This window comes from Physeter macrocephalus, chromosome 14 (genome assembly GCF_002837175.3).
Source record: "Physeter macrocephalus isolate SW-GA chromosome 14, ASM283717v5, whole genome shotgun sequence".
Taxonomy (NCBI): Eukaryota; Metazoa; Chordata; class Mammalia; order Artiodactyla; family Physeteridae; genus Physeter; species Physeter macrocephalus.
The window spans coordinates 77,041,042-77,110,054 of NC_041227.1; the positions used below are offsets into that span (position 1 = coordinate 77,041,042).

Consider the following 69,013-nt stretch of genomic DNA (forward strand, 5'->3'; position numbering starts at 1 on the left):
GGCAATGACTTTAAAAATTATTTACAAATGAGTATAACCTTTCCTTTGGGATTCTACACCTATGATTTTTTGCTACAGATTCAATCAATGAGCGTTCACGGAGCCCCTAAGCCAGGCGTTGTTCTAGGCACTGGTATCAGGACAGTGCACCAAGCAGACAAAAAGGGCTCTGTCTTCTCGAAACTTGCTTTCTAGTGAATGTACATACAAGGACAAGAATGTCATACACACGAGGTTTCTCCCGGCAGTGCTGTTCAGAGAACGGTCAGTTTGGATCAACATCATACACCATATACCAGGATAAACTCCAACACACTGCATTTAAAAGTAAAACATGATACAATAGTACCAGAATAAATAACAGGTGAATTCCTTATATCTTTAGCATTTGGAAGGCCTTTCTAACTATGACAAAACCCAAAAGTCAGAAAAGATTGTTAAATTTGACTACATAAACTTCAGTATGGCAAAAACACACTATAGGCAAAGTCAAAAATATACTAACTGGAAAAAAATTTCAACTCTTATCACAGACAACTGATAAGGTGTCTGATAAGTTGGTGGGTTTCTTGGTCGCTCCAAGAAACCCACCAACAACCCACCAGAAAAATGGGTACAGAACATGTATAGTTGACACACAAAGAGATGCTAATGAGCTTTTCTCTCACACCACCTCTTCCCTTAAGGCAGGCAGGCAAGCCTGTTGGCTCAAACACCAAGATACACCCACAGTGCAACCTCCTCCCGTCACCTCCCCTGCTGCATCCTGAGAAACCACCAGCATCCTCTCCTGTTAATCTAAGGGTTTCCCTGCTTCCACCCTCCACTCTTACCGTGAAGTAAGAGTGATCTCTTTGAAATGGCTGAATGCAGAGTTACTATATGACCCAGCAATTCCATGCCTAGGTACATAACCAAGAGAAATGAAAACACATGCCCACACAACACCTATACAAGCACACCTCGCTTTATTACGTTTCGCAGTGTTTTTTACAAACTGAAGGTTTATGGCAACCCTGCATTGAGCAAGACTATTGGCGCCATTTTCCCAACAGCATTTGCTCACTTCGTATCTGCACATTTTAGTAATTCCTGCAATACTTCAAACTTTTTCATTACTATTATATTTGTAATGGTTGTCTGTGATCAGTGACCTTTGATGTTACTACGGCAAAAATGATGACGACTCAATGGAGGCTCAGATGATGGTCAGCATTTTTTGGCAATTGAGTGATTTTAATTGAGGTGTGTCCATTTTTTAGACGTAACGCTACTGCACATTTAATAGACTACCGTATAGTGTAAACATAACTTGCATATGCACTGGGAAACCAAAAAGTTCACGTGACTCGCTTTAGCACGATAACCGCTTTATTGCAATGGTCTGGAACCGAACCCACAATACCTAAGGTGTGCCTGTAGAATGTGCACGGCATTACTCATAACAGCCAAAAAGTGAAAAACATCCAAAAGTTGAAAAAACAACTGACGGACATAAAAGCCAAGACTAAGGAAATTACAGATTGGATGAGACTAAGGCATGGCAACTAAATGCACTGTGGGGTCCAGGGACAGAAAAAAATTCACTGGTGGAAAAAACGGGTGAAAACCAAATAGTATTGCACCAACGTTAACTTCTTAGTTCTGATGCCTGTACTCTGGCCAGGTAAGATGTCAACATTCGAGGAAGCTGGGGGAAGGGTCTATGGGAACTCTCTGCACTGATTTGCAACCTCTGTAAGTCAAATTACTTCAAAGTAAAAACTAAGCAACAAACCAAAAAAGTGATCTGTTCTGTCTGGGATTTATTTAAAATACTCCGGTGTGGGGTGATTAGATGGACACAGTGCAGGACTGGGGAGAAGAGATAAAAGAGGATTAGCAAAGAGTTGATCCTTACTGAAAAGAAGTGATGGATACATGGGGTTCATTATACTACAGGTGGCCCTCCATATCTGCAAGTTCCGCATCTGAGGATTCAACCAAGAGGAAATAGAAAAAAACAGAATTTTTTTGTGGTGGGGGGGGGAATTTCCAGAAAGTTCCAAAAAGCAAAACTTGAATGTGCTGTGTGCTAGCAACTATTTACATAGCACTTACGTTGTGTTTACAACTATTTACATAGCATTTACATTGTATTCGGTAAGGGAGGATGTACACAGGTTACATGCAAATACTACACGGTTTTATACAAGGGACTTGAGCATCTGTGGATTTTGGTATTCCCCTGGGGTCCTGAAACCAACCCCTTGCAGGTACCAAGGGACATCTGTACTCCACTTTTGTGTATATTTGAATAGTCCCACAATAAAGGTTTTGAAAAAATATGATCTTTAGAGAATTCCCTGGAGGTCCAGTGGTTACGACTCGGTGCTTTCACTGCTGGGGCTTGGGTTTAATCCCTGGTTGGCAAACTAAGTTTCTGCAATCCATGCTGCGCAGGGGAAAAAAAAAAAAAAAAAAAAGATCCTTAAAAGAAAAAATAAACCTTTTTTTTTAAAAAGAAGAAAAAAATGATCCTTTATAAAAGCAAATCAGATTAGGTCACATCTCAGTGAAATGTTTCCCATTTCACTCAGAGTAAGCCAAAATCCTTAAAAATGTACAAGCCACTGGACCCTGGCCACACCCCCAAGTTTGTTACTGTGATCATACAAGAACAAAATTAAGAATAGGCTCTTAGAAACTTCTATGGCAACTTAACACTGCCACAACAACCAACAGCATAATCACTTTTCTAGTACTTTTTAAAAAACTGCTGTAAAATATACATAAAATCTACCATCCATCACCACCACACATCTCCAGAACTTTTTCATCATTCCAAACTAGAACTGTTCCATTAAACAATTCCCATTCCTCCTCCTCCAGCCCCTGACAACCACCTTCTACATTCTGTCTCTATGAATAGTGTCCCTAAGGTTCATCAAGCTGTAGCAGGTATCAGAACTTTATTTCTGGGACTTCCCTGGCGGTCCAGTGGTTAAGACGCCTCGCTTCCACTGCAGGGGGCACAGGTTCCACCACTGGTCAGGGAACTAAGATCCTGCAAGCCGCACGGCACAGCCAAAAAAGAACTTTATTCCTTTTCAGAGATGTATGATTTTGCATTGAAAGTATAAAACATTCTGTTTATCCACTCATCTGCTGATGGACACTTGGACTGTATCTACTTTTTGGCTGTTGTCCATAGTGCTGCTATGAACATTGGAGCACAAGTGCCTGAGCCCCTGTTTTCAAATCTTTGGGGTATTACACCTACCAGTGAACTTGCTGAATCATACAGTGATTCTATGTTTAACTTTCTGAGGACTTGCCAAACTGTTTTCCATAGCAACTGCACCATTTTACATTCCCACCAACAGTGCACAAGGGTTTTAATCTCTCCACATCCTCGCCATTCTTTCCCTCCCCCTCACCCCATAACAGCCAACCTAACGGGTGTGAAGTAGCATCACATCTCGTTGTGGCTTTGATTTGCAGTTCCCGAATTCTTCTCTCCCAGCACTGGATTTTATTGCCGCCCTAGCAGAGGAGAGGCATCCTAGGGGCAGTGCCAGGCCAGGCGAGGGCTGCACAGGGCGAGTGTTTCTCAGCCTGTGTGGCTGGGCTCAGATTTGGAACTGGAGCAGTTAGGGAGGGCTCCTGGAGACTAAGCCTGGTGTGGGGGTCCCCGGGTCTGGGTGGGTAGATTCCGTCAGTGAGAAACGAGTGGTCACTCACCCTTCAGGTCCATGAGTGTCCCTGGAGCGGGATGGGGAGAGATGGGAGGAGCCGAGTCTCAGGGAAAGAAGTTGACCCGGTGGGTCTGTGAGAGCCCAGAGGCAGGGGGACACTGCGTCCACATCCTGCAGGGCTGGTATGGGGAGAGGAGCCTGGCCACCAGGGCCCCTCCTCTGGGCATCCCATGGGGCCACAAGGCTGAAGTGGGCAAGCTGGGGCTCAGAGGTCATCATAATGATGTGTCAGGGCCTCACCATAGTTGGTGGACTGGCTGCCCACAAACATGTTCCAATTGCCCATCTTTTCCTGGGTTTACTTGCCATTGATATATCTTCTTTGGAGAAATGTCTATTCAAGTCCTTTGCCAATTTTTGGATTGGGTTTTTTGTTGTTGTTGAGTTGTAAGAGTTCTTTACATATTTTGGACATTAATCCTTAACAGATATATGGTTTGCAAATACAGGTGACCCTTGAACAACTTGGGGGCTAGGGACATTGACCCTCCGCACAGTCGAAAATCTGAGTACAACTTTAAAGCAACCCTTCCTATACGTGGTTCCTCCGCCTTTGCAGTTCCACATCTGAAGATTCAACCAACCTGAGATCACGTAGTGTTAGTATATACTACTGAAAAAGTTCTGCGTATTAGTGGACCTGCACGGTTCAAACCTGTGTTCTTCAAGGGTCAACTATACTTTCTCCCATTCTGTAAGTTGCCGCTTTCACTCTCGATAGTATCCTTTGATGAACCGATGTCTAATATTCACAAAGTCCAATTTATCTTTTTCTTTTGTTGCCTGTGCTTTTGGCAAGAAATCGTTGCCAAATTCAGTATCATGAAGATTTTCCCCTACGTTCTAAGAGTTTTACAGTTTTAGTTCTTATGTTTAAAAGCAATTCATTTCTATTGGGTCTTACAAACCTATCAGGAGGTGCTACGGTCTGAATGCTTGTAACCCCCCAAAATTCATATGCTGAACCCCTAACCTCCAAAGATGATGGTATTAGGAGGTGAGTGAGATTAATTTTTTTTTAATTTATTTTTGGCTGCATTGGGTCTTTGTCACTGCACGCGAGCTTTCTCTAGTTGCGGCGAGCGGGGGCTACTCTTCGTTGCAGTGTGCGGGCTTCTCATTGCGGTGGCTTCTCTTGTTGCAGAGCACGGGCTATAGGCACACAGGCTTCAGTACTTGTGGCACGCGGGTTTAGTTGCTCCACGGCCATGTGGGATCTTCCCAGACCAGGGCTCAAACCCGTGTCCCCTGCACTGGCAGGCGGATTCTTAACCACTGTGCCACCAGGGAAGCCCCAATTAATGTTCTTATAAAAAGATGCCACAGAGATCCCTAGCCCCTTCTACCATGTGAGGACACAGCAAGAAGGCACTGGCCACAAACCAGGAGGGCCCTCAAGAGAGCTTGACCATACTGGTGCCTTGATCTTGGACATCTCGGCCTCCAGAACTGCGAGAAATTAATGTTTGTTGTTTACAAGCCATCCAGTCTGTGGAGGTGAAGAAACACTGGCCCTTCTGCACAGATCATGTGAGGAGGAATGCCCAGGCTCTCTCCTGAGTTAGGGCTGCCTCCTGGTCCTGGAATGCTTCTTCCTGCTCTAGGTATTGACATGTGTATTTATGAAAATTTTTTAAAATGTGGTACTACTTAGATGGTTTTTAAACTTGCTTTTCTTCACTGTATATTTGGTGGATACCTTATAACATTAGGACATATAGATCTAATTCATATACTTTAACATCTGCTTGAACCATTATGTGAGAATTTATTTCTAAGACTTTTTAAAAACTTGAGTCAGGGATACAGGTGTTCACCGTACTATTAGGCGGATTCTTAACCACTGTGCCACCAGGGAAGCCCCAATTAATGTTCTTATAAAAAGATGCCACAGAGATCCCTAGCCCCTTCTACCATGTGAGGACACAGCAAGAAGGCACTGGCCACAAACCAGGAGGGCCCTCAAGAGAGCTTGACCATACTGGTGCCTTGATCTTGGACATCTCGGCCTCCAGAACTGCGAGAAATTAATGTTTGTTGTTTACAAGCCATCCAGTCTGTGGAGGTGAAGAAACACTGGCCCTTCTGCACAGATCATGTGAGGAGGAATGCCCAGGCTCTCTCCTGAGTTAGGGCTGCCTCCTGGTCCTGGAATGCTTCTTCCTGCTCTAGGTATTGACATGTGTATTTATGAAAATTTTTTAAAATGTGGTACTACTTAGATGGTTTTTAAACTTGCTTTTCTTCACTGTATATTTGGTGGATACCTTATAACATTAGGACATATAGATCTAATTCATATACTTTAACATCTGCTTGAACCATTATGTGAGAATTTATTTCTAAGACTTTTTAAAAACTTGAGTCAGGGATACAGGTGTTCACCGTACTATTCTTTCAAATTTTATGCAGGTTAAAAATTTTTCAAAATCTACTTCAACCTATCTTTATAGGTGGAACTTTTCTCAAAAGTTTATGAAAAACCATGATTATGAACTCCCTTGAAAGATAGGAAAGATTCCATGGTATTTTTACATGTCCTACATGTTTGGAATTTTCCATCTCAAAGTATATAGCCGTTCAATATCCCAGAAGCCAGAACAAACCCCTACGTTTAACTGAGCTCATGCTTTTGACTTTGCCTCTTAAGCTTTTATGATGTTCCTTAATAGTCTATAATTTCCTCCAATTTTCTTCCAGGAGCTTGATGTAGATCAAGCAACAAAATAAAAACTCATTTCAAGCGGCAGTCGACCCTTGGAACAGGGCCTTGGAATCTTTACTACTTTTTTTTTTTTTTTTTTTGCGGTACGCGGGCCTCTCACCACTGTGGCCCCTCCCGTTGCGGAGCACAGGCTCCGGACGCGCAGGCTCGGCGGCCATGGCTCACGGGCCCAGCCGCTCCGCGGCACATGGGATCCTCCCGGACCGGGGCACGAACCCGTGTCCCCTGCATCGGCAGGAGGACTCTCAACCGCTGCGCCACCAGGGAAGCCCTTTACTACTTTTTGAAATTGTCTGGCCATAAGATGATTTCAATCAGTCAAGGCCAACGTCCTGGCAGTCCAAGGCACATAAGCCTCGCAGTCCCAGACTCCGGCCACCTCCCACTGCCCTGGGACACGCAGAGCTCTCGCACGGGCTGCAAGGCTTCTCTGCATGAAACCAAACACTCTGCTCAGCCAGGCATCTCCGTGGCTAAAGCCCTCATCCCCTTCAAGTTTTGCTCATCGCTGAGCCCCACTCTGAACGCTCTATTTAGAACAGGACCCAGCTTCCCCAGCCCTGCGCGCATTCCTCAACTCTTTTTACCTGGTTGGAAGGAATGAATATAGATTTTCAAGTGATAGGTGAACACTGAAACCTATGGAGCTATGGCTCTAGAAAGACCTTCGGAGAGAGGACACTGAAGAAGAGCAGTTAGAAACAAAACAGGGAGACAGGCCGCAGAGGACGGGCCAAGAGAGGTTCTCGGCCTGGCCGGCTCAGCACAGGGCCGTGCGGCTGACTGCTCAGAAAGCCGAGGCCACAGCTTGGTCTGACAACTATCACTCACCTTCATGATGCCATCTTCTCCAGCTGTTCTCCTTCAGGCCTCCTCTTTTAATGGTTACGCGAATCTAGGTGACCTGACGTAACTGAAACGTTGTAGGCATAACTTGTTCAATTATAGCAGGTTTTCAGTGCACTTTTTTTCATCTTCCTTTTACTACATTTAGTATTTGGTATGGATTCCCATTTTTTTCCACTGCCTTGTATTTCAGATTACATATAAATAAGTAGGATGCTAATGACTCTAGGAGATTAAGCTTTGCTTGCAAACAGTATTTTTAAATCACAGCCCTTCTCAGTTTACAACGCCCCTTTGCATCTATTTTCTCATTTAATCACTCTCAAATTGAAGATGAGGTATCAATCTCCTTAAAATGCCTGGCTACCCTAGTGACAGATGGTTTGGGGGTCCTTAGTAAACATGTGGGACACAGAGTCCTTTATTCCTTATTACTCACAAAACAGCCTCCAGTGCCCCTGCAAGGAAGAGGATGGACAGAGCGTCCTGAGTAAGCATGTGGTGGTGAGTTGGCCTGTCCCCTTACTCCTGTCCCCTATTTCCTGTTGCACTTCCCTTTACCAGAGGCCAGAATCATTAAACCCTCAAGTCAGGTAAGTTAATGATCTTCCACCGATGAACAGAAACTCTAAATCTGCAGGGGAGTTTAAAGCAGCAAATGGAAAGATTACAGTAAAGAGACACCCCGACTCCCACCCTGCCCCCCTCAGCATTCGACAGGCTGCTGCTGCACTTGATCCAAGCCCAAGATCACACCTAAAATCCTCACGTAGTTCTCAGACAGCCCTCGCCCAAGGTACCCGGCGACCACCTTGTCTGGGCCTCCCCACCTCCCACTCACCCCTGAACTGACCAACAAAGCCCACACTCTACAGCCAGAGCGTCCAAATTCCCCAGTACTCTAAAGCTGTGCTGTACCTGGACGATGACTTGACATCCAGTCCACCAAGCCATCCATCAGCCTGGTGTACCCAGCTCTCCCTACTGCCCACACCACTCCTCAGAGCCAACTTCCCGCCTCCAAAATGCATTTACCCTCAATCATGACAGTGCAAACTCCTTGTTCTGAAATCTGTATTTGAACAACCTTTCCAGAGATTATCCTACTGCCTTACAAGCAAGTGAGAGATTTGGAAATCCTCATCATCAGAATAGGAACGGACTCCTCTGCTCCTTATTGATATGAAACAAACAAGCCTTCAGCACTCTAAAAGACCCTCCCTGGTGACCCCAAAAGACCCTCCCTGGTGACTCCAAAAGACCCTCCTTGGTGACCCCAAAAGACCCATCTGAAAGGAGAACCCGGGTGTGAGAATGTATCAGCGCTCAAAGAGCCAGGGAAGAGCACTCGAGGTGGAAAGAACAGCAAGTGCAAGTGCCCAAGGGCCGGAAGGGGCTTGGTGCATGCAAAGAGTAGATAGGAAAATAAGGGAAACAATAGCAAGCAAGGAACAGGCCAGGGGAGAGGTTAGAAAGGTGGACAGAAATCAGATCTGCAGGATAGAAACATGTGAACTGCATGCCACATGCAATGGGAAGCAGTTTTTGTTTTCTGGTTTTTTGTGAGGAATGACACGATCTGATTTATATTTTTAAAAGACTTTTCTAAGGGCCCTGTGGAGAATAGATGGAGGCACCTGCAATAGTCTGGGTGAGTGATTATAGTAGCTTGGACTAGGGGAGTGGTCATAAATAGCTAAGTGAGCATATGAGAAAAATGATTTTTTTTTTTATGGTACAAAACTGGGTATTTTCAACATTACGTAGGTTTTTCTCTTACAGTCATTCTTGTGATTTTTACAGACGACTGCAAATTATAAATGTAACACTAGAACAAGAGTTTCCAAAGTGGAGCTTGGGGTCAAATATTTTGTTTTGCCCACCGTTTATTTTTTGTTAAGTTGATATTTAAAAATCAGGATTTCCAATTTCTCTTGTAAATTGCTATATCTGACAAACAACAGTTGGCTAGTGACAAGTGGGTAGAGCACAGGCTTTCTGATTTATCCCAGTCCCCACTCCCAGCACCCTTCTTTACACATTGATACCACATGCTGGAAAGGTATCCGAGGTATCAGGCACCACTTAAGGATGCCACAAGTCCCTGCCGCTCCGCGGCATGTGGGATCTTCCTGGACCGGGGCACGAACCCGTGTCCCCTGCATCGGCAGGCGGACTCTCAACCACTGCGCCACCGGGGAAGCCCGGGTTTTAAGTTTTATGTGGCCTGCCAGCACCAGTGAGAGGCACCCAAAACTTGACAGTTCAAGCTTAGAGACAATTATATTCTGATACAACTGAACCAAAGGGAAAAAGGAAGACACCTGCCCCGCCCATGTCAAAACCGCGTAGCGCTACCGCTCAGGCTTCCTCATTTTGCACACCAGGAAGCACCACAAGTACTGCCGGACTGTAAGCTCTCGATGGACAGGGACCCATCCCTCCATCACAGAGCCCGGGCCTGGCACACAGCAGACACTCCACCACGTGAAAACGAAATCCAAGACACGCTCAGCACTTGGCCATCTATGACACACTCGGAAAGGAATCATTCTCAATTTGATGACTTTCCATTCCACTAGAAAAAGGCATCTGGAATTTGAGGGATGTAGAAGTGTCAATCATTTATAGCAAAGATGATCTCCAAGGTGCTGGGTGTGTGTGTGGTGTGTACTATTTCACACCTGAACTGTTTCGAGCCTCCGAACCTTTGCCTCTCTACCTCCTTCCACCTCGTTTTCTCTCATCACCCCCACTCCTTTCACCACCACCCACCCCCGCCAGGATAAATGAGATACCTCCAGCAGAACACTGGTTAACATTAATTAATCTCTCTTAAGTTTTAATTCTTTTCAAAGCTTCGTAAAGTTTGGAAACTAGAAAAGTCAACCATAAACGCACCCCCTACCCCCGCGCCCCAGATTTTGTAATTTTCTGGGCAAAATTTCCTCTTCAGGGCCAGGGCCTTTGGCGCCCGTGGCAGCATCCACCTGACTGGCCGCGGACCCCACGCCCCAGCCGCAGGCCCTTACCCGAGGCAGGCCGCTCCACGTCCCCACCCCGCCTCGTTTGCGGAACAGGGATAACAATAACCTCAGCGGGTTTTTCCCCCGTGGGGTTGCGGGAGAAACGCACGGCGTTTGGCATACATTCAGCATCCAGCTTGGCAGCTCCCGGCGGCATCTTCATCGTCCTGGGAGAGGTGGGCCGGGCCGCGCTGGGCGAACCGGCGCTCGGGGGAGGGTCGGGGGACAGGGGCCGCGCGGGCGCGGCTCACCCACCTGCAGGCGGACGTTGAGCATCATGGAAGCCACGATGTAGAGGTAGGGGAAGTTGATGCGCAACCGCCAGGCCAGGTCGAAAAAGATGAGCAGCGTGCGGGTCAGCCCTTTGCAGAAGACCCCATAGGAGCGGGCGGCGGCCGAGCGCGACAGCCGGACAGCCAGGCCCGACAGAGCCGCCGCCATATAGACCGGCGCCCGCCGCCCGCCCGCCGCGCGCCGACCGGCCGCGGACCCGGCCCTCTCGGCGCTCCGAAGCCCGCCCGCCCGCCCTCTCGGCGCCGAGACGCCTCCGGGCCTCCGCCCCGGCCGCTGGCCCGCTCTGAGGGAGCGAAGGAGGCGGCGGTAAGGCGGGCGGGCGGGCCGCGGGGAAGGGAGTCCGCGGGGAGGGGAGTTAGCGCGTCACGCTCTGAGAAGCGCCTCAACGAGCCGGGACCAGGTTCCAGCCCGGCCACGCAACCTGACGTCACAATGCCCGCGCCGCGCCTGCGTGCCCCGCCCCCGCCCTGAGGCTCCGCCCAGGCCCCGCCCCCGCTTACCTTCACCAGGTGAGAAGCGCATGCGTGGACTAGGTGGTGCGAAGAGGCTGGCTGATGCGCTGTGTTCGTCCGCCCCCTAGTGGAGGAGCTGAGGAGCTGAACAGTGGGTTTAGAGTGGCACAACCACGTGAATGTACTTGGTGCTCCTGAACTTTAAAATTATTAGAATAGTAAATTTTGTGTTATGTGTCTTACCACAATTAAAAAAAGAAAAAAAGGAAAGCTTGGGGCCAACAGGCAGAACTTACTCCTCGTGTAGATTACAGTGTCAACCTACATATAGTTTAATCTTTTAATAATTATGATATTAATTATAAAGCCTCTGATGTAAAAAGTAAAAATATTGAAACTTTCAAAACTTCTAGTGCTCTGTGGTTTTAAGGGGATTTTTTTACAGTGAGTTTTTACATTCCTACTTAAGCATATAGGTTTCTATTGAAGATTTGTGGGCCGTGTTTGTGTTTCTCGTTTCAGGCACAGTATTTCATGTCATTACTTAAGCCCACCCAAGAGAAAGTCTGGGAATTTAGTTCAGGTGGGAAAAAAGTTTCATTGGTTAAATGAAGAACAAGTCTATTGTCTCTTTAAGAAAGAGACAATAGAAAGCAACAGTGTAAGATGGATTTAAATATATTTAAATTTAAAAATCCTTTGCCCCCAAATGGCTTTGTGATAATAATTGTTTTAAAAAATCATTTAAGGGACTTCCCTGGTGGCGCAGTGGTTAAGAATCCGCCTGCCAGTGCAGGGGACACGGGTTCGAGCCCTGGTCCGGGAAGATCCCACGTGCTGCAGAGTAATTAAGCCAGTGCGCCACAACTACTGAGCCTGCGCTCTAGAGCCCACGAGCCACAACTACTGAGCCCACATGCCGCAACTACTGAAGCCCGCGCGCCTAGAGCCAGTGCTCCGCAACAAGAGAAGCCACCACAATAAGTAGCCCACGAACCGCAACGAAGAGTAGCCCCCGCTCGCTGCAACTAGAGGAAAGCCTGTGCGCAGCAACAAAGACCCAAGGCAGCCAAAAATAAATAAATAAAAAGTAAAATAAAAAATTTAAAAATAATTTAAGAGAATTCCCTTGCGGTCCAGTGGTTAGGACTCCACGCTTCCACTGCAAGGGGAGCGGGTTCAATCCCTGGGGAACTAAGATCCCGCAAGCCTCCCGGTGCTGCCAAAAAAAAAAAATCATTTATAATTTCTCTACCACAAAATTAATTCATATTCAGAATCTTTTTTCTTTTTTTTTTCAGAATCTTTTTTAAACATGCTTTTTTTTCCCTCTGTAATGCAAAGGGGAAGATTATAAACTACATAGGGCATTTCTAGTATTGTCATTATAACTATTATTTAGATTATCATTTTTCTTTATATGTCTACTGTTTAAAAAGAATTGTACTTTTTTAAAAAATATAAATTTATTTATTTTGGCTGCGTTGGGTCTCTGTTGCTGTGTGCGGGCTTTCTCCGGTTGTGGCGAGTGGGGGCCACTTCGCTGCAGTGTGCGGGCCCCTCGTTGCGGTGGCCTCTCTTGTTGCGGAGCATGGGCTCCAGGCGCACGGGCTTCAGTAGTTGCAGCACGTGGGCTCAGTAGTTGTGGCTTGCAGGCTTTAGAGCACAGGCTCAGTAGTTGTGGTGCATGGGCTCATTTGCTCCGCGGCATGTGGGATCCTCCCGGACCAGGGCTCGAACCGTGTCCCCTGCATTGGCAGGCAGGCTCTCAACCACTGCGCCACCAGGGAAGCCCAAGAATTATGCTTTTTGATGTTCAGTGTTTGGGGCCAAGAAATAGATATTTGAGGGGTTTTAGCTTTTGGCTAGTTTTTTTGTTTTGTTTTGTTTTGTTTTTTGTGGTATGCAGGCCTCTCACTGTTGTGGCCTCTCCCGTTGCGGAGCACAGGCTCCGGACGCGCAGGCCCAGCAGCCATGGCTCACGGGCCCAGCCGCTCCGCGGCACGTGGGATCTTCCCAGACCGGGGCACGAACCCGTGTCCCCTGCATCGCCAGGCAGATTCTCAACCATTGCGCCACCAGGGAAGCCCTGGCTAGTTTTTTAAAATATATAAATTTATTTATTTTATTTATTTATTTTTGGCTGCGTTGGGTCTTCGTTACTGTGTGTGGGCTTTCTCTAGTTGTGGCGAGCGGGAGCTACTCTTCATTGCAGCGTGCGTGCTTCTCACTGAGGTGGCTTTTCTTGTTGTGGAACACAGGCTCTGGGTGCACGGGCTTCAGTAGTTTGGCACGTGGGCTCAGTAGTTGTGGCTCACGGGCTTCAGTAGTTGTGGTGCACAGGCTCAGTAGTGTGGCTCACGGGCTCTAGAGCGCAGTCTCAGTAGTCACAGGCTTAGTTGCTCTGCAGCATGTGGGATCTTTCCGGACCAGGACTTGAACCTGTGTCCCCTGCATTGGCAGGCGAATTCTTAACCACTGCGCCACCAGGGAAGCCCGCTTTTGGCTAGTTTTGTTATTATGAAAATAATATTTTTTCAAAGGATTTGCACAAACTTTTAATTTCCCTTATTTTTGCAGCATTGCATTTTGCCACATTTATCGCTGATGTTAAAAAGCTCACTTCGCTTTTCCTGTGAGCCATGTTTTCCTTTCGGTGCATAGTGGATGCTCTCTTTGAGGACGACAGAACACATGCTGCTGAATTATCATTGTTTTTCAAACCATCCCCTCCCAAAAGCAAAATGAACTATTCTTTATACAGTTTTTAGGAGACTAAACGTTAAAGGCTAGGGTCTTCCGTGGAAAATCTGCCAAAAGACACAAAACCAGTCTGACAATGTGCAAACAGGTTTGGAGATAGCTAAATTTATTCTGGGGCCTATAAAGATTTTCATGGGTGGAGAGTTGGCAGTCCTGTTTATTAGAACTATATTGAAGAACCAGATGGGCTTCGGAGATGTGAGAGAGATATATATATCTCCTCCCTTGGTTACTCATTCTTTGTCTCCAAATGCCATTGAGGCAACAAGGCATTTTTAACAAGCTCTTCAGTTGCCATAAACAATGGCAAACAAAATTACCATAAAGCTTAACTGAGCAAGGTAAGAAGCCTGTTGTAATTAGATGTAATGAGAGGTCAAAGAGAAGACATGGGAACACTAACAAGGTTTGACGTTTACTATATATCAAGGTTAACTAGTTCCTTGCTACACAGCAGGTGGGTAAATCAGTTTAGCCTCATGACTTAACATTTAACTGAGCCCCAATCTTCTGACATCTCTGGGAAAGACAGTCTGCTAATTATAATTTGAGAAACAAACAGAACTAATTATGTCAGTGTGAAAAGTATTTTCACAGACGTACAATGGATTATGAGAGAAAAGAGGCCGAGGCCAAGAGGAAAATAATTTTATTAACAGCACTGATTGTTGACCAACGAGATCCAGGTGACTTGCCTGTAATCTCTCCTGCCATCAGAGCAGCATCTCAGGTGAGGAAAATAGTAAAGCCTTTTCTTCTTTTCAGCATGACCCGGTGAGAAAAGCGCAGAGAAGCCGGGTTCCAGGTTCAGCAACTGCTCGATGCCCTGCGAGCTGGTTCTGTAAGATGAGGATAAGGACAGCCATCCTACAGCTTATTTGTGAGAAATCAGTGAGATCAGGGATGCACAGCACCTGGCACATCCTAGGCAGATAGAGGGCACCCAAAAAGTAGTAGCTATTTTCATACTCAGAGCCCTTGAGTCCTTAGAAAGCAAGTTCAGTGGATGATAATCATTATAATGAATAATGTTTAACTATGGAGCACAAGCACCCCGAAGAGAAGATGGACACAAACGATCCAAAATGTGGGTCAGAAGTAACTAAAATTATTGTGCTCGGGCTTCCCTGGTGGCGCCGTGGTTGAGAGTCCGCCTGCCGATGCAGGGGACGCGGGTTCGCGCCCCGGGCCGGGAGGATCCCACGTGCCGCGGAGCGGCTGGGCCCGTGAGCCGTGGCCGCCGGGCCTGCGCGTCCGGAGCCTGTGCTCCGCAACGGGAGAGGCCACAGTAGTGAGAGGCCCGCGTACAGCACAAAAAAAAAAATTTGTGCTCATTCCCATGGAGACTTGGAAAGGTGGCGTAGATTTCAACACACTACCTTAACTGTCATTTTGAGGAAATGCAAGTTTCCAGTCTCCTGCTAAGGGGTTCTTTTCAGGCACCTGACTTATTACTTCAACAGATCAAAGTGAACACGAGTTACTGAGTCAGTACTAGTATGGAGCATTCTTAAGTGAAAAAGTATTCATAGAATGACACCGTTTCGCTAAGACAAGGAGAGGAATGCATACACATATACAGACGTGTATATATATATACATCTCAATACACACATATTTTAAAATACATATTTATAGGGTTTGAGAGGGGTCTTTGTTTATTCTTGAAGTAAAACGATAAACCGTAAGTTCCTTTTCAAGTGGTTAAGCATCAGAAATAGTCTCACAGACACAGAAAAAAAACTTATGGTTACCAAAGGGGAAAGGGGCAGAAGAGCGATAGATTAATAACTTGGGTTTAACAGGTACACACTGCTATATATAAAATAGATAAACAACAAGGACCTACTGTATAGCACAGGGAACTATATTCAATATCTAGTATATAACTGAAAAGAATATATATATATATATATATATCTGAATCACTTTGCTGTATACCTGAAACATTGTAAATCAACCAGACTTCAATTTTTACTCAATTTTTTTTTTTTTTTTTTGTGGTACGCGGGCCTCTCACTGTTGTGGCCTCTCCCGTTGCGGAGCACAGGCTCCGGACGTGCAGGCTCAGCGGCCGTGGCTCATGGGCCTAGCCGCTCCGCGGCATGTGGGATCTTCCCGGACCGGGGCACGAACCCGTGTCCCCTGCATCGGCAGGTGGACTCTCAACCCCTGCGCCACCAGGGAAGACCCAGACTTCAATTTTAAAAAGTAATTTTAAATAAATAAATAAAATGTTTACCTATAGTGAGAGAGAGGGAATAGAGTCAAGGCTACAGAGATAAAGCTATTCTTCTCTGCATATACCTTCTTTTCTAGAATTTGAGTTTGGAACCATGTAAATATTTTACACAATTATAAAAAATTTTTTTTTTAATTTAAAACCCTTAAAACAGAAAGCAAAATGAAACAAATGAACCTGTGTATCCAATTGGTGGCATAATACAGAGCGAGCAGCTGTTCCCAGAAACATCACAACTGTAATTTCACTGTATAAAAAAAATAAAAAACCAAGATAAACTCCTAAACTGTTTTCACTAACTGTATGGTGGGTAGAGGCTTTGGTATTGTTGCTCTGAAACTCATATGTATGTATTGTAATGAGTAATTATGTTGGTGTTTCTGAGAACAAGGAATTTTGGCGTGGGAGAAAGGAGTTGCCCATATAAACTTGATGAGTTTAAATAAAATACTGTAATTCTGAATTTGAATTGGAAGTATGCTGTGAATTCGTATGTATTTATCTTAAAAAGATGAGTGTGTGTTTATCTGAGTAGGACCCTGTGGGGCCTTCCCAGGACAGACCTCCAACCATGTCCTCTGCCTGCCTCTTGTTTGTAGAAAAACTTCAGCCTCCTAGGCTTTCCCTGAGTTCCAAAGAGCAAATTTAATCCGAGAAGTAAGAAAATGCAGAAGCGAAGGAAAACAGTCAAGCAAGACAAAATAATAGTTTAGCCATAGAACAAAGTCAAGGACCTTTGGTACCTCTTCAAGGGCTGTAGATAATATCTTGAGCCTTATCTTTGAGCTGTTTTGCAGAGACTGAAACCCACCTGACGATGACAATGCCTGATTACTTCACCACCAACCAATCAGAAAAATGTCCACGAGCTGATCACATACCCCTTTACCCTCTCCCTTGCCCTGTCTCTAAAAACCCTTCCCTGAAATCCACTGGGGAGTTCAGGTCTTTTGAGCATTAGCTGCCTGTATCCTGGCTTGGCCTTGCAATACATGCTGCACTTTCCTTCACCACAGCCTCGTGTCAGGAGATTGGGTTTACCACGCAAGGGCAAACTGACCCAAGTTTGGTTCAGTAATGGACGTATGTTTCCTAGCTCTATTCGCCGAAAAAGCCTAGGAGTAGTGACCAGTCTAGTAGCAAAGAGCACCCCTAGTGCCCAGGTTAGAGTCTCTAAATACTACTTCCTACTCAAAGGCAGATACCTGGTCTGGGGCAGACAATGTACAAGATGAGCCTAGAACTTCCTGTCACACCAGACAGCAGGGAAGTTCTCATAGATGCTAGGGTTGTGTCAAAAAGACGCCGGAGCCAACTTAAAGAGGATCTCACTGGCCAAAATGGGACAGTTTGAGCACCAATAAGGATAATAACTGATGATGAAATGAAACACACCAAGTATGGGCAAATCCCTGAGTTCATTATGGTATTTGTACAAGTCTCCTAAGGCTGCTGTAATACGTTAACAAGCCAGCTTAAAACAACAGAAGTTTATTCTCAGTTCTGGAGGCTGTGAGTCTAAAATCAAGGTGTTGTCAGAGCCACATTCCCTCGAAGGCTCTGGGGAAGAATCATTCCTTGCCTTTTGCAGCTTCTAGAAGTTGTCAGGAATCCTTGTCTCCCTTGGTTTGTAGCTATGTCACTCCAATCTCTGCCTCTGTCTTCACACGGCCAACTTCCCTGTGTGTGTCTCTCCTCTTCTTAGAAGGACACCCACCAGTCATTGGATTTAGGGCCCTCCCTACTCCAGTAAGACCTCATCATAACTATGTCTACAAAGACCCCATTTCCAAACAAGGTCACATTCATAGGTTCTGGGTGGATATGAAGTTTGGGGGGACATTACTTAACCCAATACAGTACTCAATAACAAAACAGCCTCTCTGGTCACCTTAGGAATATGCTTGGAGACAAACTTATTTTTATAAACTAGTAAGTAAAGGGAAGAAATGAAGCATACTTTACCTGTATATACTGTACTTCAGGATAAGCAAGTAGTTGATAAGGTCACTTTCTATATATGGGTCCAGCTAATAAGTAAAACAGGAATGCTAGAATTAGAACATCACCATTTTGCAGAATTGAATGAATGAATGAATCTAAGCAGTGATCGCTGATGACTGCTAACATCAAAAAAGGAAAAACTGGGAATTCCCTGGCGGTCCAGTGGTTAGGACTCTATGCTTCCACTGCAGGGTGAACGCGTTCGATCCCTAGTCGGGGAACTAAGATCCTGCGTGCCGCTCGGTGCAGCCAAAAAGCAAAAACAAAAAAAAAAAACACACAAAAAACACAAAAAGGTAAAACTACATATGACTCCTGATGAAACATAATTGGGAAAATATGTGACCCTAAATCTAGATCTAGATCTAATTACCAGAGGAACATTAAATATCTACGATGATGTGGTCAGCAAAATCAAGACTGTGACATTTTTTAAAAGATACTTTAAAAAGGAAAGAGAAAGAGTGGTGGGGAGGTGAGAGATTAAAAGTTGCTTGTGGGGCTTCCCTGGTGGTGTGGTGGTTGAGAGTCCGCCTGCCGATGCAGGGGACATGGGTTCGTGCCCCGGTCCGGGAAGATCCCACATGCCGCGGAGCGGCTGGGCCCGTGAGCCGTGGCCACTGAGCCTCTTGTGAAATTTAGCTACCAAATCTGATGTATGGACTTTATTTCAAAAAAAGTCAACTGTAAGAAAGGGAGGGGGCAATAGGGAAAATTTGATGATCTTAGGAATTATTATTATTTTTAAGGAGTTTATCCTTTAGAAATACCTGTTGAAATATTTACAGATGTAATGTATGTTACAAGGAATTTGCTTCCAAATAATGAGTGTGGAGGAGAGTAGATAGAGATGACCCAAAAAGACCCACAAATTGATAACTCTTAAATCGGGTGATACGGGGACTTCCCTTGCGGTCCAGTGGTTGAGACTTCACCTTCCAAGGCAGGGGGTGTGGATTCGATCCCTAGTCAGGGAGCTAGGATTCCACATGCCTCTTGGCCAAAAAACCAAGGCATAAAGCAGAAGCAATATTGTAACAAATTCAGTAAAAGACTTAAAAAAAAATCGGGTGATGCATATAGATGGAGATTCCCTCTACTATTCTGCTGCTTTTGCATACATTTGAAATTTTCCATAATTTAAAAAAAGGTTTAAAAAAGTTATTTTTGAGGTAGAGAAATTTGGCTATGAATTAGGTATAATATTTCTGATATTAAAGAACTATTGTGTTAGGTGTGCTAAGGTAATTATAGCTATTTTATTGAGTTTTTATCTTAGAGATTCATACTGAAGTAATTATGAACAAAATTGTATGATGAAGGGAGTTTGCTTTAAAGTACTCCGGTGTTGACAGTGGGAAGAGAGATGAAACAGGACTGGCCTTATATTGATAATGATTGAAGTTGGGTAATAGGTACCTAAGAGTTTGTTAGACTCTTCTATTTTTCTGTATATTTGAAAATATCTTTAGTTAAGAGTTGAAATAAAAATAAAACCCACGGACTTCCCTGGTGGTCCAGTGGTTAAGACGCTGCGCTTCCAATGCAGGGGACGCGGGTTCAAAACTAAGATCCCACATGCCGCGTGGAGTGGCCAAAAAATAAAATAAAATAAAACCCAAAGACAATAAATAAAATGTTTCTGTTAAGCCACAAAGTATCAAAAGTTTTTCTTAGCTGTAAGTTGTTTTTTGTTGTTACCAATATCAATTAACAATAATGTTCATGATGTAGCAGATGGAAAACAGATATTTTTTGACTGAATAATCACTCCAAGAAGGTGTCAGAATTAAATGCATGACATTCCGAAAGTCAGGGTCATCTAGGTAAACTCAGATTATTCTCTGTGACGTTAACTGTCATGAAATAAATTGCAAAATCCAATTATCCGGGACTTCCCTGGTGGCTCGGTGGTTAAGAATCCGCCTGCCAACGCAGGGGACACGGGTTCGAGCCCTGGTCCGGGAAGATCCCACATGCCGCGGAGCAGCTAAGCCCGTGCGCCACAGCTCCTGAGCCTGCGCTCTGGAGCCCGTGTGCCACAACTACGGAGCCTGCGTGCCTAAGACCCCGTGCTCCACAGCAAGAGAGGCCACTGCAATGAGGAACCTGCGCAACGAGAAGCGTCCCCCGCTTGCCGAGGCTGGAGAGAGCTCGCGCGCAGCAACAAAGACCCGATGCAGACAAAAATAAATAAATTTATTTTTTTTAAAAATCCAATTATCCATGAGTAATCCATGAAATGCTTAAAAGTGTTATACAGCTTGACAAAAAGCTAACAGTAATGCAAATTATAGATGAATTTTAGGAATTGATATGGTGATCCTCTATTGTCTCATTTCAAAAAAATTTTTTGACCAAAATAAGTGTCCCTGTGACGCCTTTTTAAAAATTTTGTTTTATTGAAGTATAGTTGATTTACAATGTTGGGTTAATTTCTGCTGCACAGCAAAGTGAGTCAGCTATACATATGTATACATTCTTTTTCAAATTCTTTTCCATTTTGGTTTATCACAGGATATTGAATATAGTTCCCTGTGCTCTACAGTAGGATCTTGTTTTTTACCCATTCTATGTATAATAGTTTGCACCTGTGATGCCTTTTTTTGGGGCGGGGGCTGCATTGGGTCTTCGTTGCTGCACGCAGGCTTTCTTCTCTAGTTGCGGCGAGCGGGGGCTACGCTTCGTTGCGGTGTGTGGGCTTCTCGTTGCGGTGGCTTCTCTTGTTGCGGGGCACGGGGTCTAGGCGCCCCAGCTTCAGTAGCTGTGGTGCACGGGCTCAGTAGTTGTGGCTAGAGGGCTCTAGAGCGCAGGCTCAGTAGTTGTGGCGCACGGGCTTAGTTGCTCCGGGCTTGTGGGATCTTCCCAGCCCAGGTCTCGAACCCGTGTCCCCTGCATTGGCAGGAAGATTCTTAACCACTGCGCCACCAGGGAAGCCCCTGTGATGCTTTTTTTAAGGAGTGCTGCTTGAAGACCAAAAAGAAGAAAAAAGAAAGGAGACACTGAATAGCCTGTTGGTGTTTGTCTCTGCTTGATAATTCAGTACTCTCCCACTCTAGTATTGTGAGTGTGTACTCCTGGGGCGTCCCCAGCTCCACAGGATGACGTCGAAGTGGTCACAGTCATTTTACAAAACCCTGCTTGCTGTTTATTGTTCTTTTAAGCCTTTAAGTTTGGGAGTCGTTAATTACCCAGCAATAGATGACTGATACATCAAGGGTAAAGGTTTTAAAAGATGCCAGAATCCCTACATGGGCTGGACCACCAAGGGCTTAGACCTCTTAGGAATGAAGTTCTGAGCAAATTAACTAACTAACTAACTTTGATTCTGGCCAAAGGCAAGGGGATCTCAGAAAGGGTAATGAAAAGGGAAGTGATAAATGTCAGCTACAGGATTATGACTGTAGAATGGGGACTGTGGACAGTGCCTATCCGCATTTCCTTGCATTCTGTGTCTTTATTACTGTTATTTTTTAAAGTTTACATCTCTCTCCTCGTCCTTTTCCTCATTATTATATATAAGGTGAGTTGGCACCAGCTAAACTTCTGTTTGGTCCACAAGTTTCAAAACACTGAGAAGGGATGGAAGAAAGAGGACACTCCCCAGAGGTGCTGGACTTGGCACTCTTGCAGCACCTGGACCTGAGGACGGGGAGTGTGTTCTTGGTTGAGTGTGAGATGTTGGTGGTTCCATTGTGATAGGTGGGAACATTTAAAAATATTAAATGTGGGGAACGATGTATGCGTGTGAGTACTGGGCAGCCAGATGGTGGCTACGGTAGGACCTGGTCACAGTCCTGCATCCAGGCTTTTCTTCCTTAGCGGCAAAAGAATTTTTAGCAGGGATGATATTTCCCAGCCTGCACTGCAGCTTAGTGTGGTCATGTGACAAAATTCTGGCCAGTGGGATGCAAGGAGAACCGTGATGTTTTCCCAGGATCGTGTGGACACACACTCTGCTCCCTTTCTGCTCTGTTTCTCCATCCTGTGCTCGGAACTTAGGCATGCTGGCTAGAGCTCCGTCTTGGTACGTGAGGAAGGAGCTGGGCCCTGAGGCTTCACAGATAAGAGGGATATACCAGCCTGAACTACTTACCTCTGGGTTTTGACACACACAGGAGGAGTCAACATTGATCTTGTTTAAACCGTTGTCACTGTAGGTCTCTGTCACTGGCACGGAACCTACTCCTACAAATGTTTTTTGGCTTTGCCTGCATAGCCACAACTGCCCATTGTTTTGGTGGGGGAGGCTTCCTCTACCTCATTCCTTGTGGTTCTGGTGGGCTGTGAGTCACTGGGTCCCTCCCTTTTCCCCAATAGGCAGGCAGGTAACCAGACCAGCCACCAGAATCCCCCCTTCCCTTCACCAGGAAGGGCAACCTGGGTGGAGTAGCACAGGGTCCTCAGGCAGGTGGGTCTAAGTTATTGTGATGTCTGCCCCCAAAAGAAGATCCTTGAGGGCCCCAGAGTGGTCCTGAATCATGTCCTTTCTGAGTCCTGGTTACTTATCATTTCCTTTGATTCTCTGAGCTCCCCGAATATTTTTCCTATTAATATTTTCTCTTTTTCTTAATTCAGAGTAGGTTTCAGGGGACTTCCCTGGTGGCACAGTTGTTAAGACTCTGCGCTCCCAATGCAGGGGGCCCAGGTTCGATTCCTGGTCAGGGAACTAGATCCCACACGCATGCCGCAACTAAGAGTTCCCATGCCGTAACTAAGGAGCCAGGAAGCCACAACTAAGACCCAGTGCAACCAAATAAATAAGTATTTTTTAAAAACCCAAAAAACAGAGTAGCTTTCCGTTACTTGCAACCCAAGAGCCACAGCTGCTGATGTTCTCCCACATGCCCTTTGCTTCTCCCAAAAAACAGAGTAGCTTTCGGTTACTTGCAACCCAAGAGCCACAGCTGCTGATGTTCTCCCACATGCCCTTTGCTTCTCTTTCTTCCACCTCTGATGGTGCCAAGGTCTCTCCCTGGAATCCCTGATACTACACAGTCACTGTTGTTCCATAACAAATAGCCCCCTAAGCGGCTTAAAACAACCGCAACCATTCTGTTATCATCTCTCACAGTTCTAGGGTTGAGTGGGCTCTGCTGAGTGGTTCTCACTTGGGGTCTCATATGTTTTTGCAGTCAGATGGTAGCAAGAACTACAGTTGTCTTGAAAGCTTCCTGTATTTTCCAACCGAGCAATTCCTTGAGGCCAACTGGGTGTCCAGTAATTCAACTCCATTCTGACAGTAGACTCCACAGGTGTAAAGGCTCAGTCCCACAAGACAGCCTTCACTTTGGACTCCAGACACGAGTCCTGGGGGCTGCTCGTAATTCTGACAGGTTGGCTGTAAATTTGGGGGTTTCCACCATCCCTGTTCAGTTTTGATAACTCACTGAAATTATTCATAGAACTCAAGATACCACTATTACTTATGATTACTGGTTTATTATAAAGGATACAAATGAATAGCCAGATGACGAGTCCAATAGGATACAATGGAATATTATTCAGCCTTAAAAAGGAAGGAAATCCTGCCATTTGTCACAACATGGATGAACCTGGAGGACATTATGCTGAGTGAGATAAGTCAGACACAGAAGGACAATTACTACATGATACCACTTATGTGGAGAAACCTAAAATAGTCAAACTCCAGATGAGTAGCTAAAGATGTGAGACACACACACACACACACACACAACTGCTAAGCCTGCACTCTAGAGCCTGTCAGCCACAACTACTGAGCCCATGTGCCACAACTACTGAAGCCCGTGCTCCTAGAGCCCATGCTCTGCAACAAGAGAAGCCACCGCAATGAGAAGCTCGCGCACCGCAACGAAGAGTAGCCCCTGCTTGCTGCAACTAGAGAAGCCTGTGCGCACCAAGGAAGACCCAATGCAGCCATAAATAAATAAATAAATAAATAAATAAATAAATAAATTTAAAAAATAATAAAACAGTCAAACTCACAAAAGCAGAGAACAGAAAGGTGGTTGCCAGGGGATGGGGGAAGAGGGAAACGGAGAGGTGTTAGTCAAAGGGTGCAAAGTTTCAGTTATACAAGATAAACAAGTCCTAGAGAGCTAAGTACATAGCATAGTGCCTGGAATTAACAACACTGTATTATACGTGTAAAAACTTGCTAAGAGTGCAGGTCTTAACTGTTCTTATAACAAATAATAATAGTAAGTAAAGGAGGCAGGAGAAACTCTGGGGCTGATGCATATGGTGAGGGCATAGATGGTGGTGATAATTTCACAGGTGTATATTTATCTCCAAGCTCATCAAGTTACATACACTAAATATGTCTAGCTTTCTGTACGTCAATCATACTTCAGTGAAATGGTTAAGAAAAAGAAAGAGGGACTTCCCTCGTGGTCCATTGGTAAGACTCCCTGTTTCCACCGCAGGAGGCATGGGTTCCATCCCTGGTCAGGGAACTAAGATCCTGCATGCTGCGCTGCGTGGCCAGTAATAATAATAATAATAATAATAAATAAAATTTAAAAAGAGTTGAATAGGATGAGCTCCAAGGTGGGGGGAGGCACAGAGCTTCCATGCCCTCTCGTCATAGGATCTAGACAGTCCGCCTTCCCGGCATGAAGGTGTGTTCACCAACCCAAAGCTCCTCCAGCCTCATGGTCTCAGGTGTGTATCACACAGGCACAACTGATTAGATCACACTCTTGAACCCAGTCTCTTGTCCCTGTCCTACCTCTGGAGGTTGGGGATGGTGCTGAAGGTTGCAACCCTCGACTCACGTGGGAGATTTTTCTGGCGCTCAACCCCACCCTGAACACATCTAGGGGCCCAGGTCTGAGTCACCTCATTAGCATAAACTCCGGTATTGTGGAAAAGGTCTCCTTAGGAGTAACAAAAGACACTCCTATCGCTCAGGAAATTCCAAAGGTGTTAGGAGCTCCGGGCCAGGAACTGGGGACAAAGACCAGGTAGATTTTTTGTTATACCACACTTCCTGCTCAGGAATCCGGCAGCTGATGCCAGCTATTGGCTGGACCAGTTGAAGCTGTCATTCTGAGCACCTGTCTGTGGCCTTTTCAGGTGGCCTAGGCTTCCTCACACTGTGACGACTGGGTTCCAAGAGCAAGAGATCCCAGGCAGACCAGCGGAGCCACTTCTGCCAGAGACATAATCCTGCCCAGCCTCAGGGGTGGGGACTGTAGATCTCATCTCTCAGTGGGACATGTGTCAATATCACTTTGTAGGCGGGGCCTGTAGGATAGGAGCTCTTCCGTGGCCAACTTGGAAAATATAACCTGCCACAAGTATGGAGACCCTATGGACACCTGTCCTTTTAGATCCAGGCCACGTCTTCCTGTGGACACGTCTGATGCATCTCCCTGGCATCAAGTCTATCTTCCAAACCACAAATGGTTTCTTTTTGTGAGCGTATTCATGGCCTTGCTATCCTGGAAGATTCTTGAGGGCAGGGACCAGACCTTTAAGAATTTATAATGAAAGAATGAATAAATGAAGCAGCTTAGTGTAGTGACTAAGACAGAAGGCACTGGCATCCAACTACTTTGGTTCAGAGTGGCATTGGCAAGAGACCTAATCTTGTACAAGTTACTAAATGTCAATTTGCCTCAATATCCTCATCTGTGAAATGGGTATAATAGTACTGTCTCATCCACAAGCTGTTTTGAGACTTAGAAAGAACACAATAAAAGTATATGCAAAAAAAAAAAAGTATAGTATATGCAGTGCTTGGTAAATAGTGTGTTCAATGATTAGTTGGGTTTTGTTCTTGTTATTAATGAGTAATTATTATTATTAATGATGATAATAACGCATCCCCCTCAGTATCCATAATAGTAAATGTGAAGGTTAATTTTATGTGTCATCTTGACTAGGCCATAGGGTGCCCAGATATTTGGTTAAACATTATTCTGGGTGTGTCTGTGAGAGTGTTTCTGGATGTGATTAACATTTGAATGAGTAGATTAAATAAAGCAGAATCCACTGTAGGCTTAAGTAGAAAATGTGGGGTAAGGGAGAATTTGCTGACTGTTTTCAAGCTGAGACATCGGTTTTCTGCACTCAGACTGCAACTTACGCCATCAACTCTTCTGGTGCTTTGGCCTTTGGACTTGGATTAGAACTACCAGCTCTCCTGAGCTTCCAGCTTTCAGCACATGGCAGACCCGGGCACTTCTCAGCCTCCATAATTGTATGAGCCAATTCCTCATAATAAATCTCAGCCTCTTTCTTTCTCTCTCTGTCTCTCCATATTTCTCCTATTGGCTTTCTTTGAAGAACCCTAAGACAATAAACAGTAGTGCATTTAAAAAAATAAATTTATTTATTTATTTATTTTGGGCTGCACTGGGTCTTCGTTTCTGTGCGCTGGCTTTCTCTAGTTGCGGCAAGCGGGGCTACTCTTCGTTGCGGTGCGCGGGCTTCTCATTGCGGTGGCTTCTCTTGTTGCAGAGCATGGGCTGTAGGCGCACGAGCTTCAGTAGTTGTGGCTTGAGGGTTTCAGTAGTTGTGGAGCATGGGCTGTAGAGCACAGGTACAGCTTGTTCCTCCTCCTCAGTAGTTGTGGCACATGGGCTTAGCTACTCTGCGGCATGTGGGATCTTCCCAGGCCAGGGCTCGAACCTTGTCCCCTGCATTGGCAGGCAGGTAGGTTCTTAATCACTGGGCCACCAGGGAAGTCCCAGTACTGCATTTTAATTCAAAGCACTTATCAGTGTATCTGAAATTATATATAAAAACAAATACAATATATAATATATATTTCAGGAGAAGCACAGCTTTCACTTTTACCACGACCAGGTGATTCTCATGATGGTGATGCAGAGGGCAAATGGTCAATAACATCCTCATGATGGAGACAACCAAACCGAAGGAACTTTCAAACAAAAACAGAAGGAACTTTCCGAGGGACATTTGTGATGGTCCCGCTGAGCAGAGGCTTGTCTGCAGCACCAGCCTTGTCCTCTAAGCCTGCCGTCCAGTACACCAGCCACATGTGCTGCTGAGCTTTTGAAATTTATTTCAGTTTAAATTTAAAAGCTAATATTCAATTCAGTCATTGAAAAACTTTTAAGTATGTTTATTTTATTTTATGTTCTGGCCGTGCTGCGTGGCTTGCGGGATCTTAGTTCCCTGACCAGGCCTTGAACCTGGCCCTTGCCAGTGAAAATACTGAATCCTAACCACTGGACCCCCAGGGACTTCCCTTTAAGTATGTTTAGAACCCTCCGGGTATAGGAATCCACTTCCACAATAAATTTAAAAAATCTAAATACAGATAAAATATTTCTGATGAACATTTAACATCTGAATTGAAATGTGACACAAGTGTAAAATATACACCAGATTTCAAAGACTTAGTACCAAAGAGTATAAAATATCTCAATGACTTTTTGTATTGATTACCTGTGGATATGATACTATTTTCACTCTATTGAGTTAAATAAAACATGTTAAAATGAATTGCATTATTCTAAACTCATTAAGTGGTATATATTAAATGTATACAGCTTTTGCATGTAAATCATACCTCCATAAAGTGGTTTAAAAAAATTAGTTGCGGGCTTCCCTGGTGGTGCAGTGGTTGAGGGTCCACCTGCCGATGCAGGGAGCGCGGGTTCGTGCCCCGGTCCGGGAGGGTCCCACGTGCCGCGGAGCGGCTGGGCCCGTGAGCCATGGCCGTTGGGCCTGCGCGTCCGGAGCCTGTGCTCCACGATGGGAGAGGCCGCGACAATGAGAGTCCCGCATACCGCAAAAAAAAAAAAATTAGTTGCATTTGTTTCCTTTTGCTCTTTTTAATGCATTTTTATTATTTATTTATTTATATATTTTGGCTGCACTGGGTCTTCGTTGCTGCATGTGGGCTTTCTCTAGTTGCAGCGAGCTGGGGCTACTCTTTGTTGCAGTACGCAGGCTTCTCTTGTTGGGGAGCATGGGCTCTAGGCGCACAGGCTCAGTAGTTGTGGTTCGCAGGCTCTAGAGAGCAGGCTTAGTAGTTGTGGTGCACCGACTTAGTTGCTCCTCAGCATGTGGGATCTTCCCAGACCAGGGCTCGAACCCGTGTCCCCTGCATTGGCAGGCAGATTCTTAACCACTGTGCCACCAGGAAGTCCCTTAGTGCATTTTTAAGAAGGTTTTTTTTTGTTTGTTTCTGTTTTTGTTTTTTTTGCAGTACGCGGGCCTCTCACTGTCGCGGCCTCTCCCGTCTTGGAGCACAGGCTCCGGACGCGCAGGTCTCAGCGGCCATGGCTCACGGGCCCAGCCGCTTCGCGGCATGTGGCATCTTCCCGGACCAGGGCTCGAACCCGTGTCCCCTGCATCGGCAGGCGGACTCTCAACCACTGCGCCACCAGGGAAGCCCCCCTTAATGCATTTTTAAAACATTTCCAGGGAGATAAGCCAGCATGACACACCACACCTAGAAACCTTAGGAAACAAAGGAGCAAGCGGCAGCTGGCTTGGGGTCTGGAGGGGTGGGAGACGATCCTAACATCTCTCCCACCTGAATTCTGGGCAGGACTTTCACCTTCAGGCCTCTACCTGTCCAGATGTCAGGGACAAAATCAGTGAACCGTCCAAGGAGGCTGGGGCCCAAGCAAACAGCCTGCCCTGGGGTCAGAGGCCCAAGCAGGTTGGCTGATGCTGCCTTGGTCACTCTCTGTCCAGGCTCAGCACCTGCTGGCCTGGGTGAGCCTGAGGAGTTATCCTCATCTTACCCAGGACGATCCAGAGATGATAGTGAGTAAAGCAAAAAAGAGAGGGACAGTATGTTACTTAAAGTTTTACTGGTAGGGCTTCCCTGAGGACTTCCCTGGTGGCTTCCCTGAGGGCTTCCCTGGTGGCTTCCCTGAGGACTTCCCTGGTGGCTCAGTGGATGAGAATCCGCCTGCCGATGCAGGGGACATGGGTTCGTGCCCCGGTACGGGAAGATCCCACGTGCTGCAGAGCAGCTGGGCCCGTGAGCCATGGCCGCTGAGCCTGCGCGTCCGGAGCCTGTGCTCCGCAAGGGGAGAGGCCGCGACAATGAGAGTCCCGCGTACGGCAAAAAAAAAAAAAAAAAAAAAAAAAAGTTTTACTGGTAACCAGGAGAAGAACTGAAATAGTGATATATACAACAAAGGGGGGAATGGTGATGGCAGTGAGCTTAATCTTTATTTATCACAGCACAAAGCCAAGATATAAGGTTGACAGTTGATCAAGCAAGAAATCGTGGTATTGGCTTATTATTTAGAGATTGGGGAAATCACTGCAGGAAAACTGATAAAACTAAAAATGTACATTTAGGTTTAATGCCTTTTTCTTTCATTTGTTATATTTCACAATTTAAAAAAAAAGTGGTTGGCCCTTGGGGGCAGACTTGGGGGTAGGAGATCCAAAGAGAAGTTGGGCTGAGCTCCGTGGTCTTTAGTATAAGCTTTGCTGTACTAGTTGCTGTTTTAACGATGTGCATGTGTCTTTACTCACCAAAAAATTCCGGTAACGTAATGAGTGATTGGTACAGCTTGTTCCTCCTCATGGTTACAGCCCTTGTTGGAATTGTGGACCCGTAGAACTGAGAGCACAAGGTTCATTGTCATTGTGCGGACCAGGAAAAAGGTTTGGTGACTCAGCAAAGCCACAGAGCCCATTAGTGGCGAAGCTGGGCATTCTCGGGCTCCTACCCCAGCGTTCCTTCCACTGTGCCAGGCTTTCAGCATCAAATGTCAGCAAGTCTGACATGATTAAGACAAGGCAGCCATTTCTTTGGGCCATGGGTGCCCCTTATTGAAGGAATCTGGATCATATCCTGGGGTTTTGCTTCTTTCCATCAAGACAGCAAAGTACATTCACACCCTTGAGATCTTTTTGATTTCCTTCTTGCAATCTCTTACAGCAAGTTTAATTTTTATTCTGATTTCGAGCTGGTATTCCATGCACATAGCATAAAACATGAAAGGAACAAAAGGGTAAAAAGTGAAAAGTCTCCTTCACAAACCTTTCCCCAGGTACCGAGACCCCTCCGCAAAGCCAGCTCTGTCACTAGCTTCCCGCATCTCCTTCCAGAGAGGGTCTACACGTAAAAAACCATGTCTATATGATAGAATTTTTCTTATTGAGGCAGACTTGTGAATTTTTTTTTTCTGCATTACTGTCCACCAAAATCAGAAGACTTGCTGAGTTATTAGTTAAAAGAGAGGCATGGTGATAATCAAACACACCAAAGCATTCAACAGCATTTGCATTTCCACTAGGAAAAGGCAAGTTAATGAGATGCTGCTAGAAACCCACCAGAATGACTAAAATGAAAAAGACTGATTAAAAAAAAAAAGTCAATAACACCAAGTGTTGGTGGGGATACGTTGATGATGGGAATGTGAAATGGAACATTTGCTTTGGAAAAAAATGTCACAGTTTCTTTTTATTTTGAACACAAAACTAATTTATTTCCCTTCAGCCAGCCCTGGTAGTGCAAGCGGGTTTGGTTCAGCAACTGCCCACGGTGGTAAGGAGCAGGGAGGGCAGTGCCTTACTTCCAGCTTGAGATGAGGCAAATCGTCCTCTTCTCTCTCTCACCTTCCCAAGCTGAACAGAGTGTAAAGCTTGTTTCAAGTCCAGAAGCTGGCCCCGATGTGAATGGCTAGAGGCCACCGTCCTGGAGATGGCCTAGGGAAAGCACGTGAAGCCCTCTTTCTAGGGTTTGGGCCATACGTAATGCAGAACGGAGCATCCTTTTAAGGACTTTCCCACTTGGGGTTTATAATTTTCATTACTATTATTCTTATGACTCATCTAATGTTCATGTCTAGTCAACCTCGTTAGGGTGAAGTCCAGTCTGCTGTGATAATTTGTAGGGACCAAGTATATCTTTTTTTTAAAAAAATTATTTATTTATTTATTATTTATTTATTTCTGGCTGTGTCGGGTCTTAATTGCGGCACGCAGAATCTTTCGTTGTGGCTCGAGGGCATCGCATGGGTTCTGTAGTTGCGGCACATGTGCTCAGTAGTTACGGCACATGGGCTTAGTTGCCCCACGGCATGTGGGATTTTAGTCCCCTGACCAGGGATTGAACCTGAGTCCCCTGCACTGGAAGGTGGATTCTTAGCCGCTTGGACCACCAGGGAAGTCCCGGACCAAGTATTTCCATCAGAACTGACTCACAGATGCCAAGTGAAGCTTCCAGCGCCTCCATCAGGGGGATGGACAGTGAGACCCAGTTCTTCTGACATCCATCGCCTTCTCCACTTGGCCCAGATTCGGTCTCAGCTGCATCTCAAGAATCCTTTCCAGTTTGATTTTGTTTTGGTTCTGGAGCTTCTGAACCAGGCCATCCTCAACCAACTCACTTCTCCTTTGCTGCTGAAACAAGAGGAGGGAGTTTTCTCTCTCCCAATCCTGCGATAGGGTCAGACTGTGCCCAGTATCTGAAATCCCCTGCTGTTGTTGGAGAAGCTTTGAACGCACTGATTAGGGTTCTTTTGGAATGCAGCGGGAGGGAAGACGTGTTCTTTTTGTTTACCAGTTTATTGTGAAAGGATATGATAGGGACTTCCCTGGTGGTCCAGTGGCTAAGGCTCTGTGCTCCGTACGCAGGGGGTCCAGGTTCAATCCCTGGTCAGGGAACTAGATCCCACATACATGCCACAACTAAAGATCCTGCGTGCTGCAATGAAGATTCCGTGTGCCACAGCTAAGACCCAGCACAGCCAAATAAATAAATTTTTTTTTTAAAAAGTGCCCTAAAAATAAAAAAATCTATTTTTTAAAAAAAAGGGGGCTTCCCTGGTGGCGCAGTGGTTGAGAGTCCGCCTGCCAATGCAGGGGACACGGGTTCGTGCCCCGGTCCGGGAAGATCCCACATGCCGCGGAGCGGCTGGGCCCGTGAGCCATGGCATTTTTTTTTAAAAAGTGCCCTAAAAATAAAAAAATCTATTTTTAAAAAAAAAGGGGGCTTCCCTGGTGGCGCAGTGGTTGAGAGTCCGCCTGCCGATGCAGGGGACACGGGTTCGTGCCCCGGTCCGGGAAGATCCCACATGCCGCGGAGCGGCTGGGCCCGTGAGCCATGGCCGCTGAGCCCGTGCGTCCAGGGCCTGTGCTCTGCAACGGGAGAGGCCACAACAGTGAGAGGCCCGCGTACCGCGAAAAAAAAAAAAGAAAAGGGTATGATAAAGGATAGAGGTGAACATCCAGATGGAAGAGATGTGTAGGGCAAGGTACGTGGGAAGGGGCACGGATTTTCCATGCCCTTTCTGGGTGCTTCACCCTCGCAGCACCTCCACGTGTTTACCAACCTCTCACAGTTTCTTATAAAACAAAACACACCTATCCTCTGACCCAGCAATGCCACTCCTAGGTACTTACCCATGATACGTGAAAATACATGTCTAAAAAGATTTGTACAAGAATATTCTTAGCAGCTTTATTCGTAACGGCTCACATTGGAAACACCCTAGGTGTCCATCAACAGGAAATCCGTAAACCATGATATACAACACGAATGAATCTCAAAAGCATGATACTGAGGGGAAGAAATCAGATGCAAAAGAGTATATACTGTATGATTCCTTTTAGATGACTTTCTAGAACAGGCCAAACCAGCTCATTTCACCTGTGAAAAAGATCTCAACAGAAGTTGCCTTTGGGAATTGTGGAAGAGATCAACTGGGCCAGGGCATGAAGAAATTGCCTGGGGTGATGGAAATGTTTTACATACAGAGGGTTTTTGCATTACATAGGTGTATATACCTGTCCAAACTTGGTAAATGGCAAACTTAAGACTTGTGTATTTCATTGTATGTAATTTTTACTTTAAAAAAAGCGAACTATAAGTAACTAATTAATGATATGCATGCTGAATTGTTTAAGGGTGGAATGTCCTGATTTCTGTAACTTCTTCTGAAATGCATAAAATTAGATGAACTGTTGAATGGATAAATGGTCAGATAGCAAGAAAGCAAGTATAGAAAAATGTTAACTATAGAATTTCGACGGATATATAGGTGTTCACTGTATATGCCTTTCAACTTTTCTGTGCGTTTGAAAAATTTTACAATAAAATATGGGTGGGGGAAAAAGAAAAAAAGAGAAGCATGGGTGGGATATTTCATATCCAGAAGTAAGTACTTTTCTTTTGTTTCATTGTTACCGACTCACTGGTATCACATCCTTGCCCTGTCATCAGAGCTGAGCTGGTCAACACAACTGCAGTACTGTTTGTCTTTCACTATCTCCAGCTGTTCACCCTGAGGGAAGTGGCCAAGAATAGGACTGTGTGCGGTTTCTGGCCACAAAGTTTCCCTGCTCCGAAGTGGGCTGATCATACCACAGTCACTATGCCCCGGGGGTGGGGGGGTGGGGGGATTACCCTCCACTCTGCTGTGTTGGATCTCCCATTTCTGCCTCTTGAGGTTTATTTCCTTCTACTGGAGGAACACATGTGCCAGTAGCTTCCTGAGACATGATGTGTGGGAATGTTCCTATTTTACCCGCCCACTGGATCCACAGTTTAGCAGTGAGTAGAATTCTTGGTGGAAGATCATTTTCCTTCAGAATCTTGAAGGTGTGGCTCCACCAGTGTAACTGTTGGGAAACCTGAAGCCGTTTTATTTCCTGTTTCCTTATGACTTGTGTTTTCTCTTTGGAAGCTTGTGGGATCTTATCTGTTCTCATTGTTCTGAAGTTTCTCAACTGTGTGCTCTGGGGTGGGGTAGTTTTGTTTGCTGAGCTGGTGCTTTCCCTCTGTAAACGCCTGTCCTTCAGATCTGGGAAATTTCCTTCAATTTTTTCATGGATGTTTTCCTTCTTTGCTTTTTCTTTGTTCTTTCTTTTCTATTACAGGATATTATTAGGATGGTTGGACCTCCTGGGCTGGTTCCCTGATGTTCTCACCATTTCCTATTTTCTCTCACTCCATGTTTTCGGGTCCTCTGAGAGATTTCCTCAACTTGCTGTTGCAGCCTTTCTGCTGAGTTTTTCCAGCTGGCTTGTTTTTAATTTCTGAGGGTTTTCTGTTGTTGTTTGTTTTAATCATCTGAACGTCCCTTTTTCTAAAAATAAATAAAAGCACTCCCTTCTTATTCATGGATGAATTATATTATCTGAGTTATTGGTAGTTTTTTTTTTTTTAAGTTTCCTTCTCACTGCTCTGTTTTTGTTTTCTCCAAATTTACTTATTTTGATTTCTACCTGCCATTCTGGAGGTTTTCCTCATGTCTTTTAAGCCATGGCTCTGTTGCTGATCAGAGGTGGGAAACGAGGGGGTAATGGGAAGGTCTAAAGGAGTGGGAGGCTTCCTGGAGACCCTCCCCTGTTTGGTCTTTCCTCCTAGACTGGACAGTTTCCCCAGAGAAGAGCTTCCACCCTCCACCCTCCTACTCTGAAGTAACCTTCCAGCAGGAGCCGAGAAGGAGGGGGTTAGGGAGGTCCAAGATTCAGCCTAGGCTACTCAATCCTCTGGTCTTACAGTTTTCCAGGCCCTATGCCTGGAGTTACCCACCCCTGCCCCCCATACCCTCTGGTTTACCGTCTCTAGAGAGAGACCTCCAGTCCTTTGTAGGGGAGGGCAGTCACCCTGCCTGATGCATGATAGGAAGCCACACAGGCTGCCCGCTCTTGCCTCTCAGCTCTCATCCCATCTTCCTTATTGTAGGCGCCCAACACCCCCAGTCCCAGAGGTGCCTGGGGCTGCCAGTTCCCAACCCTTTGACGAGTCTCTGCTCTCGATCTGCTGTTGATCAGCTTTTCCCATTGCTGGTCTAGGTGGCTAAACCAGTCTGTCCCCTCATTCCACCTTCCACTATCTCTTGTCTTCTCCATACTTTCTGTTCTAGAATTACATGTCTTTTTTTTTTTTTTTTTTTTGTGGTATGCGGGCCTTCCTCTGTTGTGGCCTCTCCCGTTGCGGAGCACAGGCTCCGGACGCGCAGGCTCAGCGGCCATGGCTCACGGGTCCAGCCGCTCCGCGGCACGTGGGATCTTCCCGGACTGGGGCACGAACCCGGTTCCCCTGCATCGGCAGGCGGACGCGCAACCACTGCGCCACCAGGAAAGCCCCTACATGTCTTTTTAATTGAAATTCCTTTTCTGAAATTCTAGTGGAATTTTGGATAGAAGGGACATTAGATACAGTACTTGCAACTAGTCATGTCAACCTGGAAATGAATACTGTCTGTTCAGTTGCCTGTTAAGCATCTTCCCCAACAGACTGTAGGTTCCCTGATGGCAGGGATTCGTCTTGTTCATTTCACACTTTCAACATCTGGACAGTGACTGGAGCGGAATAAATGACTGACCTTGAATGAAGGACCTAAGTAGGATATATGATTGCATACATAACAGGCACTTGAGAAACAACTATGTAGCACATTCAGAAACACACATGGTCTAATATTTGCTTATTTAATTTTTTAAATTGAAGTATAGTTGATTTACAATGTTGTCTTAGTTTCAGGTGTACAGCAAAGTGATTCAGATACAAACACACACACACATTCTTTTTCAGATTCTTTTTATTAGTTTTAATTTTTAACTTTTTTGGACCATTGGTTGCCAAGTAGAACATTGCAAATGGCCACTCAAGTCCAAACTTGGAGAAGTTTTAAATTAAGTTTTAAACTAACTCAGTTTTCATTTAAAGCTGATTTTCATATGTGGTGTGTACATTAACTTTATAGTTGATTTACAATGTTGTGTTAGTTTCAGGTGTACAGCAAAGTGATTCAGCTACAAACACACACACACATTCTTTTTCAGATTCTTTTTATTTAGTTTTAATTTTTAACTTTTTTGGACCATTGGTTGCCAAGTAGAACATTGCAAATGGCCACTCAAGTCCAAACTTGGAGAAGTTTTAAATTAAGTTTTAAACTAACTCAGTTTTCATTTAAAGCTGATTTTCATATGTGGTGTGTACATTAACTTTATTATTTTATATATATTTATTATTTTATATTCCTGGTCAAACTTCTCATATGATGGAATTTCACTTTATCAATCTAGAGAAATCATGATCTCAATGTGGTCAAGTCACATGTTTGCTCAGAAACTCCTGTCTTATCAGAATAAAGTCCACAGCCAGTCTGTAACTCAGCCTGCAGTTACCTCCAGGATTCTAGACCTGAAGCAGCACAAGTGCCTCTGCGTCAGGACTGAAGATGGCCGTGGGCCTCTAAATTCCTGGACTTTGTTCTTTCCGTGGAAAACTCTTTTCTTCTTCTTTTTTGTTTTTAATTTTTAAAAATTATTTATTTATTTTTGGCTGCGTTGGGTCTTCGTTGCTGCACGCAGGCTTTCTCTAGCTGCGGCAAGCGGGGGGTTCCTCTTCGTTGCGGTGCGTGGGCTTCTCACTGCGGTGGCTTCTCTTGTTGCAGAGCATGAGCTCTAGGCGCGCGTGCTTCAGTAGTTGCAGCACGTGGGCTCAGCTGTTGTGGCTCGTGGGCTCTAGAGCGCAGTCTCGGTAGTTGCGGCTCACGGGCTTAGTTGCTCCGCGGCATGTGGGATCTTCCTGGACCAGGGCTCGAATCCATGTCCCCTGCATTGGCAGGCGTATTCTTAACCACTGAGCCACCAGGGAAGTCCAACTCTTTTCTTCTTATTCCATCAAGATCCATTCTACCCAGACCATCTTTCAACTCTCATCTCTTTGAGGAAAGCCTTTTTATTAGCATAACTATAGTTTTTTGCCTCCTGATAAGCACCATATTGTACCCCACTTCTGTAACAGAGCAGGACCCTATGAGGCTTTCCCAGAATAGATGCCCCACCCATGTCCTCCGCCGCCTTTTGTCTGTAGAAAAACTTTAGTCAAAGAATAAATTTAATCAGAGAAGCGAGAAAATGCAGAAAGAAAGGAAAACAGTCAAACAATACAAAATAATAATACTTTAGCCATTACACAAAGTCAAGGAACTTTGGTTCCTCCTCAGGGGCTGTAGATATGTTCTGAGCCACGTCCTTTGAGCTGTTTTGCACAGGCTGAAGCCCCCAGCAGGTGGAAGAAGTTAACTGCATGCTGCCCGCAAGCACGTAGACCCCAGACCAGCTGGAACCACAAGGCTGATGATGCCAACTCCTGGTTACCTCACCACCGACCAATCAGAAGAATGTCCATGAGCTGACCACGCCCTCCTCCCTGAACCCTGTAAGACTCCTCACTACTCCCTCCAGGGAAGGACACACAGTCTTGAGGGCGTTATCCTGCTGTGGGCCCTTGTGCCTGGCAAAGCAATAAGAGCTACTCTTTTCCACTTCACCTAAGACCGTGTCTCCATGTTTCTATTAGGCTGAGTTTCGGCAACACTTCCAGCACGGAGCACAGAAGGCCTGAAATCCTGGCAACTGTGTCCTTGTCTGGTTCATTTCCTATCAGTCCATTATGCAACAACAGCACTGAAATATTTGTTTCAGTTAAATTGTTGACTTGAGGCCCCACCCTTTTACTTGCTCCTGGTCCAAAGATAGGAAGGTAATTACACTTAGTAGTTGAGGTTTTTCATAGATTTGCTGGACATTTCTGTCAGCAAAGGGACCACAGTTGCTCTACAGTCCTTGAAATCTCAACTCCTCTTTAAGGGGGAATCTTTGTTTTTTTTTTTTTTTTTGAACAACAGAAATTTATTTTCTCAAAAGTCTAGAGAAACTATGACTAGAAGTCCAGGACCAAGGTGTCAACAAGTTTGGCTTCTGAGGCCTCTCTTCTTGGGTTGCAGATGGCTACCACCTCACTGTGATCTCACGTGGTCTCCCCTCAGTCTATGTGTTGTCTGTGTCCTAATTCCTCTTCTTAAAAGGACACCAGGGCTTCCCGGGTGGTGCAGTGGTTGAGAGTCCGCCTGCCGATGCAGGGAACACGGGTTCGTGCCCCGGTCCGGGAAGATCCCACATGCCGCGGAGCGGCCGGGCCCGTGAGCCATGGCCGCTGAGCCTGTGCTCCGCAACGGGAGAGGCCACAACAGTGAGAGGCCCGTGGCCGCTGAGCTTGTGCTCCGCAACGGGAGAGGCCACAACAGTGAGAGGCCCACATAGCGCAAAAAAAAAAAAAAAAAAAAAAAAAATCCTATCTTGAAATACTCACATGCTGAGGCATTGAGGGTTAGAAATTCAACATATGAATTTGGGAGAGACACAGTTCAGCCCGTAACACCCCTCTTCCTTGGACTAATATTATCTCCTCCTAACCAGCCTCTCCACACCTCCAATACCTTCTACGGGGAGGTTTGTTTTTTTTTTTTTGAGCAGAGAAAGGTTTATTGCAGGGTCAAGCAAGGAGAACGAGGGGTGGCTCGTGCTCACAAACCCTGAACTCCCTGATGGTTTTGGGGGAAAAGTTTTTATAGGCAAAATTTGGGGTGAGGGCTGCAGGATGAATGGCCTTCCTCTGATTGGTTGGCTGTGAGGTAACAGGGCAGTGCTCCAGGAATCTTGTGCTCAGCCTGAAGTTGCCATCCTCCACCTGGCTGGGGGCCTTAGTTCCCAGCCAAGCTGTCCATGACTTGCCGTGCACAGTCTTAATTTGGATGTCCGGTGGTCGTCTGGGTGGATCTTCTGGAGTCCAAAGAGATAGAGCGATAGGATAATGAGGAAGATCGAGAGGAGAAAAGCCTTGGCCTCAGAGGCCTCCTTCACGGCCAGAGAACTTGTCTCTGCCAGATCTTGCAGGCAGTGTCAGTCACCATCTAAGGGCCTCCTTGAATCTACACAGCTCAGGAGAAGTCCCAGCCACCCTTCAGGGGGAAGCCGTAGCCCAATAGGTGGATCGAGATTATGCCCTTTCAGTTCCCACGTTGGGCACCAGAAAAGATGCTGCAGGAAAGAGAGTGCAGCGCGAGAGGATGGTCACGTCCCAGGTCTCAGGCGAGTTCCTGGGGCGGCGGCCAAGGGTGGGTTCTTGGCTTTGTGCAGGAAAGAATTCAAGAGCGAGCCACAGTAAAGTGAAGGAAGGTTTATTCAGGGAGATACACACTCCACACACAGTGTGTGGGCCATCTCCGAAGGTGAGAGGGGCCTTCAAGGGGCATCTTAATGAACAAAGAAGAGATGCCCTTTGCTCTGGAAACATTTATTTTGAAATAACTGCAAGACAAAAATGCTTAAAAAAATTGTATAGAAAAGGTCTGATTTCAGAAAAATTGTTATAATACTGAACAACTGAATGAGTTACAGGAAGAGAAGACCTACAAGATGAAAATATTATTGGAAATAACTCCTCCGGAAGATCCGCTCTTAAACAGGGTATGGGGAGTGTGAACTGGTTATCACCTTGCAGAAGGGCACGGCAGCAACATGTATCAAAGCTTTACAAAACATTCACCTTTTAACCCAGTAACTCCATTTTGGAGGAATGCAGTCTAAAGAAATAAAGCTACAAAGATTCTTGTACATACATGTTAATCCCAGCATTCTTTCTCAAATAGGGAAATATCGGCCGTCTGCTAATACAGAAATTGGTTAAATTAGGCACATGCGCATAATGGAATGAAAAGTAAGCAGTCATGAAAAATGTTCTAACAATGATTCAGCATGATTTCCCAAATTTGTTTAAAAACATGTTCATTATATATATACAGATGTAACTAGGAGGAGATATACCAAAATATTCTCACGTTAATGGTCTGCTAAGAGGACATTATCTCCAGAACTTGGTGCAAATCAGTAGGACATAGTAAACGCTCAACGCGTTGAAAATAATTAAGGGGACTACCCTGGTGGCGCAGTGGTTAAGAATCTGCCTGCCAATGCAGGGGACACGGGTTCGAGCCCTGGTCCGGGAAGATCCCACATGCCGCAGAGCAACTAAGCCCGTGCGCCACAACTACTGAGCCTGCGCTCTAGAGCCTGTGAGCCACAACTACTGAGCCTGCACTCTAGAGCTGGCAAGCCACAACTACTGAGCCCGCGAGCCACAACTACTGAGGCTGCGCTCTAGAGCCCGCGAGCCACAACTACTGAAGCCTGCGTGCCTAGAGCCTGTGCTCCGCAACAAGAGAAGCCACCGCAATGAGAAGCCAGCGCACCGCAACGAAGAGTAGCCCCTGCACACCGCAACTAGAGAAAGCCTGCATGCAGCAACGAAGACCCAACGCAGCCAAAAATAAAGTATTAAAAAAAAAAATAATTAAGAATAACTAGAAAATCCATATGCAAAGGAGGAAAGTTCAACCTGTTTTTGGCTGAATCAACATTAGTTATCTCTGATTAATGGTACCGTGTATGGTCTTTTCTTTATAGTTCTAGGTTGCGAATTTTCTAGAAGGGCCTTGTCATCACCTAAGTTATGGGGATCACAAAGAACAGATGTCCACCCCTTGCACGGCCTCCCACAGGAGCCCGTCGCAGGCGCGCGGACCCTGCTCCTGGAAGCCGAGGCCCCCCTCGAGGCCCCCCTCGAGGCCGAACTGGGCGGGCAGGGCGGCGCCAGGACCGCGGCAGAAGCGTACAAAGATGGCTGGCGGCCCGCCCCGCGCCCGGCTCCCGGAGTCCGGAGCCGAGCGCTCCCGAGCGTTCCCGAGCGCTCCCGAGCGCTCCCGAGCGTCCCCGAAGCCTAGAGGAACCCCGGGAGCCGCGCGGGCGGGAGCGGCCCCGCCTCGGAGCCTGGGAGCGGCGGCGCCGGGGCGGGGGAGGGGAGGCCGGATGTGAGTGGAGCGGCCATTTCCTGTTTCTCTGCAGTTTTCCCCAGCTTTGGGTGGTGGCTGCTGCTGGGCTCCGGCTTCCCATCGGCGGAGGGCAAGGCGGCGTGGACAGCGGCCCCGGCACTCCGCGCCCCGCCGCCCGCAGCCGCGCGCCCGCCCGCCCGCCGCGCCCCGAGCTCTCCGCTCCTCGCCTCAGCGCCCGGCCGCCGCCGCCGCGGCCCAGAGAGCGGCCCAGATGCAGGCCATCAAGTGTGTGGTGGTGGGAGACGGGTGAGTGCGCGGGCCGGCCCGGGGGTCGGGGGCCGGGGCTAGGGGCCTGCAGGGCGGGCGGGCGCCGCCGGCTGGCGTGGGGCCTGGCCGGGCCTCTCCCGGGCCGGGGGCGTGGGCCGCCACCCTCCCCGGGACCGGGCGACGCGGGCCTGGTTCTGGCTTTTTTTTTTTTTTTTTTAGTGTGTGTGGTGGGGAGGGAGGGGATCGGCGGCCGGAGGGAAAGTGAACTCCACCCTCCCGCTTTCTCCCCGGCCCGCTGACCGCCCGGCAGAACTCGCCCCGGGCCGCCACCCTCCCTTGTTTGCCTGTAGTTTGGGTGGGTTTAGGGAGTTGCCTTTCTTAAAAAAGGACCCCCTCTTGATTTTCCCATTAACCTCTCGAGTTTCACTGAGACCTTTCGTGGGACCCGGCGGTCACAGCTCGGTCGTAGGGGAGGAATATGTGCACGGGCTGGTTGGGGGTGGATCCTAAACTGATTCGCCAGGGGGTGCCTTCCGCTTGTACTTAAGCCACTTTTCTGATTTTTTAAGGGACTCTCTGTTTGCTATTAAGGTGGGGAAACTTCTAGGATTTCTAGCTGCGAGGAGCTGGGTGTGCTTAAGACGGTTCCTTTCTCGGAACGTGGTGTGGTCATACATTAAATAAAAAAGGAAAGAAAGAAAAGAAAAGAAGAAAAAGCTGGCCTTCGCCTCCTGCGTTAGGTTTGGGATGTAGCAGAACAGCCTTCCTGAGCCGGGCCGCCCTGTGACTCAAGGCAGTTCTTTTCACTGCTGTCTGTGGTGGTTCCCGGCCCTAAAGGAAGACTTGTCTTAGGCAGTTTTTTCCTCCCCTGGAAACAAGAATCTCAGTGTAAACCGAGCAAAATCGTGCGTCTCAGCATGGCTCGAGTACATGAGCGTTAACAAGGAAGCTCCAAGAAATTACTACCAGTTGCAGCAAAGTCAGAATGCAACTGGTACCTATTTGGAGTCTTGTAAAGTCGAACGAAGAGTTCTGGCATCCCTGTACCCTAAACTTGTTATAAGGGCTGGTTTGCTTTTATGCCTCTCGATGAATTGATGAGTTCTCAGGTTCTTTAGATCATTGTAAATTAGACATTTGACTTGTTTCTATAACTAATTCAGATCCATGAAGGACAATCAAACAATGATTTTTTTTAAAAAATGCCCTCTGTATCATTTGTCAGGCTCACAAATGTGAAAGATTATTGACACTTCATAGTTCTGTCTATATAATTAAAAACTGTAAGTTTCTATTTAGGAATATGTATAGTAGTTTTGTGTTTTTTTTAACCCTTTAAAAGAAAGCTTTAATTTGGGGGAAAATGTTCAGTTAATTGGTTTAACAGTGAAATCACTAAATTCATTTAAATGAAGTTTTGATCCTTTTGCTACTGAATTAACTGAGCATATGTCACTGTCTTAGAAACATTTTAAATTATCTGAATTTCCTTTAAAAAATAAGAATGCGGAATCAGTAATACATACTAGGTTTTTTTAAGTCATATTGCTGATAATCCATTACCTAATCCTAGAATGTAATATTCTTATTTGAAAAATTTAAAAACATAAGCACAGAAGACATTCAGTTTACTTAATTATACTTACAGACTACGGACCTCTACTGTTTGCCTTGGCTTGTTTATCTAGTCAAATACTTGTTGATTGCCTACTGTAGGATCTGGATCCTTCCTTCATACCCCCACCTCACCACTTATGGGGAAACCCTGAGCATATCACTCATCCCCCAAGAGAGGTGCCTCAAGGGGAAATTGTGAGGATTAAACAAGATGCTGGATATTAAGTGCCTCACAGGTGCCTGGCCCCTACTGAGTGCTTAGTGAGTGCCAGCTGCCAGTATTTTTATTATTATTGCTGTTTCTGTTACTCTGAGTCACTGCTAGGCTCTGTGGAAGGAGTGTTAGGCATAAAACACGGTGACCTAGAGTTTTCTGTCAGTTTTTTAGTACTGTATTTGACATTGATGTTGACATTAGAAGTGAAATGTACCTTTACGAAAAAAAAATGAGCTGTATTACTTTACTTTTTTTTTTTTTTTTTTTTTTTTGTGGTACGCGGGCCTTTCACTGCTGTGGCCTCTCCCGTTGCGGAGCACAGGCTCCGGACGCGCAGGCTCAGCGGCCATGGCTCACGGGCCCAGCCGCTCCGCGGCATGTGGGATCCTCCCGGACTGGGGCACGAACCCGCGTCCCCCGCATCGGCAGGCGGACTCTCAACTACTGCGCCACCAGGGAAGCCCTGTATTACTTTAAATCAGGGCTAACATGTAGCAGACATGGCTTACGTGAAAAATCTAGATATATACTTTTTCCATCAAAAATATTTTCCTGCTTTTATCTGAATAAACTATATTCCTGGTGGGAATGTTTTATTAAAAAATTGTTACAGCTGTAAGTGCAGGTCTAAATTTTGTGGTGTGAAAGTTGCTTAATGTTGTGGAATTTCAGGCAATTAGGGGCAGTTTAAGCAGGGAAGGCAAACTGGTTGAGGTTCCACAAATTGGAGGCTTCCTTATTTTAAAAATATTCTTGGGAATTCTGGTTAAAGGCTCTGTCGTAACTGTATTATAATTAGCACCAATTAGCCTATATTCTTCTTCTTCTTCTTCTTTTTTAGAACTTAGCTTCTGCCTCTGACATTGTTTTTTTTTAATTAATTAATTAATTAATTTTTGGCTGCATTGGGTCTTCGTTGCCATGCACGGGCTTTCTCTAGTTGCAGCGCGCGGGGGCTACTCTTCGTTGCGGTGCGCGGGCTTCTCATTGCCGTGGCTTCTCTTGTTGCGGAGCACGGGTTCTAGGCGCGCGACCTTCAGTAGTTGCAGCACATGGGCTCAGTAGTTGTGGCTCGTGGGCTCTAGAGTGTGGGCTCAGGAGCTGTGGCTCGTGGGCTCTAGAGCAGAGGCGCGGTAGTTGTGGCGCACGGGCTTAGCTGCTCCGAGGCATGTGGGATCTTCCCGGACCAGGGCTCGAACCCGTGTCCCCTGCATTGGCAGGCGTATTCTTAACCACTGCGCCACCAGGGAAGTCCCCAAGCCTACATTCTACTAATGGATTATTTTCTATACACCAATTCAATTGGCATTGAGTATAAAATGTGAGGTAAGTTTTGATACTTTTTAATTGTGTTAATCCTTCTGTTGATCCTGATTCTGTTAGTCCTTCCTGAACATGGGGTTTGTCACTTTAATTTGGGGAACCTCTGGCCCACTATTTTCTCTCAGCTTTACTTAGGCAAGACAGCATCTCACATTTATGATCAGCCACATTTAAAATTTTTGGCTTCACTGTGCGGCACGTGGAACTTCCCCAACCAGGGATCGAACCCGTGCCCTCTGCAGTGGAAGCCCAGAGTCCTAACCACTGGACCACCAGGGAAGTCCTGAACAGCCACTTTTAATCGTGCGTTGTTTCGGCTTTGCTTGACTGGGAGGCTGGGGGTGAGTGACTTGAGCCCCCGCCCCCCATTTCACTCCAGGTGGCGCTAGTGGTCTCTCCAGCCCAGTGTCTGATTTAGACATTGCTGTCCAGGAATTTTTTTAGCTGAGCATGATAAATGCCTTCCATGATGTCATCTTGATAGGAATGTATACCAGTTCCTGCCTACTTCCGTTGAACAAGCAGTAATGGCGTGATCCATGAATTTGTTTCTGCATTGCCTTCCAAATTTATGTTTATTATTTGAATCTGATCTTGGTTGATAAAATTCTGTGTAATGTGTTTTTTGTTGTTGTTTTAATTTCAGGTGATAATTCCAGCTAAAAGTTTGGGGTTGGGTTCAGTGAAGGAGTATCAGGAGTCCATTTTTAGAAACCAAAGCCACGCTTTATAATCTGTCTTTTGCATTAGTCAGTTAATGTCTTTGTACTTCCTACTTTTTCACCTCTGCATCATCAGGTAGCTCTAACTTAGAACTGTAGTCTTCCTAGAAAGGAAATGTTTTACCAGGGATCCTGCTACCAGGGCAGTTACCACATGTCACCAGATGGAATTTTTTCTTCCAGCATCTTAATGTGAAAAATGTCAAACATGGAAAAGTTGGAAGAATTGTGCACTGAACACTCATATACCCACCACTTAGATTCTGTAATGAAGAGTTTGCTCTATTTACTTTATCACATGGGAACATGTTCCCATTTGGGGGCAGCAGTTTAAGAGGATTTGATAGAGAAGTTGATTTTGGAAGGAGAATGGGGGTGTCACACAGTTAGATATAAATTCTTGGTTTTGAACTTTGCATCTTTAGCTGACCCATATAATTAGCTACCCCAGGGTTAGGTTTGGTGGTTCTAGAAGGACAGTCTGGAGTAACGGCTGCTTCAGATTTGAACTCTTATCGTAGGTGGCATCTTCAGCCTTGAGTGTTCTAGTAACTTCATTGTTGAGAATCTGAACTTTTTGAAGCCTCCAGTGGTGATAATGACTGGCTGTCTCTAAGTTGGTTGGAATGTCCCCTGTTGGTGGCAGAACATCAGAATTTCAGTTAGGGTTCTGTGTTTTTGTAGCACTAAATTGCTCTGTTAATCCATACATTTTCTGAACTTACTCTCTGCGTAGTTATACATTTACTGAAGGGCTGGTGTCTTCAGTAAATGTATAACTGAAGTCCCCAAAACCCATTTCTTGGCATAAATTGAGGACTTTCATTCAGGGTCTTTCATTAATGCAATAAGTATAAATATATATTTGATACTTATAATTCACATTCCACTACATTCCATTAATTTGTTCTTAAGATCCTAGGTACTTTTAGGGGTTAGGGGAGGGGGAATTAGAAGAAAGTCAGAAGTAACAAAATTCCAGTTATAAATAAGTACTAGGGATGTAATGTACAACATGATAAAGGTAATTAACACTGCTGTATGTTATAGATGAAAGTTGTTAAGAGAATAAATCCTAAGAGTTCTCATCACAAGGAAAAAAAATTTGTTTCTATTTCTTTAATGTTGTACCTTTAAGAGATGATAGATGTTCACTAAACCTATTGTGGTAATCATTTCATGATGTATATAAGTTGAATCGTTGTTAAACGCCTTAAACTTATATAGTGCTGTATGTAAAATGTACCGCAGTAAAACTGGGGAAAAAAGATCTAGGTACTTTTAGACAGCAATACAGGCTCCTTATTTTGGTTTACAATAGTCATTGGAGAAATCTGGTTTTTCTGTCCTACTAAGATCAATTTATCTTTTTTATTTTTATTTTTTTAATTATTTAATTATTTGTTTATTTTTTTTGCGGTACGCGGGCCTCTCACTGTTGTGGCCTCTCCCGTTGCGGAGCACAGGCTCCGGACGCGCAGGCTCAGCGGCCATGGCTCACGGGCCCAGCCGCTCCGCGGCATGTGGGATCTTCCCGGACCGGGGCACGAACCCGTGTCCCCTGCATCGGCAGGTGGACTCTCAACCACTGCGCCACCAGGGAAGCCCATCTTTTTTATTTTTTTAAGGCAATGCAGAATCTTCTTTTTGAGTTTCCTGGAGCCCTTACTATTTTCCTTCCTTCCTTCCTTCCTTCCTTCCTCCCTTCCTCCCTTCCTCCCTTCCTCCCTTCCTCCCTTCCTCCCTCCCTTCCTCCCTCCCTCCCTCCCTCATTAGTTCCCCCATCAGGGCTCGAACCCATGCTCCCTCCCTCCCTCCCTCCCTCCCTCATTAGTTCCCCCATCAGGGCTCGAACCCATGCTCCCTGCAGTGGAAGCACAGAGTCTTAACCACTGGACTGCCAGGGAAGTCCATCCCTTACTTTTTTAAAAAAATAAATTTATTTATTTTATTTTTGGCTGCCTTGGGTCTTGGTTGCTGTGCGCGCGGTCTTTTCTCTGGTTGCGGCGAGCGGGGGCTACTCTTTGTTGCCGTGCGAGGGCTTCTCATTGCAGTGGCTTCTTGTTGCAGAGCAAGGGCTCTAGGCGCATGGGCTTCAGTAGTTGTGGCACGTGGACTCAGTAGTTGTGGCCCACAGGCTTTATTGCTCCGCGGCATGTGGGATCTTCCTGCACCGGGGCTCGAACCCGTGTCCCCTGCGTGGGCAGGCACATTCTTAACCACTGCACCACCAGGGAAGCCCCATCCCTTAATTTTTTAACGTGAGGAAATTGCCAGTGTTTCCAGATTTATCGATTTTTATGTGCTTTTAAGTTTTGGTTTATAGGTTTCAGGAAGTAACACTGAAGTTTACCGAAAATATTTTAAGGAAAAGTTTTCCTTGAGGTTCTCCTAATGGAAAAATAAAGGACATAGTAGGAACATAATTTACTGGCTTGGTCTTGATTATTTCTACAAGGTAGAGCAGAGGCACAGATAGGTTAAAAAAAATGTGCTCAATCGCCATTAGATTAAAATGTTGTGTGATGACTCACTGTCACTTAAAACTTAAATATTTTCTATCTACATTGTCAACTTTGTAACCTGTAAAAGAACTAGTGACAGTTGCGATTATTTATCACAAATAAGATACTTCTGAAATAAAAAAAAAATGTGTTTATGTGAATGTTCTTCTAGTAGACTCATGTTCACTTTCTAGAGTTACAGCATCTTTCAAAGATTAAAAAGAGACCGAACAGAGTAGTTAAATATATGAAATTGGAAATTCCAAAGCAAATAGTAACTTCCAGAAATTATGCAGCAGCATCAGTCAAGACTGACCAAATAACTGATTCCGTTCTTTCTGTGGGGAAAAGCTGTGACTTTGTCTAGAGCCGATGTTGACTTTGGCCTCTAGCATTTATTTGTGGAGTGTGTTTAAAAGTGGTGAATAAATACACTAATGGGACGTAAATAAGCTTTTCTTTTCATCTGTTTTTTAAAATTAAGTAAACATTTAAATCAAAGATTGGACATGTACTTATTTTAAAAGTCAGAATTTTATACTTTACTAATTTTCTTATAGAATACAGCTTTTTAGCAAATGATGATTGGTAATAAAATTTCATTTATTATCAGGTGATGCCAGTACCTTGAATTCCTTTACAGTTAAACCTTTCAAAAGGTGAAGCCTCAGCTGACGGTGGAGTTTCAGGAAAAGAAATTTTGGAGCATTTAAAACACAGTTGGTGGTATTTATAGTGATGGCTTTGTTCCTCATACATATAGGAGAGTCTTAGGACAGGGTCTTGAAGTGAAACTGTGACATTTTAACATAACAGTTAAAACTTTTAGAGCTTCTTATCTTTGACATTAAGAGGCCATAACTATTAACATTTTTACACAGCAACATTTGTAATTTTGAAAAGAGATTCACTTATCATGGCCTTAGAGTCCACTCTCTTCCTCAGCTACCACCGCCAGCCCCTGGCCAAGCCACGCTTGTTCTGCCCCACGTCTCGGTAGCTCTTGGAGCGGCCCACTTCTCTGCACCCTGAAACCCCCTCCACGGTCCAGGCCACCAGGGCTGGTTCCTGGAACACAGTGGCAGCTGCTTCCTTGTTTTCAGCCTCCAGTTTCAGCTTCTTTGGTCCTCTTTCCACAGTCATCAGAGGCTTCTTCTAAAAATGCAAATCTAATGGTTTCTTGGCACCTAAAATCTTCTGTTACTTCCCAAGTAGGATCAAGTTCCAGGCCCTTAACGAGAAGAGAGGACAACTTCTTCAGATTTCCCTCTGCCACTTCCCCCTTCTTTCTTCGTCCTTCAGTTTTACTGAGCTTCTTGTAGTCTGGGTCTCCCCATGTGCTGCTGCGTTTGCCTAGAATGTTCCTCCTTGCTGTGTCCCCACTCGTCATCAGTCTCAATGACATTGCTGCCTCCTCTGCCCCCAAGACTAGGTTAGATCCCTTTGCTGTACATTTCCAGAGCATCTTTAGTAACACTTATCACACCTATAATTTTATGTAATGACTGCATTTTTCATTTTTTAGTTTAATATCTGCACAAGTTCCATGAGATCTTATTCATTGCAGTATCTTTAGCACCTAGTGTACTTCTGGCATAGCGCCCAATTTGTTGGTATGGATTGAAATTGCATTAATGCTCACAATAGTTTGGTGATGGAGTTGGTAGTTTTGCATCCATCTTACAATTGAGAAAATTGAGGCATAAGGAAGTTGAAACTTAAACAATTCCAGCCAGTAAGTGGTAGAGTTGGCTGTGGGTCACACATCTGGGTCAGTGACTTCAGATATCTCAGACTCCTATTCATTCAGGTTTTTGTTTTTTTTTTAACATTCTAAGCTTTTAACAAAATGTATGGCCAATGAGTCATTTCTGTTTAGAAAGCCTTTAGGAGTTGGACGCTAGCTCCTGATGATGTCATGTTTGACTATGAGGTCTTTGGGGTGAGGGAGTTCCAGCTTTTGTTAAGCCTTGATAATGTTATGAGTGCAGCAAGTATTGGCAAGGCCACCTGGGCCTGTAATCCGCTCTTGTTGAGAGGTTTTTGCTAAGAGTGCAAGGAGAATAGAGAAGTACTTAACTTCTTTACTGTGAGTCCTAATTTATAGTAGTAGTTGAGATTGAACAACAAAATCTTAATGACTCAGAACTCCAGTGTATCTCGTGACCTTGGTGAGCCAACAGAGGACAGCAGGGAGATGGGCCCGTGTAAGGAGCATTTACTTGGTGAGCCCTTGGGAGGCCAGGGGCTCTGAGAAGCCCCTGAAGCCACCCTGTGAATGTTGTAAAATTTGGAGAACGTGTGTTGGCTACTGGTGCAGTGATGGTCTTAATTTTTAGGTGATACCCCTGAAAAAATTTTCAAGTGGTTGGGAGACTTTCATTACCACCCTGGCACACTGTATCTGCTTCCAGTTGTGCAGGAGGCCCTCCTGTCTCGGGAGTATTTCTACACTCTTCTCTGTTACTTCTCCTCTTTGCAGCTATTTGGGAAGTTTACTCCAGTGTCCCTGAGCCATTAATTAATATGTCGGGAACGTAATGTGTTAGCTGCTCTAAAAGTTTATGGTGGATGTGAGGATGTGGCAAGGTGGCACGTGAATGCAGATGAATTAAAGTGGGAGCAGCTGTGTGTGGTGGTTGGTGACGAAGCACTCTCTTCAGAGAACAGTTGTCACTGATGGCCAGAGGGAAGGCTTTAGGAAGGCGGTGGATTTGAGCTGCCACTCGGAGGCAGCAAAATATATTACTTAGCAGCAGAATGGAAGCTGGGGGGGAAAGCTATGTTTGCATATTAGTAGTCATCAAAATAATTTGAGGATAGATTTGCAGATTCTTGGATGAAAGCCTTCTAGAGATCTTCACAGGAGAGACTTTCAGTTTAAAAATACTTTTCCTGGGGACATCTCTCGTGGTGCAGTGGTCAAGAATCCGCCTGCCAATGCAGGGGACACGGGTTCGATCCCTGGTCCGGGAAGATCCCACATGCTGCGGAGTAACTAAGCCCGCGAGCCACAGCTACGGAGCCCGTATGCCTCATCTACTGAAGCCCACGCACCTGGATCCCGTGCTCCGCAACAAGAGAAGTCACCAAAATGCCCGTGCAGTGCAATGAAGAGTGGCCCCTGCTCGCCGCAACTAGAGAAAGCCAGTGCACAGCAGCGAAGACCCAACACAGCCATCAATCAATCAGTCAATTTAAAATACTGTTCCTGTTCAACCTTGTGCTTATTAACAAGTATTTCTTGACTACTAGTGCTAATACCTAAAGCCAGAACAGAGTGTGAAGCCTCTGGGCTCTGCCTTTCTGAGTAGTTCTAGTTTGTTTACTTTAAATTTCAGGATAAAACTATGTGTAGTGTTAAATAAAAGGTTATAGAAACTGTTTAGGGTTAAGTACTTGATGTATACTTCTTGATTTTTCTATAAGTTATTTTCACCAAATAATGAAATCTAAGACTGCATTCATGTTGACTAAGCAACTTACACCGTTTTTCTCTCTCTTTAGAGCTGTAGGTAAAACTTGCCTCCTGATCAGTTATACGACCAATGCCTTTCCTGGAGAGTATATCCCTACTGTGTAAGTATCCTGAGTTAAACTGGAAGTTAACGTGTCTGTGATATGTTGCTTTGGATTCTGTTGACCTTTCTTCTGCTCTGCCTTTCTTAATCCTCATGCAAACAGGTGTGATTAATTTTCCTTTCAGTCACTGAGGTCTCATAAGGTATTTGGACTTTAAAAAAATACTTAATCTAATGTAAAGTTTCTGCACAGTGATGAAGCACACAGCTTTCCTAATTGGTTTTTAGAGATTCAGGAAGTGAAAGTTAAACCAACTGTGAAGTACAGAGACTGGATAATATAAGAGTTTCGGATAAGTTTGGCTTTCTGGGCTCTGTGTGAAGGTTCAAGGAACTGGAACAAAATACTCCATTATGTTTTAATTGGCCTTTTCTGGCAGTAATCCAACGGTTACATGTCACTGTTGAGTTATTGGGCTTTGGAATTGAAACCAGGGTGTGTGTGCGTGGTGGGGTGTAGAGTGGGGGGACGGATGGGAGGATGGAATCAGCTACTGAGCTGCTTATTCCCTGTAGGCAGCAGAACTGGGCGGGGGTGGAAAAGTGCTTTTCTGATGATGGGGTTACCAGGGAGCCTCATAACGCACCGCCCTGCTGCCGGGAGCTCTGTCCTCATGGCTGTGGCGCTGGTGGAGAGGAAACGCCTCACTTCCCACTGCGCTCACCCCCTCAGACACAACAGGCACATCTCGGTGTCCTGTGTGTGTTTTAATATAAGTGGGATCACACTATCCTGAATTTATGGTGGGGACTTTCTTAATCTCCACATGTAGCTAGAGCTAAATCATTAACAGCTGTTACTGACTGAAGTGCTGTAGCGGACTTAACCACTGGTCACTTGGCGTTGCAAACAGGGCTAAACATCATTGCACGTGTCTCTGTGCACATGTGATAGATAATTAGAGGAACTGTGGCAAAGCAAAGGAATGGACACTTTACACTTTGATAGATGCTGCCCAGTTGCTGTCCCAAAGGCTGTCACTTTGAGCAGCTGTGACTGAAACACCCCCTTCATACATACTGTGGTTAACATGAGTTGAAAAAAGTGACCTCACCATTTGCATTTCTGGTCACCGGTGAGGTTAAAATCTTTTGAATGTTTACTGTCCGTGTATCATAGTCTTCTGTGAATTGCCTTTTGAAATCCCTTGCTTGTTTTTCCACCGAAAATTCTTCTTACTGATGGGACTTGTGTGTGTGAGACATAATTACCCCTCTGTCTCTCATTTGTCTTTGAACTTCGTTATGGCGTCCTCTGCTTTTTTATGTAAACATGCCATTCTGCCTTTTCCCTGAGTTTAATGTCTTATTAAAAATGTTCTGTAGGATTTTTGTAGCTGAAGTTTTTATTTTTCATTCATTTAGAGTTTATTTTTTGGTATGGTATGAGGCAGGAACCTGATTCTTCTTCACAGGTTGAAAAAAAAAAAAAAAGTCCCAGTACAGTTTATTGACTAATCTATCATCTTCCCACTGAAGCAGGAATACAGCATATGAAACCTTTTCTTTATGAAAGCTGGTTTGGTCATTAACTTTTATAAATCACAATGGAACTTACTCAGACCATGACTTCGCTGTCACGGTGTAGTAAGATCCTAAGTTTTAGTCTTAAGTATGCAAACTTTAATTCTGGAATTCTATTTTAAAGGCTGATGTGTTGTATTCTGCTTGGCACTTGCCCTGGTTTACCTTGTGATGCCAGATTTTAATGAGCTACTCCATGGTACTCGCCGTAATTTTTTAATGTCAACCTTATTTTCCCCCTGTCAGCCTGTAGGCCTTCTAGGCTTCCTCTTCTGACAGACTCATTTGGGTGTAGCAGCCTCAAATTACTTTAAATACCTGTGTGAACTCACTTTGAAAACGTTACACAGTAGCTTCTCAGATCCAGTTTGCTTTGCGTTACCCTGCACTTTGGTCGCAGGGTGGATGACCACGGCTCAGCTTGGGGGAGGGGTGTCTTCTGGAAACACTGCCAGTGCAGCCGTCCTGGCGTGCCCCTAACTGAGAATGACTCACGCGTGTACCTGGAAAAGTCAACACGTGGGGATTGAAAGAGAGATTAATTGTATACTTTATTTCTTCCTGGGGAGTAAAACCTTAATGTTCTCTTCATTAAAGGCACGCAGGTTTTTATTGCTGACAGCGAGTTGTTTTGGTTAAATTTAGTAGCTTGTTCCTGTTTCTCGGGTGTTGTTCTCAAGCGCTGCCTTTGTTGCCCTTGCACTCCAGTTCCCGCTTTCCCTGTGCTTCTCAGCCCTTGGGAGGCCTCGCCTCGCACCTGCGGGCTGGGCTGGGCGTCTGTGGGCCTGGCCGCCTCTGGGCCTGCCTCGGCCTCCAGCTCTCTCTACCCTGCAACCCCAGCCTGGGCCCCACTCGGCTCCCAGGTCTGTGCCTTGCGCTCCACGACTAGAGACCAGCCATTTTCACTCTGTCCCACAGCTTTGACAACTATTCTGCCAATGTCATGGTGGATGGAAAACCGGTGAATCTGGGCTTGTGGGATACAGCTGGACAAGAAGATTATGACCGATTACGTCCCCTATCCTATCCGCAAACGGTAAGGAGCATGACTGATTTTTAGTTTGTTCTTTACAATTCCTGTTTATTTAATTAATTCATATCACCTCTGGATTTGCTTATATTGCCATCTTTTGGGTATATCGAGTAATAACCAATAACGTTCAATTAGTTCAATAGTGAATATCTGCCTAGATGCAAACCAGGATTTTGCTTTTTATTTTTTGAGCATTACCAGTTATTAACTATGGCGCTGTGCGTTTTACATTCTTCCGTGTAGTTTTAGGACAGCTGTGTGAAGTAGTTACTGTTCTGTTTTGGCTAAATAGTTTAAGAGCAATTAGTTTCCAGATCAGTTTGCTTTGTGACAGTTTCGTACCACAGAATCAAATCAAGCAGAGTGAAGATTAAGGTTTCTTTAGATCAAGTTAGTAACCAATCTGACAGGTTTAATACTGTTTTTCTATAAAATACATGTTCGTTTTTTGCAGCTTTAGTACCTAAATCTTCTCAATGTAGATTGAGGTTTTAGCTTTATAAAAATGTGTCCACTGTGTCCAGTTAGAAAACTGTTAGATTGGGTTTGCTTGCCTATCAGCTAGTAGCTCATCTCTTTACCAGAGCTAATTATATGGGGCAGTAGCTGGTGGACACATGGTCAGAGCCACTTTTCTCTCCATAAGCAGTTGTCTTACTTGTATCATTTTCTTCTTGTTACATGTCTGTTCTTTGTTTTAAAAGTGCTTTTTAAAGCAGCTTTGGAGAGTTAGTGACCAACTGGCCAGGGCAGTTTGCACAGAGGCAGTTGAGCGAATTCCTCTGGTTCAAATTCCGCCCTCCCCTTCCTCGCCCTGTGACCGGGCAGATTTCTTCACCTCTAGTCTTGCCCCGTTCCTCGCAGGGCTGGATGAGTATAGATGTAGAGCGTAGAGCACGGGGAACAGCCCCAGGCGTGTCGCTGCTGTTGGGGCTCCTCCTTGTGTTGGTGTAGCTGTGCTGGTAGATGTGGGGAGGCCCTCGGTTCCGAGCTGCATCCAGAGGAGAGGAGGATGCAGGACTTGCTCTCAGCGAGCCGGGCAGCCAGAGGTGTTGGGGTCAGGGAAACATCCCGAGAAGTCTGGCCTCCGCCCTTGCACTGATTTAATTATCACTTTGTTCTTGGGGGTGGGGGGAGTGTGAGTGGAAAGAACTAATTAGTTCTAGTCTACCCAGATCTTGTTTTTTTGCTTTTGAAATACGGCTTTTTCCAAGCAAAACTTATTGTCTTTTCCATGTGCTTTCTGCTAGAGGAATTGCCAAGTTTGTTTGTTTGTTTGTTTCTTTTTTTCTTTCCTTCCTTCCTTCCTCCTTTCCTTTCCTTCCTTCCTTCCTTCTTTCTTCCCTTCCTCCTTTCCTTTCCTTCCTTTCCTCCCTTTCCTCCCTCCCTCCCTCCCTCAGCATGCGGGATCTTAGTTCCCCGACCAGGGGTTGAACGCACACCCATTGCATTACAAGTGTGGAGTCTTAACCACTGGACCGCCAGGGAAGTTCAAGCACAGTTTCTTTAAGCTGTAGATTTTTGCTGATTGTCCTTTAGCTGAATTCTAGGAAGAGTGCTAAACAAAGACCAAAACCATAAAATGGGAAGCTTGAATTGGCTGGCTTCTCAGTTAATCTCCAGGTAAAAGTTAACTATGATTACGTATTAAAAATCAGCCCATAGTCACCAAATGGTTTGAATTCTTCAGTATTTTTCAGTAGAATAGTTTAGGAAACTGTTCCATCCCCAGTGGGTGCTTGCTGAGGCCAGGTTTCAAAGGCATCTGCGTTGAGTGGTAGAGTAGGAGTCCCCAGTCAACTGGATACATGTGGGAGGCCGGCGTGTCTCTACTGAGAAATGAGAACCATCTGCTGTGACTCAGGGGGCCCAGGGCAGGGTGCGGCGGCTTCCCCTGAGGCAGTCACTCGCAGTAAGTCCCAGGTGAGGAGGCGGGATCCCCGCTTTGAATGCCGAAGAACACCTAGGTAAGTGACACATTGAATCAGGCTGTAGTGTGGGGGCCTGAAATCCAAGTGGGTGTTGTCCTTTCGGGGCCAGGACTTGAACTTTTCACATCCCATCTGGGGAAGGCAGTGGACCTGCACCGCAGCGTGTAACCCACCCCTCGCCAGCTTAGGAGCAGAGTGGGGCGGGCACCCAACTAGCAGTTAAAGCTGTGCCTGCCTGGACTCCTTTGGAGACAAGAGGGTTATCTTGGCTACTGAGGGCCGCCCCGAGCGCTGAGCTGCTGGGGCCTGGAGGGTCTCCTTCCTTGGGCCATGCTGTCCTGCCAGGAGGAGCGGACCCTGGAAGTGATAGGCTGGCACCTGGATTTCTTCTTGGCAGAGAGAAACCTCTGAACTTTGTACTAAATAAAACCCGGTCTCTGGTTTGCAGGCCTGTTTCTGTGGCTCATCCGTGACTCTGCCCTGACCCACTCCTGAAGGGCCAACTGGATGATTTTATACCAAGATCTCCCCACTCTCTAGGTCTTTGTGACCTACAAAGAGACGTGTGTTTCCTGTGGTCATTTAATCCTGGCATCCTCTGTGTAGCTGAGTTAAAACTGTTTAAACCATTAGCTTCCACTTGGTTCTCCAAAAGGTGGTGGGCACAGTGTCATCATTCAGAGCGGTGAGGTCCAGCCCCCTCATTCTCCTGGGAGAGGCTGGTCCATTTGCGGACGGCGCCACGGGCAGGCGGGCAGGAGCGCCAAGGGCTGCTGTCATTTTGGGGCCTGTGAGGGAGGTCAGGCTGCGGCACGGGAGTCGAGGTCGGTGGAGGCCCAGGGGTGTCTGGTGTGGGGAGGACAGGCCGCCATGGAGGGAGAGTAGCCTTCAAACCCAAGGGGAGATGGGCCTGAGACCCAAGACAGCAGCTCAGAAGGAATGACGCCGCTCCAGGACACGGAGTGACCCTGTGAGGAGGGCTGAGGGCAGGAGGACAGTGCGAACGGCGTGGGGCGTCGGGCCTGGGGCGTCAGGCCGGAGGGCAGAGCCGGAGGGACTGGGCGCTGGGCGGTTAGTCGTCAGAGCGCTCGAGGCGTTTTCTTCAAGCCGCGTTTGGGCTGGAGGCAGAAGGGAGAGGAAGGCACAGGCAGACGGTGTCACGTTAACATAGGACGGAAAGCACGTTTCTTCTCCATTAGAAAGATGTTCTGAAAGATGGAAAAGGGTAGAACAGATGTGGTTAAAGGATATTTTGAAGCTGAGTTTTTGTGGCCGATCCCCATGAGTCCCTGTATCACAGTGAAGCTTTGGCATCACTTCAGGGTCTCGGGAGGACCAGGCTTCAAAAATAGCCCAAAGATGAAATCAGAATAGTTAGAGAAACTTTAACATTCGCTTTAAATTGTAAATCGGAGAAGCTTGAGTGAGATGAAATTAAAATAGTTGTCTCGCCTTTCTCTTGATTCTAGAATTCCAGGTTCTCTGTTGCTGAAGAGTAAGTCTTCAGTTCTTATTGGAACAGAGGAGTGAATTGAAAGCACAGTGATACACGCTGGAAGTGCGGTCACTTCTGGGCGGCCCCTCCATGCACACGGGGGCGGGAGCAGCGCTGTCCTTTCAGTAGAGCAGGTCCCTGAATTTGAGCCGCACTCCCGTGAGGTCACAGCCCTCACACCCGGCCGCCTTCCTGGACAGCGTCTCGGCCGAGAGGCCTGCTGTGCACACGGCCGCGTCTCCTGTTGGCTCCAGCTGGGCTCCTGTCTGCGAAGTTGGCCGGGGAGCTTTGAGCTTTGAGAGGTGTGCCGTTGCTGATGGACACCCTCGCTGAGGGTGGGACACCCCTCTGGCACGTCCTTGCTGAGCGGAAGCCATGGGCTTCATGCTGGGGAAGGAACCTCCCTGTGCCACCACAGGTTGAAGGCGCGCCCCAGTCTCCACCGTCTCTGACCTTCACAGGGTGACGGAGCGATTCAGCAGCGCCTGGCGTTATAGACCCTCTAGATCATCATCTGCTTTTAGATCCCTTGGGAGGGTTGAGACAAAATTCAGATGAAGAATAGGTAACTGGTTATATTGATTTTTCTTCTCGCTTTTTACTAAACTCAAACAAAGTTCTCATGCATTACTAGGTTGGAGAAACGTATGGTAAGGATATACCCTCCAGGGGCAAAGACAAGCCGATTGCCGTATGTAAAACTTTCAATCGACTTCAGTTTCAAGCTTTATCTGTTCTCTCGTTTCACTTAGTTTTCCTAGGATTTCCTATTGAGCCTCACGTTCCTTGAGTGTTTTATATTTAACGCACTCAAGGTTGGGGTTTTGCCTGGCAGTTTACCTACTGGCTTGAATCAGAGCAGTGTGTGAACTGCTTTCCTCCTCCTCCCAGGGGACAGGAGGGGCTGTCGTGAAAGGGCCCCTGTCCAGGCTGGTTGGGGAAGGAGTGCGGAGGCTCTACCTTGCAGCTCACGTGGCCCGAGTGCTTGACGGGAGCGGGACTAACCACGCTCTGGGCCCTCCTTCCTCCCACTTTGGTGTCTGGTGCAGGGCCTGTGGGCGAGGCTGCGCAGCGCTGGTGAGCTAACCCACCCCCGCTTTGAGATGATGTGATCAGCCCAGGTGCCGAGATGCTGTGGCGATTCTTGGACAAGCTTGTGCATGTGCTAGCATTTTCAGTGTCATTTACGAAACGCTATTGTGTGGGATGTTTCTTCCCTTTCAGGTACAAGATATCAGCTGGATGATCGAAAGTGTTAACTTGGGAACTGTGTGCATTTCACGGAGTAGCCTAATTGCCTTTTTCCAGAAAAGTGTTTCATAAATCTAGCATTTTAGAAACTCTTAGGCATTTTTTAATATGGGTAAATATTTAAATTTCACTTTTTCTTTTTTGTCCACGCCTTGTGGCATGTGGGATCTTCATTCCCTGGACCAGGGATCAGACCTTTCCCCCCCTGCAGTGGAAGCGCGGAGTCCTAACCACTGGACTGCCAGGGAAGTCCCAAATTTCACTTTTTACCCAATACGGTGCAAGTTTTCCGGAGGCCCCGCTTGGGTCTGAGAAGCTCTGACAGCTGGCAAGACGCCACTTACATACCAGATCGTCCTCCCTCCCAGAGGGACGTGCCTGTTTAGCGAATTCTTGAGACCCGGCTTTGTGCCTGGGACTTGGACGGCAGTTCTTTAAGAAGCAGCTTAATTGGAACCCAGTGACCATCTAAAAATGTTTGTACTTAAGATTCTGATGGGAGCGTAATGAAAAGCATACCATTTGAGGATAACAGTTTTTAATTTGAATCTGCTTTTGACGGACTGAAACCAAGTTTTATAGAAATATTGCCATAGTACCTGACACTCGTTTTTGTCCCCGTGTAGTAACAGAGCATTAAGTTAGTTCCCGGTGGGAGTTGGGAAGGATGGAAAAGAGGCCTCCCAGGGGTCTAAATTTGATGTCTCTCTGTAGCCTCGAGTAACTTCTAGCATATTTCGTCCTCCCCTTCTCACTGGTAACTGGTGCTTCACATTGCTGGTTCTGGTCTGGGAGCGTCTGACTACACTGCAGGCGTGTCGGGGAGAAGGCTTGCGCCACGGTTGCTGGTGTGCAGCGTATGCCCTGGTCCCATGCTTCCCTCCCAGCAGCACTCAGGAAGCAAAGTGCATTCCTCACTGTAAGACGATTTTCTAAACACCTCCCTGTGTTTTCTTTTTATAGGATGTATTCTTGATTTGCTTTTCTCTTGTGAGTCCTGCATCATTTGAAAATGTTCGTGCAAAGGTAAGTGGGATTTTTTAGAAAAATATTTTGTTACATAATGTTACTCTCAGGAAGAAACATTAAAAAATAAAATACCATTTACTGATAGAAACTTTCAGTTATTTAAGTTGATTTTAGTAATTCTACTATTTAGGTAATTTTTTACATAAGTAATCAGTTTTTTAGGTACAGGACTTGAGTATGCAGAGTTCTAAAGCCTCAAGGTCTGATTCAGAAGTGCCGTGTTCCTGGTTAAAATAATGAAGCACTTCGGGGTCGGTCTAATAAAAATAATGACCATACTTTCTACTCTGGCATCTTTCATGAACTTAGTGAAAATGACGGGTGAGAGGCCCTTCAGTTGGGATCCGGGACGTGTCTGGTGGGGGTAATGGAGGCAGAGCTGAGACCTGGGTCCAGATAGTTTTATTCTCATCCTTGAATACGTAAGGGACTTTGAGATGACCTAAGAACCGGGTCAAAAACAAAGTAGTTTGCGGGGGGTGGGGGTCGTCCCTCCTCTCTCCTCTCTCACGGACAAGTAGAACTGTCAGTAGGGGTGTGAGTCCTGGGCTCCAGGCTGGCTAGGGACACACCGCAGCCAGTCGGTGGTTCTGGAGGGTGTGAGCTAGGCGAGGGGATGCGGTGACCAAGTGGGTGGTTGATGCAGTTGGGCACCTGTGTGGATACAGTTCAGGCGAGGGCGGTTCCCAAGGAGAGGCTGACTGCCTCCTCTGCTGGTGCCTAGTGGTACCCTGAAGTGCGACACCACTGTCCCAACACTCCTATCATCCTGGTGGGGACGAAACTTGATCTGAGGGATGATAAAGACACGATTGAGAAACTGAAGGAGAAGAAGCTGACACCCATCACCTACCCACAGGGCTTGGCCATGGCCAAGGAGATCGGTATGGAACCCCCATTGTCATGTCTGCTTTGCCCACGTTTTTATTTTCGTGATGGAGGCTGCAGTCCCGCCTGGGGAAGTGGACTCGGGGTCTGGCTTGCCTTTCGGGACCCCGCAGAGCAGGGCCCTCGGTGCCATGTCAGGGTGGGGGGCGCCCCCGTTCTGATCTGAGGGTGAGGCTGTGTTTCCCACAGGTGCCGTCAAATACCTGGAATGCTCGGCGCTCACGCAGCGAGGTCTCAAGACGGTGTTTGATGAAGCTATCCGGGCGGTTCTCTGCCCACCCCCCGTCAAGAAGAGGAAGAGAAAATGCCTGCTGTTGTGAATGTCCGGGCCCCTCCCGCCTGTCCCGTCCCCCAGGACCCTTTGTACGCTTTGCTCAAACGGTGGAGCCTTCGCACTCAATGCCAAGTTTTTGTTACAGATTAGTTTTTCCATAAAACCGTTTTGAACCAATCAGTAATTTCTAGGTTTTGTTTGTTTAAAGTGTAAGAGTTCAAACTTTCACATTCTATTAAAGTTTAGCCCTAAAATGACAAGCTTCCTTAAAGCCTTATTTTTCAAAGCCCCTATTCTTGCTCAGATTAAGAGTTGCCAAAATACCTTGTGAACTAAGTTGCACTGCTGGGCTAAGAACACTAACCACTAAACTGTTTAAAGACCTTTGTTTGGAAGAGACTGTAGCTTCTGAGGCAGGAGATGCAGACGCTCGCTAATGAGTTTCAGACGTGAAGAGCAGTACAGCCTCCTTCCTGAAACGTTGTCATTTAATGCATCCTGATTTACCAGTCTGTGTTCACTACCTAACATTGTACTTTACATCATAATGAATGAATGTAACAGCTCAGGTCTTTGGATCAATCTTTTTGATTTCATAGTGAGATTTTTTAGAACAAATTAGTGTATTAGCTTTTGTGAGATTTTGAACAGAGCTCTTACTACCGTGCTGCCTCTGATGAAGCATTCTGCTCTGGCCGTGGGTGCACTGGGTGGAGTGTGTGGAACACTTGTGATCAGAGGATGAAGACAGTATTTTAACAAAATATGGAAATTTACACCACATTGTCTACGTAATAATTAAACTATTAAAAGTGTCACAGGTAAAAGTTTTAAAAGGTTAATTTCTGTCAAATGCAGTAGATGATGAAGAAAGGTTGGTATTATCAGTAAGTGTTTTCTTAAGCTTTCTCTTTTCCTTAAACCTACCTATCCCTCATAGAACCCCTTCTTAATGAGCAATATGCCTCCTTGTATTATAAAATCGTTCTGAATATGCATTAGAAAAATTTTTTTGTAGATTAGTAAAAGTGCATTCCTGTCTTCATGTTACCTTATCCAAAGCTAGTAAGTGCTTTCCTTGGTTTTCTAGTAACTAGGTATAAAAATCCTATGTTGCAGCTTTACAGTTTTTAAAATACTTAGATATTCTTAAACTGTAAACCCTGCCAGATCACCAACACTGCACCTGGACTAATAACACTGGCCGCCTCTTGCCTCACAGCGTGCACACGCTTCCTGTCCTTGCCCTAACGATGTTCCTTGGGGTCTGTGAGGTTCTGTCAACCCCGTGCTCGTGCTAACAAAGTTCTGTACAACTTACCCACTGGCAAGAATATGAGCTTGGACCTTTCAACCACTAGAACAAAATTTTTTAAATTGACAGTTGCAGAATTGTGGAGTGTTTTTACATTGATTGACCTTTTGCTAATGCGATTAGCAGTATGTTTTGCATGTATGACTTAATAAATCCTTGAATCATGATTGGTAATACTGGAGTTCTTGAGAGCTTGGGGAGCCACCTGCTGGGGTATGTGTTTGTTTGCCTCCCTGTAAAACCCTGGGTCGTTGGATGTTCATTTCCAATGCCTCTTTTCATGGTGGGGGGGACAGGGAGCAGTCCCTCTACGGGGAGAAGATGGAGGAGCCAGCAAACAAAGAGGGGGCGTTGAGTGACGTTCGGTTTGAGACCTGGCGAATGTTGGCGAGACTCGTGTGATGTCCACGCAGGGACGTGTGTCAGCATCTCGGGCCAGAGCTATGGGCTGAAGATGCAGATATTGGAACCCGAGCTGGCAGCCTGGTAAGGTGGGGACTGACGGTATGACTTTAAGATCCTTTCTGGAGCCTAAACTTATACTATCAACAGTTCATGTTAGAAGCAGTTTTAAAATTTTCTTTTTTATTGCTTGGAAGAGTTATTATTTTTTTTAACCAAAGGTAAATAATGCAGTTTAAAGACCAAATCTAAAGGTTTGCTACAAAAACAGCAGTCTTCCCCCTTCGCACCCTCCCCAGAGGCACCCATTTTGCGTTCTCTTAGGTAATTCTTCATACTTGTCTTCACACGTCTAAAGCATATGCTTGCTTTTTTCTCTTTTACTTACCAGATCACTGGTTTATCATAAAAGGATGTAACTCAGGAACAGCCAAACGGAAGAGATGTAGAGGGCAAGGTATGGAGGAAGGGCTGGGCACTTCCCTGGGTGCACGGCTCTTCCCACATCTCATGTGTTCCCCAACTCGGAAGCTCTCCAAACCAGGTCCCTTCAAATTTTCTGGAGGCTTCAATTCAGTCACTGGCCATTGATGCCTGATTGAGCTGTCAGCCCCTCCCCTCCCCGGGGCTCAGGCTAAGCTGTGTGCTCCGTTGGATTGTCAGTTCCAGCCACCACCGACGACGTCCCCTCCCGGTGGGGATGCAGTAGCTCTTAACCAGCCGTAACCCCAGCCTCAACACACCTTTCCCACCCCTTCAGTACAGTCGTTTGGGTTGGCGCTGATATTCAGTGTCTGCATTACCAACTGCCACGTAAACGCTCAGGGCTGAGCCATGTAGTAACAGTCTGCCTTTTCTGCACAACTTTGGTTCTTTTGGAGTACTAGTTTATTTGCTTTGTTTTCTGCATACTTGATTAACTGTGCCTTTTCCATCTGTTGTCTAAATCTCTCAGGACATTCGGATGTATCACGTGTTTCTTCAGTTTTCATTTCCCTAAAGGCACAGAACCCTCTGACCACCACTTCTCTTACATGCTGATCTTTTATTTTCTACATCTTAACTCCTTGTTTTCCAATTTACTTTCTCTCACCTTGATGGACAGATTCTCCAAGAGCTTCCTGAGGAGTATGTGGGTCATCTATGTTTTTGAGCACTTGTATCTTTGAAAATAACTTCATTCTAACCTGATACTTTTTGGCTGGGTCTGAAATTCCAGGCTGGAAATAACTTCTCTTCGGCTTCTTGAAGGCAGCTCTCCCCGTCGTCTTGGCCGTTTGCACTGCAGGGGGCGGTATGTTTATCTCCACGTCTTGTGGGGTCTGCCGTGTGTCTTCATGTCCTGGGTGGATCTTTGTCTCCCGTACCCTGTGCTTGGTGGGCTTGTTCTGTTTGGAAGCTTGTCTCCCATTATTCAGGTATCCCTTTCCCAGCTGCTTTTGATTTCATTTTGTATACTTTTCATGTCCAGGAGTTCTTTTTTCCCTAAATACTATTTTTCAGCCTTGTGGATCAGTTCTGTGGTTGCAGCACTCTTTCTGTTCCCAAGCTGTATGTAGCTGGGAGGGCTTGAAGCTTCTCCCATGTCTCTTTCTTTTGGTCCTTTGTTCCCCAAGTGTCTGGCAATCCCTGGCTCGTGCTTGAACACTGAAAACTAAAAAGCAGACCAGACACTGAGCACGTAGGTGGGTCACGCCAGGGCAGTGTGGTTCAAGGTGCTGGAGATTGCTTTCCTTTCTGCCGCTAGGAACGTACAGGAATTATGTTTAGAAACGAAACTTGTAGCAGTTGGATGTTACCGCGGCCTTTCAGTCAGAGACCTTTGCAGGTTTTCAAAAGCTAAGGTGGTATGGCTGTGACAGCTACTAGGCCCTGAGGGGGTAGGTATCCCTAGAGGTCTGATTTCCTTGGAGCATCTTCTTGAAGGTTCTGGGAGCCAAGTGGGAGGAGTTGTTCTACTGCGCTGGTGTCCAGCGCCCCCTCGACCCTGAAGCAAGCGAGGAGCCAGATTTCTTCCAGCCGTCACTCTGGCCGGTCCCCCGCTGGCTTCACGCCCCGGGTCCGAGGTGCCTGGGGCATCTGGTTTGTAGACCGGATTTATTCTTTCCTTCCCCACTTCACCCAGGTGTCCGCTTATCTCTGGCCATCTCATTGTTCCTGTCTCTTCTTCCCCCCGTCCTTGTGGGTTTATGCTTTCTAAAGGAATCCCGTTACTGTCATTTTACAGGGTTTGGGTCGGGGGTGGAGCACAGCCAGACGCCTGGGCAATCTTCAGTCTTTAGCCGGAGCTCCAGGAAAACGTAAGACTCCGTTTGTTGTTTACAGTGGACACAAAAAAGATGTTTAAAACAGGACTGTTGTAAAACTACCCAGTAAAATAGACCTTCCCAGAAACACCCACTGGAAGAGTTCATGGCTGTGCAGGCACTCATGATATGTAAGTGCTTTTTTTTTTTTTTTTAAACTCTGAATCCACCGGCCGACCTCCGCAAATATCCCACGAGAACTGGGCCAGCGCCCTGAGGCTGATGAAACAAGCAGTGTGAACAGGGAACGGGGCACTCGGAGGGCAGGAAGAGCAGTCTCTGCTCGCTTCCCCGACCTGCTTTCGTCTGATTCCCAGTCGGAGCTCAGGGCTGACCCTCGCCTAGTGCCACCCGTGACAGAGCCCCAGTCGGCACCCTTGCAACTGATACTGAGTTTGTGCAGGCAGGAAAGTCCAGTTTGCAGAATACACTGCACACCTGTGTGCCAACTCCTAAGGCAGGACCCTGTCACTGAAAAGGTGGCCTGAGGGGCGGGCGCCTACAGATCGGTTAGGGCCTTAAACCTGGCTGTGGGACTCCCGGGAATCAGCAGGCCTACAGGAAAGGGCGTCACGCCCGCTCAGTCTCGGGGGGGCCGTCACCTCAGTGCTCTCCTGGCTCCTGATTGTGTGAATATTGTGGTCAGAAGTATTTCTCAAATTAGTCATTTAGGAGACCACTGAAATCCGATCGATGGACATCCAGGTATTGGCACCGTGGGAATCACTCAGATGTTAAGTCACTGTCGGGACAAGAGTGGCGTCCACGGCCCGAGCAGCTCCCAGTTGCCCTGGTTACGCCACGTACACACTGGAGCCTCCCTGGGTTGGACAGGAAACACAGGCAGCCCTGTCGGACACCACACTGTCCAGGGCTCTCATCAGGATGTCGGGCATGTGGTCTGTTAGCATCTTTGGGCCGATGAGTATTTTGCTGAATTCCGACTCGTGTGACCATTTCACGCTGTACTGAGCAGCAGGATAGCAGGAAAACCTGAAAGAAGAAAAGCTGAGCATCTCTTCAGGTCTCGCCCCCGAGTCTCCCCTCACCGCTGGTGGGTGACTGACCACGTCAGGCCCGCCGCACTCACCTCCCTGAAGTGCCCACTTCCTCCAGGTGGATGATCCTGCCGGGAGGGTAGAGAGGGGGGTACTTGGTGGGGGACTCGAGCGGGGAGTCGCTGGAGAAGCTGTAGGCCGGGGACCCGTGCGCCAGCAGGCTCCGCTCGCCGAGGAGAGGCTGTGTCAGGTCGCCCCCATCCAGCTCCGTTGGCAGGTCCTCGGGGTGCCCTCCAAACAGCTCGTACCAGCACCCGCGCAGCAGGATCTTGTACTGAGGGCGAGACCAAGAAGACGGCACGCGTGTGACTCCGTGAGGCTTTCACGGTCCCCGGAGGCCTCCTGGGACCCGTGAGCTGGTGGCGGCAACCCCACATGGCACAGAAGCCTGGCTGCTTTGTTTTTCAACACGGATCTTAGGAGTGTGGAGGTCAGGGGCCCAAACTCGGGTTTCTCTGAGGCAGTGACGCCATCACACTTGAAGCAATATTTAAAAACCAAATTCAGGCAGATTTTGAGTAAAAATTACCCTTAATTCTTTTTAGGCAATCCTGTAAACGAGTTTTACCCTTTACCCTTAAAGACATTAGATACGAAATTTTTTTTTTTTAATTTGGGGGGAGTGTAGCTGATGAAGTTTATTTTTAAATTAAAATTTTTTTTCTAATTAGCAACAACAACAAAATGTCACAAAACAAAGATGTTAAGTGAAAAATCTCTAGTCCCGTTATCTAAATAAAACCACATTTTGGTGTATTTTTTTGGTGAAATCTATATATACCTCGTCACCTACCCCTGCCTTGGGTTATATTCTAAGAAGCATTTTTAATCCTGCCGTTTTAAAAAATCTCTTCAAAACATCATGGATATTTTTCTCTACCGGTAAATACAAATGCATTTATATTTGTAACGACTGTAATATTCCACAGCCCAGCAATACCAGCGCCTCCTAAACTCTGTATCTGGCAGCCTTGTTTTCTAAGCTTTGGGACCAAAACCATCAGAACGCTGTTAGTCACGACAGGACTAAGAAGTACGACAAAAAACCAAATCACTTAACCAAACAGGGATGGTTCTAGTATAGTATGTTCTGGTTGCAGCTTCCCTGCACTTGGTTTAGCCATTTGCTTCTCAGGCGTCCTCTGCAGAACAGCAGCCAACAGTCTGTGCCGGGGGTAGAACAGCTTCTAGCAGCATCAGTGCCCTGTGCTATGAGGCTCTGAATTTAGAAACGTCCTCTCGAGGCCACAAACAGCCTGGTGGGGAGGCCCTAACCCCTGCAGGTCCTCTTCCGCCCCGCCCCCCCCCCCCCCCGCCCTGAGTTACCTTGGGCTTGTTGCAGTGAGCAACCACGCGCAAGATTCTCCTCTTCAGATCTTCCAAGTTGGCCACACTTAACCTGTTGAGCAAAAGACCAGACTGAGGCTCAGCACTCTGCCTTTCCCGCCAGCCCAAGCCCAGACAGGGCAGCCAGCAGACTCACCTGGGAATCACATCCTTGCCCAGAACAAGTGACACGATGAAGGTCTTAGAGTATTCATAAAGGGATTTGCTGCAATTAAAAAAAAAAAAAAAGGTGATTATATTGCCCACAGAAGGCTTCCAAGAGAAAGCAAGTAACTGTACCAAGTTAGGAAGAGGTCAGTGTTCACAGAACTCCACTCTATTCTCCACCCTCTAAAGGGGAAGAGAAATAAGAGATTCCAGGTAGAGCAACACACTGGCCAGATTCTCTTGAAAAAGTAAAAGCCATGGGGATTTGCATTACTAGATGTCAGCACTGGGTAGGCAACTAAGGTACTTAACCCAGTGTGGCATCAGCAGAGTCAGACGAAGCAAGGGGAAGAGTGAGCATGGACGCCTCCCACAGGGCAGGAGTGGTACAGCAGGTCAGCAGTAGGGGAAGGATGGGCTTTTTTTGTTTGTTTTTTAACATCTTTATTGGAGTATAACTGTTTTACAATAGTGTGTTAGTTTCTCCTTTACAACAAAGTGAATCAGTTATACATATACATATATTCCCATATCTCTTCCCTCTTGCGTCTCCCTCCCTCCCACCCTCCCTATCCCACCCCTCTCATGGTCACAAAGCACAGAGGTGATCTCCCTGTGCCATGCGGCAGCCTCCCACTAGCTATCTAATTTACATTTGGTAGTGCATATATGTCCCTGCCACTCTCTCACTTCATCACAGCTTACCCTTCCCCCTCCCCATGTCCTCAAGTCCATGCTCTAGTAGGTCTGTGTTTTATTCCCATCCTACCACTAATCTCTTCATGACATTTTTTTTTTCTTAGATTCCATATATATGTGTTAGCATACGGTATTTGTTTTTCTCCTTCTGACTTACTTCACTCTGTATGACAGACTCCAGGTCTATCCACCTCATTACAAATAACTCAGTTTCATTTCTTTTTATGGCTGAGTAATATTCCATTGTATATATGTGCCACATCTTCTTTATCCATTCATCTGTTGATGGACACTTAGGTTGCTTCCATGCCGTGACTGTCTTTAAATAAAAACCATTATTTCTCCTACTGGTTCCTTGGCTGCTGCTTCTGTTGTACAGATCTTCCTCAACTTACCATGGGGTTACGTCCCAGTAAACCCATGGTAAGTTGAAAATATCATAAATTGAAAATGCATTTAATACACCTGACGTGTCAAACATCACTGCTTAGCTTCACCTACATTCAGTGCACTCAGAACACCTAGGTTAGCCTATAGTTGGGCAAAATCATCTAATGCAAGGACTATTTTTTAATAAAGTGCTGACCATCTCGTGTAATTTATTGACTACTGTACTGACAAGCAGAGTGCTTGTCTGGGTCCGTGGTGGTTGCATCTATCCGCTGTCTCCTGGTGTGGTCGCGTGGCTGGTGGGGAGCTGGGGCTTTGCCACCCAGCATCAGGAGGAAGTGTCTTTCCCCATACGGTGGGCCCGAGGAAAGCTCAAAATTCAAAAGTCGAAGTAGTTTCTACTGAATGCGTATTGCTTTCGCATTACTGTAAAGTTAAAAAATCCTAAGTTGATTTTCTTACTCGTGAAAAGTATATTCAGTCACTCGGTAATACTGATTTCCGTTCAAGAACGCTATAGTCGAGTTGGAGAGAAAAGATGAACACACAGGAGGAGAGGCAAAGAATTTCCCCCTGAAAACTGGTTGGTATAGCGTGCTCTAGGATCTCAGAGGGAAAAGAATCAACAGAGGGTAGTCCTGGAGGGCTTTACGGAGGAGGTGGGAATTGAGCTTGTTCTTAGCGGATGGTTAGTATTGGAGCAGCTGGAGAGAACAGAGAGAGAGGGAAGGCGTTGAAGATGTGGAACAAGACGGATAAAGCGTGGAGGTGAGCAGAGAGCTGCGTGCTTGTCCCAGCCAATCCTGATGAACTCAAGTGATTAGTTCAGAACCGCTCCCGTGGGGGTGTCATCTCCATCCTCAAGGACCCCAGGAGTGGAGGCAGAGGACAGGTGGCGAGGAACGAGCGCAGCCCTGGGCCACGGGGAAGGTTCACCCACTGCACCCGGATGCCGAGGGGGAGGGGCTCCGAGGAGGGAGGGATGCTCAGGCGGGGACAGCGCTGCACAGATGCAGGGAATGGGGGGCGGGGCTGGGGG

The 69,013-nt window shown here is 46.1% G+C and overlaps 3 protein-coding genes and 1 non-coding gene across 6 annotated transcripts in view; 2 read left to right on the forward strand and 2 right to left on the reverse strand.

The window, feature by feature from the left end:
- SMIM10L3 (small integral membrane protein 10 like 3) overlaps positions 1-10,958 on the reverse strand; it is a 20,256-nt gene extending 9,298 nt beyond the window's left edge. The window contains exons 1-2 of one of the 2 annotated variants that reach the window (XR_008619324.1): positions 10,590-10,847; positions 7,294-7,375 (exon numbers count right to left, since the gene is read on the reverse strand). Coding sequence is in view for 1 of the 2 variants with exons in the window: in XM_024124885.3 (XP_023980653.1) it covers positions 10,590-10,775 (186 nt within the window). In the remaining variant the exon portion in view is untranslated. Of the gene's footprint in view, positions 1-7,293; positions 7,376-10,589 lie in introns of both variants that reach the window. The other variant, XM_024124885.3, reaches the window with a different exon arrangement.
- Positions 10,959-31,615: 20,657 nt separating this feature from the next.
- TRNAR-CCG (transfer RNA arginine (anticodon CCG)) lies at positions 31,616-31,688 on the forward strand. Its single transcript has one exon. It is a non-coding gene; the product is annotated as a tRNA-Arg (tRNA).
- An 8,996-nt stretch (positions 31,689-40,684) lies between these two features.
- On the forward strand, positions 40,685-60,567 carry RAC1 (Rac family small GTPase 1). Of its 2 annotated transcripts, XM_055090619.1 has the most exons (7): positions 40,685-40,960; positions 50,812-50,883; positions 53,328-53,445; positions 57,503-57,559; positions 59,083-59,145; positions 59,873-60,032; positions 60,226-60,567. In XM_055090619.1, exons 1-7 carry the CDS (start codon positions 40,926-40,928, stop codon positions 60,354-60,356), a joined length of 636 nt encoding a protein of 211 aa, XP_054946594.1. In that variant the 5' UTR covers positions 40,685-40,925; the 3' UTR covers positions 60,357-60,567. The 2 variants fall into 2 exon arrangements, with proteins under 2 accessions (XP_054946594.1, XP_023976059.1); XM_024120291.3 differs by lacking the exon at positions 57,503-57,559 and having other exon boundaries at positions 40,688-40,960.
- A 4,560-nt stretch (positions 60,568-65,127) lies between these two features.
- DAGLB (diacylglycerol lipase beta) overlaps positions 65,128-69,013 on the reverse strand; it is a 25,322-nt gene continuing 21,436 nt past the window's right edge. Inside the window, exons 10-13 of the mRNA XM_055090612.1 lie at positions 66,875-66,943; positions 66,718-66,790; positions 65,424-65,665; positions 65,128-65,326 (exon numbers count right to left, since the gene is read on the reverse strand). Coding sequence (XP_054946587.1) covers positions 65,128-65,326; positions 65,424-65,665; positions 66,718-66,790; positions 66,875-66,943 — 583 coding nt within the window. The remainder of the gene's footprint in view (positions 65,327-65,423; positions 65,666-66,717; positions 66,791-66,874; positions 66,944-69,013) is intronic.

Excerpts from the sequence above, each read along its gene's own strand:
- RAC1 (XM_055090619.1), top strand. The coding sequence starts at position 40,926 with ATGCAGGCCATCAAGTGTGTGGTGGTGGGAGACGG. Across the intron at positions 40,961-50,811 it reads TGTGTGGTGGTGGGAGACGG|AGCTGTAGGTAAAACTTGCC; the intron begins GTGAGTGCGCGG and ends CTCTCTCTTTAG. Across the intron at positions 60,033-60,225 it reads GGCCATGGCCAAGGAGATCG|GTGCCGTCAAATACCTGGAA; the intron begins GTATGGAACCCC and ends TGTTTCCCACAG.